General features: G+C 45.1%; 1 protein-coding gene across 1 annotated transcript; it reads left to right on the top strand.

Annotated features, from left to right (window-relative positions):
- The first annotated feature begins 21,771 nt into the window (after window positions 1-21,771).
- On the top strand, window positions 21,772-69,953 carry NPC2 (NPC intracellular cholesterol transporter 2). The gene is made up of 4 exons (XM_086937489.1): window positions 21,772-22,222; window positions 55,246-55,353; window positions 64,459-64,631; window positions 67,985-69,953. Exons 1-4 carry the CDS (start codon window positions 22,057-22,059, stop codon window positions 68,069-68,071), a joined length of 534 nt encoding a protein of 177 aa, XP_086793615.1. The 5' UTR covers window positions 21,772-22,056; the 3' UTR covers window positions 68,072-69,953.
- The last annotated feature ends 2,136 nt before the right edge of the window (window positions 69,954-72,089 follow it).

Here is a 72,089-nt window from a genome sequence, read left to right as displayed (position 1 = left end):
AAATTCTGTACTTGTTTCATACAAACCCGTTCTCTAAGGCAAAATATACTGGAATAGAGTGTATCAGTCGCTTTGGTTTTCTACTCTGAGAAGCGTGAATATCGCTTAAGGTTGTAACTACAGCAAAACCCTTATTCTTTTTCTTTTTATATTATATGGTGATTTGCAACACTCTTTTGCCTATCATTAAAAAGGGGCCCTTTTTCCAAATGACAGTCCTCCGAAAGACGAATGATGACTGAATTATAATTTATACATTCCTCAATATAGTCAGAGCACCCACAAAACTTTAGATTAAACCACAACTACCAAATACTGGAGAAAAAAGTGTGACGAGACAAAATGACTCCTCACAGGCGAACCACCAACGGGGTAACTGGCAGGTACTCACCAGGTCACCCCACTGTTCTCATCATCGGTGGTCATTTTGCTCTTAAAAGAAAAAGAAGTGTCCAAACAAAAAAGATTAAGCTGTGTAAGTGCAGTACAGTGATAAATAGATACACTCTACATGTGTGACGAAAAATAATTAAAATTGGCAGACACACATCTATCGCAATTACTTTATTATTCACTAGGTGTGAACTGGCAAGTTAAAAATGCGTTGGTTGCTATCCATGCATACCAATCTCACATGCCAACATGTTTCTTTGCTTCCAAATTTTTGGCAAATTCTTCAGGGCCAGACACCTCGTCACAGCACCAAAGTTGGACACACCATTCTAGAAGACTGTCAATTGGAAAAGAGCACAACACTATGTTAAAACATGACCGCTAACTCCCAAATAAATCTGTGTTTTAGAATTAAGATCTTCATAATTACCCTCACTCAGCTTATGTCTCTCATACCAGCTTGGAGGTGATACTGTAGTAGTACAAACTCCTCAAGTGAGTCCTCCTTTCTAATTGACCCTTCTGTCGTAGTATCAATCTGAAACCATGCCACAAACCATGGAATGAAGTTCTTTTAGAGAAAACAAGTACTGTGCTGTTGCAAACTTTTATGAGTACTGGTCAAACTTCTTAATGCGCAATTTTCCACACATACATATACTGCGTAACGATAAAATAAGCAGCTTCAGCGTATCGGTACTAATGAGCATTTACTACTACATTCTATTATGCCTTCATGCACAAACCATGCGTCACCTATATTCACTGTTTTTACGTCTGATTTCTAATTATCACTCTCGTTTCTAAAATCACTCTTGTGGTCTTAATCAACTTGTTTGCCGCACGCGGCCCCTGCCCGTATCTCTTGCAGTAAATAGCAACGTGCTTGCAAGCCTAAGTTCTAAGTCCTTCCCGCCCCCCCCCCCTACTCCTCACCGCTTGGGGCCTCCCCGAGCGCGGCTGTAGTGAAGTAGTCCAGACGGAGATAGTATTAAGAGTAGGATATTTAATGAAATAACAAGATCAAATAATACAACAGGTGGGAGCCAGGGAAGCGGTGTATTCAGTCCAACAGCTTCATCAGAATGACTCCTACCATAGAACCAACATACTAACATCATTCTACATTCCTAACACGAGCTCTTAAAGAAATATACAACATAACACATCCCCCCCCCCCATACAATGAAAGAACAAAATACACAAAGAAAAGAGAAACAAAAATGAGGGAAAATAGAGCAAAAGCATAAGCAAATAATTTACATAACGAATCCCTTAAGCCAACATGGCAAGGCTTTAGTTCTTTTATCAGGCAAAACATCAACCACATTACTCCAAAGAGTATCACATACATCCAATTGAGCAGTTGTTTGAACATCTGAACTGCAACCTTCACCCATTCCCCCCTCATCACATAAAGAATTACTGAGTTGTCTGAAATTACTCCGTTCAGAATCTGAAATAAAATCATTAGCAAGTTGAGATTGCAAATGACTATTCTCAAAATGGTCTTCAATCCAATCAAAATCATTATCCTTAGGATTGGAACACTCCTTCACAAAACCTTGATCAGGATTAATGGTGATGCTTTTAAGATTCCATACCCTTCCATCATCAAGTCTTACAGAATTTTTTAAAACCTCAGCAACTTTACATGGTGGTTCAAAACAGCTCACACCTTTAGGTACCTTGAAAGGCTTCCGAACCCTCACCCAATCTCCAACCTTGACTAAAACATTCTTAGTGTTGTGATGACAATCATAAAAATCCTTGCTTTTAGCATGGGTAGACACCAATCTATTTTTAACTTCCACAGGAAACCAATTGGCTATTTTACCATCAAAAAGCCACCCAGGGCTAAACTTACACCTCGCTGTTCTGCCCCTCATCATGATGAACGGGGACATGCCAGTGCTATTTTGTATCGTAATCCTATAAGACCAAACAGCCTTTTGTACTTGCACTTTCCAATCTAACTTCTTATGCACCGAAGCCTGAATAATGCCCTTAATCACTCTGTTAAACCTTTCAACAGTGCCATTACCACTGGGATTATATAATGCCGTGGTTTTATGTTTGATACCACACTTTTCAAAATACTCTTTAGCCAGCTTGGATGTAAATTGGACACCATTGTCCGTAAGAATGCAAACAGGCAAACCCTCCATGATGAAGATCTTATCTAAGAATTTAAGAACCGTCTGAGTATCAACTTTGTCTACGAATTTGACAATCGCCACTTTGAGAAAAGAGCGATGGCTACTAAACCAAACTCCTTGGAGTCTCCAATTGGTCCAATAATATCAATCGCAATAGTATCCCAAGGAAAATCAGGTATCAGACCATCACTCATTTCAGGCTTTAAGGTCCTAAGCGTCTTGTCAGCAGACTTACAAACATCACATCTTCTTACAAAATCCTCTAGTGCACCATCAATACCTGGCCATCAAAACATTCCTTTAACCACAGATTTGGTCCTCACAATCCCAAAATGTCCTTCATGACAAAGTTGCAAAATGTTCCTTCTTAAAGATGCAGGTGGAATGATTCTGTCACCCCTAAAAAGTATACCGTTCTCTGAAGACAATTCCATGCAGATCTGCCAAAAAGCATTAAAACTTGGAATTTCCCTTATCTTGGGCCAACCTTTGCAAATGTAATCCATCACATTCTTCAACACAACATCCTTCATCCTTTCCCTGTTCAACCATCCATTCAGTCTTGTTTATGGCAGGTTCACCACAATCATGTACTAACGCCACACAGTATTCACTTCAAGAATCATAATCACACTCCTCTAGAGGAGGTGGAAGTCTAGATAAGCAGTCAGCAATGCGATTATCCCTTCCAGGTAGGTAGACCATTTTATAAATATACTCCTTCATACGCATAGACAATCTAGCTAATCTTGCTGACGCACCTGAAATACCCTCACATGACAAAATACGAATCAACGGTTTGTGGTCAGTTCGAATGACCACAGGTTTGCCCCACACGAATGCCCGAAAATGCTCCAAAGTCCATGCATGTAATTTTATTTTGATGGGAGATTTTAATGTACATTTATGCTTAACTTGTGCTCTAACGGACGTAGATGGGCCTGACAGTGTTTCCCCCCCCTCATTTAGAACATACTCAGAAGGGATTGGTTCTGGAAAATCTATTAATTGAAAATGATCTGTATGAGGCAGAGTTTTATGATAACAGTACACGGGTTGCCACATACACGGGAAGGGACTGTGACTCGATCATTGATTTTATTTTTGTATCACTAGGTTTCCTTAAGTATGTAATTTCCTACAATGCTATTGCTATGCCACTGAGTGATCATAATCCCGTGGGGAAGGAGCTAGCAAACGTTTTTTTGCCGCTAAAATCGTCTGTTACCCCCCAGGCTATATTGCCACTAAAGGTTAAGGACCAGGGGAGAAGAATTAAATGGGAAAAGGTAGTTCCTGATGACTTTTTCTTAAACTTAACATCTATGGCTGCTGAAGATTTGAATGTTTGTGCCAATCCCCACTCTAGGAGTGAGGAGGTTTTATCCTCCTTCAAAGGTGTCTGTCGGTCAGTGGCTATAAACTTAACAGCTAAAGGTCAGGGGGGCAAAAATAAACCGGTGATGGGCTGGTTTGATAAGAACTGTAGTAAAGCCCATAACCTCCTGAAGAAAGCACTTAATACTCGCCCAAGGGACAAAACCCTAGTAGTGCAACTTAGGAAGGATTATACTATGGCAATTAAAACTCGTAAAAATGAAATAAAGAGTGATGCCTGGGTAGAACTTATGGATAAAGCCACCTTAAAAAACAGCGCAAAGTTTTGGTCAATTATCAATACTCCTTTGTTCTCTTGTGACCAAAATACTGTGCTGGAACTCAATATATCTGAGGTTGATTGGCTTAGCCATTTTGAAAAAATATATGGTAGCAACATGGAGCAGGAACCCTTTGTAGTCCCCACGTCTGATCTCCCCTTGGTGCCTGTTAGTTTTGATATAGCTGAAGTGAAAAGGGCAATAGAGGACACTGCGGGCCGGAAGGCCCCGGGTCCCGATGGGGTCCCAGCGGATATGTTCAAGGCAAACCCGTTGTACTGGGCTAACATTTTTTAATGCATCTGCAGTAGTTGGATTCCCGAATACCTGGTCCTCAGCTACGATAATTCCAGTGTTCAAAAAAGGTCAGAGAGGAGACCCTAGATGCTATAGACCTATATCACTGCTGGACTCCTCGGTTAAAATTCTAGGGAAGGTTGTCCTGGCGAGAATAGCATCTTGGGCCAAAGGGAATAATATTCTGTCCGAGGCACATTATGGATTCAGGTCGGGGAGGAGTACAGAGGACCAATGCCTCAATCTCCACCGTATAATTTCCAAATACACAAGGGCAAAAGGGGGAAAGATATTTTTAGGCTTTATGGACTTGTCCACAGCCTTTGATCTTGTTAATAGATCTAGGCTGTGGACAATGCTCCTGAAGTTGGGTCTTGATAGTTCTTTGGTACATTTCCTGGCGGAGCTCCACAAAGATCTGAAAGCCTGCATTAGAATGACAACAGAAGGGAAATGTACGGCAAGTTTCAGATCAACCAGAGGGGTCCGTCAGGGCTGTATACTGGCCCCAATGTTATTCACGTTATATGTGAACTCATTGGAGGATGACCTAACGGCAGTCACGCAGGATATCCCAAGCATGGGGGGTGCACCAATCCCGGTGCTCCTCTATGCCGATGACGCGGTGTTAATAGCCAGGACCCCAATTGCCCTCCAAAAGTTACTTGATTCGTTTGGAAATTTCATGTCTAGTCTTGACTTGGTGATTAATAGCAGTAAATCCCACACAATGTCAGTAGGCAGCTCTAAAAATAAAGAAAAAACCTTCTTCTGTGACAGCGAGGTTATCTCTAGTGTTAAGGTTTTCACCTATTTGGGTGTAATCTTTGACCAAAGGGGTACTTGGTCACCGCAGTTAACATCTAAAGCAAACGCGGTGAGAAGTTCAGCCTCTGCAATTCTGGGGTTCGCAAAAAGATTAGGGGGAAAACCCATAGAGGCTATCCTGGCCATTTATAAAGCCAAGACTGCCGCTATTGCTAGATATGGGGCTGCAATCTGGGGTTATGTAAAATCTGACCGTATTCAAATAGAGGAAAATAAATTCCTACGATCATTGCTGGGCCTACCTCAGTCAACTGCAACCTATTCCCTACACCTTGAGCTAGGTCTTGGTTACATTCTAGACACAATAAATCTAGCTCCGCTCCTGATGTGGATCAAGCTCTGGCTAAATCCGAACCTTAGCCTTAACCACAAGATCATAAAAGACTGTCTTAAATTAGACCACAGGAGGGATATTCAGTGGCTGTCCTATGTTGAGTCCTGGGCTGCGAAGCTTGGACGCCCTGAGATCTTTGACAGCCCAGAATCCCTGTGTAAAGCAGATCTAATGTGGGTGAAGACCAACTTTATTAGGGTCTGTGTTGCCGAGCGTGAAACGGTCGAGCTATGCAAACCCTCCGTGAGGGTACATGTAATGATAACTACACCCTTTGAGTTGGCTCCTTATTTGTCAGTGGTTACAAATTTCTTCCATAGGTGGCTACTGACTAAGTTCCGTTTCAATCAAATTTATATGGTCCTGTGGGACGAGAAAGACTGGTGTAGGCTTGAGGAGTCGTCCCCATGTAAATGTGATGGTTTTTCCACCCAGGACAATGCGCATTTCTTGTTTTTTTGCTCCTTTTATTGTGAACCCCGGATTCGATATTTAAAACCAATATTGAAGGAGATGAGTTTCACGCAGTACAAGCCCGCATTGTTATATTTACAGATGCTGGATTCTCCTGTAATTATGTATTGTACCGCTAGTTTCCTGGCTGCATCTGTAAGAAGTAAGAGACTAAGGTTAAGATCGGATTTTTAATGTTGAAAGTTAATCAATTTTTGTCCATTGTACTGTTGGGCGCAAACTGAAATGAATTTGTGTAATTACCCTTTTTAACTGTCTTTTTAACCTTTGTCATGTTTAATACTGTATTAATTGATTTTAAAATATGTTTTAATTGTCTCTAATATGTCTAGAATACTTTCATGATTTTAACTAATCGAATAAAGTGGTTTTGACTGACTGACTGATTCTGTCACCCCTAAAAAGTATACCGTTCTCTGAAGACAATTCCATGCAGATCTGCCAAAAAGCATTCAAACTTGGAATTTTCCTTATCTTGGGCCAACCTTTGCAAATGTAATCCATCACATTCTTCAACACAACATCCTTTCCCTGTTCAACCATCCATTCAGTCTTGTTTATGGCAGGTTCACCACAATCATGTACTAACGCCACACAGTATTCACTTCAAGAATCATCATCACACTCCTCTAGAGGAGGTGGAAGTCTAGATAAGCAGTCAGCAATGCGATTATCCCTTCCAAGTAGGTAGACCATTTTATAAATATACTCATTCATACGCATAGACAATCTAGCTAATCTTGCTGACGCACCTGAAATACCCTCACATGACAAAATACGAATCAACGGTTTGTGGTCAGTTCGAATGACCACAGGTTTGCCCCACACGAATGCCCGAAAATGCTCCAAAGCCCATGCACACGCAAGAGCTTCCCTCTCAATAATGGGGTACATACTCTCTGCAGGAGAAAGAGCTCTAGAGGCAAACAAAATTATTCTTTCTTTTCCATCCAAACCATATTGTGATAACACGGCACCCAAGCCTTTATCGCTTGCATCTGTGGTTAACAGACAATCAACATTGGGGTCAAAACTAGCAAGTGCATTCACATCTTGTAGATCAACCTTAACCAACTTAAACTCCTCTTCGCACAAATCATTCCACACAAATTTTGTGCTTTTCTTTAAAAGTGCACGCATATTGAAAGCTTTTGCAGCAAAATTCTTTATAAACTTTGCACAATACTCAACCATGCCAAGAAACGCTCTCACTTCATCCTTGGAAACAGGTGCAGGAAACTTTACAATGTTTTCTACTAATGCGGGTTTAGGTTTGACACCTTCTTCACTTATAATGTGTCCTAAATAAGAAACACTCCTCTGACTAAATTTGCACTTGGACAACTCCACAGTCAGACCTGCTGACTGTAGAGTTTCCAAAACCTGTCTCAGTTTTACATCATGACCCGATTTTTCGCTTGCAGCCACCAGAATATCATCTTGAAAAAAAGAAATCTTGTCCATATCCCCAAAAAGTTTATGCATCAGCCGCTGAAAAACAACAGCGGCTGAGGCCAACCCAAAAGGCATACGCCTGAATTGGTAACAACCAAACGGCGTTATAAACGCCGTAAGTCTCTTAGAATCAGGATCTAACATTACCTGATGATATGCGGCAGAGAGATCAATCGTGGAGAACCACGTTGCACCATTAAGAGAGGATACCATTTCATTGATTTTAGGTAGGGGAAATTTCTCAACTACAATGTTATTGTTCAGGTGGCGTAAATCAATGCATAAGCGGATTTTTCCATTGGGTTTCCGGGCAACCACAATCGGAGAAATCCACTCAGATGTTTCAATTTCTTCTATAATACCTTTAACAAGCAAACCTTGAATCTCCTTCTTAACTTCCTCTCTGATTAATATGGGTATAGGCCTTACTTTATGTACTTTAGGTTGTGCATCAGCCTTCAAAATAATTCTATGTTCGAACCCCTTTAAAACACCAAGTTCACTGCTAAACACCTTTGGAAAGCTTTCAGACAGTGCTTCCCCCATTTTACTGCAGTCATCCAAAATCAGCACTTTTTCCTTGCTGTTAGGATCCAAAATAATGTGCAAATGTTGCTGATCAAACCATCCTAAAACTGATGGTCCCACTTTTGCCACATATAACTTTCCTCTTGTGGACCTCCCTTTAAATAAAAAAGTAAGCCATCTAAAACCAATCATGCCAATCTTATTTCCTGTGTAACTGATTGGTCAAACATCAGGTGTATTCAACTGCTTACCAATTTTGTTCACAAATTTCTTCTTCCAAACTTCTTCATTCACGATCGTGTATGGCGAACCAGAGTCTGCATAAACACTCACAATTACTCCACCCAAAGATATCCCACCCTCGTCGCCAATTTGTCGTGAAGTAGTCCAGACGGAGATAGTATTAAGAGTAAGATATTTAATGAAATAACAAGATAAAGTAATACAACAGGTGGGAGCCAGGGAAGCGATGTATTCAGTCTAACAGCTTCATCAGAATGACTCCTACCATAGAACCAACATACTAACATCATTCTACATTCCTAACACGAGCTCTTAAAGAAATATACAACATAACAGCGGCGTCTCATCCTGCCTCGTTCTGCCGCCTCGGAGATTGTTTAAACATACTCTGGATGACGGTCACGTGAGCGCGTGTCTCACGTATAGTGTGGACGCCATTTTTGAATGGGAAAAACCTTCAAGATCTCGTACTATTTCCCATTTCTAATTTGATAATTAAAAAATGCGGTACATACAGTTAAAACGCGACCACAGCCATAAATTTCAAGGAAGGGACTCGTACTTATGACAATATCATTATGCAAGAGTTAAAAACGTTTATCTATTCGATTGTATATTCAATTCAAAACTGCTTCCGCTTTATTAGGCATCAGCCGTGTCACCAACAGAAATTTTTCAACACTCTGCTACTACTAATAGAAAGGAAACCATATGTATCACAATACTATTATGTACAAGCTAAAGAGTATGTGTTTTTAAATTATGTGTTAAAAACAATCGAACTTTATTAGGCAACACAGATATCGCCTGCAAGAAAACTATTTGTTTTCAAAGACTCTGTGTTACTCAACAAAGGATTAATGGGAATCAATATCTTGACAGAAAACATGAAAAATGAGCGCTATTGCCTATACACACATTGTAGCTTTTTTAAGGTAAGCCAATGAGCTTCACATCATATCTGTACCCACTGTGTGGCTCATAGATATTTAAAGACACACATTAAGGGAGCACTCAACCAGGGCCCTCACTGATACCAAAGACGCCTTTGGGGCAGTAATGTATAATAATTGCTAATGTACAGGGGCAATAACCAACCCTATTCCATTCAATAACTTTGTTGAGTCCTTGTTGGTCGCTTTTCTCTTGATAAATCCATCTTGCTTCCTTTAAAAGGAGAATCTTCTCAACGTTCTGCGGGTTGCCCAGTACTTTCTCGAGGACTACCCATTTTGCCTTAGAGAACGGGTTTTTCATGTGTTGATGATTTGTGAGTGGAGGGCAACCCGTAGTATCTGTTTACCCTCTAAGCTCCTTTTTGAATATATACTTCTTTCATACAAAGCCATTACATATCAATAAGGTATTCACAGAGCAGCTGCAGTGGCACTGTGTGGTTTTTATATGGCAAAATAAAAAGCTAGGATCAGTCGTCACCTGTGCTCATTTCCAATTATTCAAAGTGGTCTTGTGTGTTTTAAATCTCCTTATGTATTAATATGTTGCACATCTCTGATACTTAGTTGATTGGACCAGGAGAGGATTATATAAACCATGATATATGATTCACTATATGTTGAGTGGAGATTATCGCTATGAAATTCCCTTAGTAAATCTAAAAAAAGTACCTAACATTTACCCTGTCGCAACCCTGAGAGCCCGAGATAGCATAGGCTTTTGTAAGGGACTGACCTCTTTACCCTCACCTTTTACCCAACTATGGGGACACGCAGACTTTTCCCCCGGACCTAGATTGTCTGAATTTTCTGTATGGTGGGAGGTGGTTTATCGCACCCTGAGAGATATGCTTGAGGCAGAAGAGAGTAAACCATTTGATCAACTCTGGTAAGAATATGGCATACAGGAAGGGGAACACTTCTGGTACTTCCAAGCCAGCCACATGGTGCTATAGCAACCCAGAAGGGATGACGTTATTAGAGATATGACCAGGGCACAAGTCCTAAAAAAAGAAGTGGGGGGACGCTGTCACCGGAAGTGACGTCACATCAAGAAGTGACGTCACGAAAGATGGCTCCGATCTCGTCCCGGAGAGGCCAAAAAGGTGAAGTCCAGCTGTTTGGCAGGGGGGACGGCGTCCACCCTGTAAAATAAGTGGGGGGACGCCGTCCACCCGCGTGGTACCCCGACTCGAGCCCTGGATATAACCCCCTATGAAAACACAAGGCCAGGGATTTGGTTACCATTTCAAAATGCTCGAAAGAGGGAACTTAATATAACTTTGGACATAGATCACTGGGAAGACATTTCCAATTAGAAATAGCATGGTGATGAATTATGAGGATGGGAAGGAAACTCTCCTAAAATCCTGTACTGTTGGCACTACACTCCTGCTAAATTGGCAATAATGAACCATGTATGGGGTGCATGGTGCTGAAGAGACTGGCTCCCTGATGCATATCCTGTGGTTCTGGCCCAAACTGAAAACTTTTTGGCGAGATTTTCTGAAGAATATTGGAGATCCCTAAAGTGATATTGCTGGGTTTGTTCTCAGAATAAATTTTCCTTCTAGATAATAGGAAAGAGAAACTTGTTTCACTCATGCAGTTGGCATCCAAACTATCCTGTCACACTGAGGAACCCCCATCATACCCTCAGAGAACATATGTATGGCGAGGTTATGGAGGATCATGGGGAAATGACCTAAAATTGTCCAAGGCAAGGAAAGAGAGCTCTGAAGAATATAGGGACTGATCATAAATTCCAGCAGACAAATGTAGAGAACTACAATGCCCCAGGAGAGGGAGTGCCCTAAACATTTTTGAGGAATCTTGATCTAGACTATTATTATAGTCATAGTCCAGGTCCACCCGCCCCATAATACACTGACTGATGATGCATACATTTGAAACTCTTAAATAGCGAACACTTCCCTGCAGGGCCTCTTGGCACTTGTGACCTTGTATGCAAGTCTGGAATAGACACAGTTAATGTCTGCTGAAGTCTGCAACAGTTGTAAAAAACTTTGCGTTCATGTAAGAACGTTTGAAGTAAGGGCTGTGTTTTGCCTTTGAAGAAAAGATTTATGAGGCACTTTAAGCTGCTGTTATTAGTGCTTGTAGGAGTGCTTTGTGTGATAGGAGGAGTAACCAATTCTATGTCAGGACCGGAGTCTCAGATTGTGCTTCTCTATCTTTACAGCAAAACTTACAGCAGCCAATAAAAACATGGTAAAACAAAAATTACATTTTTCCAGAAGTCCATCAACCAATCAGGGGCTACCACCGTTATATTACAGACAGCCCACGAGGACTCCTCTTTCTTTGATGCTGCAGCCAAAGCTATGTATCTCTTATTGAAGCCATGACTCAATATTTTACTTGTTTGATGGCTTGCCAAATGTTTTGGTTGTAAATCTGATCTATTCCTTTTATTTGTGATCTCCAACGTGTGCAGAGTTTTTTCAGCACGCCCAGCTCACCTTCCACTTTCTTCCCCCAGAAGGCCAGCCCGCGGGCCGCAGTGCTCTCTCTAAGTTGCCCGTGGCGGCCTGGTCCCCACGCCTCCATGACTTTCTTTCAGTTGCGAGTGCAACGCGGCATCATCGTAGCCCCTCGCTAGCACGTTAGCAGCCTTTTTCTGCCCTATGATCTGGGCCTTTGGCGGTGACGATTCAATCAGGGCCTGATAATAATACGGGCATTTCGCTGCTGCCCGCAGGAGGTATGTGACTCTGCGAGCCAGGCGGTGTATAGCCAGAGCTTGTCCAGAATTCCCTCCTCCACCCACCTGGCATTCCCCCCTCAATTACCTTGACATTGTCCGTGGGTACATTGCTACACCTTCCTCTGGCCTGGTACTGCTGTAACCTTAATTCGCCATAAAGTAATTTTCTAATTTTTTTAAACCAAAACATTCTGACAACCTTTAGCCAATTCACTGTATTGGGGACCTTGCTACCCCACCCCCGATTGTACCTGGTAACCCCCTCTCCTTTCCTCATTATATTCCTGTAGTGCACATTTACTTCCACTCAGCTATGGATCAATCTGGCTTTTAGGCCCCAGGTGAGCCATGTAATGTGGAGGAGTTGAGAGCGAGGGAGGGCCTAGCTGAGACTCTAGACTCATTGGTCTAACACTCAGTGAACAAGGCACTTACTATTGCCCTCCAACCCTTCTCTCGCCTGCTTCGCATGATAGCGGAGTGAGTCCCAATTCCCCCCTACTGCTCCTCTACAGGCCCCTCCAGGGAGCCCAGACCCAAGTGGCTAATATTCCCATATTCCTCACACAGACTTTTTAGCCCACCTCTTCCAATCCTTTTGATGGACCAAATTCATTGACTCCTCCCTCTAGTCCTCTTTCCCAGAACGGTGACGCCCAGGGTGACCCTTCCCCAGATGTCATTACTGTCCCGGCCAAAAGGAGTCATACAGCCCCCTCCTAGGATTTGTACCAACCAGACCTCTTTGACTTGACCCAGAGGACATTATTCACCCCAGATCTAGCGACTGGACCTCACGTCACAGTCACCGCATCCATGCATGCCCACCTACTCAAAGGATTCAACAAGGGAGTACAAGCTAGGCTTTGGACAGAATGCCCCCACGCAATTTTGGAGCACAAGGTCTCTGACACTCTTGAGCTTGATAGCAACATGAATATCTTTCTAAAAAAGTTCTCCAGAGACACTAAAAAAGGCATTTAGAAAGCCTGGTGGTCTTGTCAAGATTGCTTTCTGGATGTCAATTAACAGCTAGCAAAGATCCTAGAGATAGAGAAAGGAGGCTACGGAAACTGGGAATCCCATTGACCCCGGGGTCCTGGTGGAGTGGGGTGGGCTTGGCTCAGCACACCAACTGCCAGGTGGGCAACAGTAACTGTGCCATGTATATGGAGTGCCGGAAATCAATACTTATGCGATAAACCCAAACATTTCTGAATTGGGCTCTTTGGATCCTGGGCCAGTCGCCAACTGCCTACTTTCTAAAGATCCTCATCAAGGACCTGGGCAAATTTGTCAGTATTTTTACAGCATAGGACAAGGCCCCCTCCTTCCTCAAGAGAATCTTCCACTCAAACCTTTTTGCCAGGACCGGACCTTTCTGCTTTCTCAGAGGCCTCAAACATCGGTTTGATGATGAGCAACTCTTGGCAAGAATACGGCAGAGGCAGCACCTTCAACTACTGCTCTGGCAGACCAAGGCACAAGAGGGGCGGTTCCCAATCTGGTACACACGGTGGAGCGCAGCTGTCACGTACAGTTGAGCCTGATTAATCCTTCTCAGGTGTCATTGTGGGGGTCAGATTAGTCTCTTTTTACGCAGCTGGACTCAGATAACTCAGGATTCCTGGGTTCTCCAAATTGTGCAGGGCTATCAAATAGAGTTTTATGGGACCAGTCCTCAACAGGTCCCTCCAAACCCTTTGTCTTCAGGGATTTGTAGTCGATTGGCCAAAGGTGCCACTTTCCTCTCATCTCAGCATCCAGGATGTTTTTGCAGTACCAGACGCTTGATCCTAAAGCAGGGTGGGAGTCACAGGCTGCTTCTCAACCTCTGGGATCTCAACAAATGGGTTTGCTACCAACATTTCAAAATGAGGGCATTTGCCTTCTAGGAGACCTTTTCAGAGAAAGGAACTGAATGATCCCACTCAACCTGAAGGATGCTTGTTTCACGTTACTGTTCTTCGCTCCTCACCGTCTGTATCTCCAGTTCCAAAGGGAGAATGTCTGGTTTAAGTATTCAACTCTGCCTTTCGATCTCTCTTCTTACCCTTGTTGTATAATCAAGTTAATGAAACCTGTGATGGAATTCTTGCGAGCTCAAGGGGTGTGTCTTATAATTTATCTGGAGGATAAATTATAGCTCAGGAGCACGAACTCATCTTATCACACTTGAACATGATAATTTCTCTTCCTTCTAAATGCAGAGAAGTCCTGTTTAACCCCTTCACAATCTATAGAATTCCTGGTCTTCCAGATAGATTCAATGACGGAGTAATTATTATTGCCTCCTCAGAAGATCAAGGATATCAAGAGGGATTTGAAGTCTCTTTTATCCAAGGCGTTTGTGTCTCTGAGACAGGCGGCTAGGATCGTGGGTTGCTTGCATACTCCATTCCAGCCATTTTTCTGGGTCCCCTTCATTATCGGGGTCTCCCAAAGCCCAAAATGAATTGCCTCCGAAAGAGGCTGTCCTATTTGAACTTGGTTCTTCTTTCCCAGGAAAACAGGGAAGAGATGGAATGGTGGTCGAGTCACATGGAGGCATGGAATGGCAGCGTGATTTTGAGTTCTCAGCCAGACATCGTCCTAGAATATGATGCAAGCAGGTGGGGCTGGGGTGCCCGAAGCATTTTGAACTCCACCGGGGTCATTGGTCGGAGGAGGAACTTCAACTACATATCAATTACCTGGCACTCATTGGTGGGTTCTTTTGCCATCAGGGTGCCGTCTCCTCAGAGATTCCTGAGTTGCATCCTTCTGAAAACTGACAATGTGTCAGTTGTCCAATATCTCAACAAATGGGGGGTACCAGATTTGCAGATTAGCAGAGATTGCCAAAGAACTTTGGCATTTTTGTGTGCAGCGCAAAATCTCAGTAATTGAAAAACATCTACTGGGATGCTCCAATGCAATTGCAGACTGGGAATGCCAGATTTCTGAGAGATTCCAGCGATTGGAAGTTATTTCCCGCATCTTTCAGCGGTTGCATCGTCTATGGGGTGCTTTCCACATAGATGTCCTGTCTGAACGCTCAACTTCCCCAATTCCTCAGTAGGAGGCCAGACCCTATGGCCTTAGAGACCAATGGCTTTCTTCAAGACTGGAGTCCTGTGTTAATGTATGCCTTTCTCCCAATCCTAATCATTCCTCGAGAGGCATCAGAGACCCAACGTGGCCCTTGTGACCAATCAATGGAGATCCCAATCCTGGCTCCAAACTGTGATGGATCTGACATGCAATCTAGCAGTGCAAATTCCACTATTGCGGGAGCTTCTGTAGAACCCTTCAGGAAACCCTCTCCCACTTGATCTGCAAGGTACTGTTCGTCTCATGGCATGGTGACTTTCAGGAGACACAGGTGCTTGCCGGGACTTTCACAGCAAGCTGAACTGTTTGTTGCCCTGTCTTGGCCTTCCAGCACCCATAAATGATAGGTTTTGGCATAGCGTTGATGGGACAGTTGGTGTGATCCACAAGGTCTTGATCCAGTGGGAGCAGAAGTAACCCAGGTAGCGGTCTTCCTGTCTACTCTTGCTGCGGATGGTAACGCTTATTGCTCTGTAAACAATTTTCGTTCAGCCATTACCGCCGGCCATAATCCCTTGGATGGTAAGCCCATTGGAGAGCATCCTTTGGTTTGCAGAGTTATGTGGGGCATTCAAGTTTCTAAATCTCTGAGGCCCAGTTATAATCTACTTTGGGATGTAAATGTGGTCTTTAGGTTCATACAAGACTGGCCCGGAAACTCCATTCTATTGCCTAGGCAGTGTCGGCCAAACTGACTACCCTTCTTCATCTCATCTCCTGCCGCAGTATCTTGGACATTAAAGTTCACGACGTTGCAGGTAGAGTGTTTACTCCTGAGGGAGTATCTTTCCATCTTTTCAGACATGCACACAAAGACATTTCTTTCTCTTTTGTCTCTCACTAGCTTTGGGCGCAGAGATACTCCTCCGGGAGTTGATTCAAGCGCGGTATAAACTCATAAATAAATAAATATATTACTTATCCTGCTTTCTTAACATTCCACATTTGTGTCTCGTTCAATGCCTTAAGCCGTATGAGCTGACAACCCGATCGATCAGAGGTGATCCTTCAGGACAATTGCAAAAACCCTTTGTCCAGTGGCCTCTGCCATGTTGGCTTTGATGGTTGCTGTTGGACGTGTCAGAATGGATGTGTCTGTGTTTGGTGCACATTCAGGAAGAGGAGCTATGGCATTATAAGTTCTTTTTTTATGGGTTCTTGTTTTGAAAAGATCATGAGAGCTGCTGATTGGTCATCAGATTATTTGTAAAAGCTTCTACTATAAACATATTGTAAATGTTGCTTCAATGGTGATGGATCAGCTTTAAACAAGCATAATCTGATCCTCCGGTCCTGACAGAATAAAATATTTTCAAGTATTTGTGTCAAGAATTTTCAATTCTATTAAGGACATTGTGGCAAGGATGATCCCACCCGCGCAATTAATTAATTTATCATTGTATCAGTTTACATTGTTGATTATCTTGTTCATGCCCCATGTAGTTATCTTGTATTTGGCAGAGGTTACGCCTCTCTTTTTTCCTTGGCAGGTTCAGACCAAAAGCAGAGTTGAGTGTTTCCAGGGCTGAAAGTCTAGAGTTTCCAAGTTCTGTTGTTGACGACTGCCGGCATTTACAGAGTTCTTTAGTTGTCTTCAATTTCCAGAGTTGGACCACGCTCCAAGGGCTAGAGAATCAAGGGCCGCGTTGGACTAGCTGAAATGTTCAGATTCATGGTAATGCTGTGTGAACTTTAGATTTGCAAAGAAAGAGGAGGAGTCCTTGTGGGTTGTCTGTAATATAGGTTTTGGGGGCCCCTGATGGGTTGATGGACTTCTTGGAAATGTAGTTTTTGTTTTACTGTGTGTTTATTGGCTACTGTAATTTTAGCAGTAAAGGTAGAGAAGCATAATCCTTTACTCCATTTCCTTAACAGAATTACAAATTCTTAGTGTGAATGCTTGAAAATATTTCATCCTCTCTCTCTTTTTTAGAGAGTCAGGCAATGGCCTTCAGGCTTTTGACAAATGATTCCTTTTTCTCAGTCGATTAACTAGATGTATGCCGTTTTGAGCGACATTTAACTTGCAAAAAAGAATTCTGGAAAGACATGAATAAATAGCCTTTTACTATGCTGTTAATGTGTGTCCTGTGCTCAGAAGTCAGGAAAGGGAGGGTTTTCTTTAGATACGTTTGCATTGTTGATAGAAGCATATGCTAACTTGATGGTAAGGATGTTCTTATCTGTGACACAGATGATAACCAACTTTGTCATTTCTTTTGCTAGAGGAAGGTTGAAATCAAACAGTAGGAAGGAACATTTGTTAAAAGGAACTTTTCTTTTAAGCAGTCACGGACGGTGAAGGTAAGAGGGGCGGGGTGGTTGGTCCGGGTGGGGGGGGGGGGGGTATGATTTTGAGAGACAATGAGGGAAAACTAATTATTTATTTAATTTTCACTTGTGGTCGTCTGTCGAATTCCTCCCAAACCAGCTCCACCGCTTTTACCTGCACGGGCCACTGGTGCTTTTAAGACTGTGTTAATGTTTCCATCTAGGCTTTCTCAGCTCACAGGAAAGCTTGAAGTGACTTGATAGCTTGTTTGGGCCTTGTTACTTAAGGGTGCATGTAATTCACATGTGAATAACAGCTTGCTGGGAACTACCAAAATTAAGAAGACTACATGAAGACCAAGACTAAATAAATGTTATATAAGGCTGCATTTGCAAACACAGCATAGAAATTTCCGAATCGATGATACCCAAGGCATCATCCCAAAATACTGATAGATCAAAGTCTGTGAAAAATATGGGCTAAAACGTTCCCTGTAAGGAGAAGGGCAAGCACAAATCATCAATGACCGTTTTATGTTGCAACTGTGTTTGTGAGAAGTTTGACTATGACTGGCAACCAAGTGATAGTGCAAAAATGTCAAAGGTGTGGTATTTTAGGAGACAAAACTCTAATCCTTTCTTGAGGTCATGAGGCCCAACTACTTGATAAGGTGTGTTATGATAGGTGTAAAAGCAGTGAAGTATCCCCAGAAGACCTATGCAGAAACCATTTATATTATAGACCGCAATAAGGCAGTAATAGACCACCCCCTGTTATTATATCTTTATGATGAAAGAGCCATCAGGGCCCTTTTCACAGTGATGCCTTTAATATACACTGCAATTGTCAGATTCTAGTATTTAAATGGTGTGTCCTATTAGTTTATTATTATTTTATGTTGAGTTTTTGTAAAGTGCTACATCCCACAAAATGAGATTCTCAGAGTTCCTGAGTATGATCATTAAAAAGAGGGAGATATTAACTGAACTATTAACCTATCATAGGAAACATTCAAAGTCCAGTAGAAGAATGAAGTTTACATATAGGATCCCTCTTTAATATGCGTAAATGGATGATTGTAGAGGTAGAGTGTGGAACTGCCAGTAGTCTTTTTATAAACTTGTTCTCCACAATTTGTAGAGATTTGCCACTAATATATCCCCATAAACTTGTGCCAAATGTTGCAACAGACACACATTTGCTTTTAAAGATACCAAGCATTTCTCGAGGTGGTTTGTGGCCTAGTCTTTTGGACAATTTAAAAGCTCCATTACTGCTCTTTGGAATTGCATGCCTCTAACATTCAAAAGAAATGTCCTTGTTTTCTCTCACTCTGCCCAAGTCTCTATCAAAACTCCTTTCTCTCATGTTCTCACTCTGACCCTCTCTCTCTCTGAACACTCTAGTTTTAAAAAATTGTACACTGTGCAAGACATGTTTCAGCTGTTTTGTGTGAAAGTTCAAGTGTAGTATTGTTTGGCGACATAGACGCCTGAATGATCAGAAAATAGGGAATAAAATCCAACTTGTTCTAAACGTGGCGCCCTAAAATAAGTCTTGCATGTGCCCCCCAAAATCATTCAGATGACGCAAGGGCAGGATTACTGGAACCACTCACAAGAGAGCAGGATAATTACCTGATACTACCCTGAGAAATGAGACGGGGATACCTGGCACTGCCCAGAGTATCAGCACAGAAAACCTGGCACCAGTTCCTTAGTTGCCTGGGGGGGGGGGGCCCACAAACATAGGGGCCCCATGCAGACCAGAATTTAACACTCATTTTCCGTTGAACAAATGTAGACAGGGCCCAGTGCACTGCTTTGCCCGGGGCCTATAATGCTGTTAAGACGGCCCTCCCGGCTCTGATAAGTGGTGTTAGATACCCAGTCCTTGGCTGGGAGGCCTGTCAGAGTTACTAAGAGACTCTCCCCGGGTTCTCTGTAGAGGCGCCTCCTAGTCAGCCACTACTTGGTCCAATCTTTGGTACTTTCCAGATTGGACTACTGCAACTCTCTCCTTGCTGGCCTCCCCAAATCCTACCTTTCCCCTCTAAAATCCATCCTCCACTCAGCTGCTCGCTTCATATATGGGGCTAAAAGAAATGATCACAATACACCCTTACTGTTGCCTCTTCGTTGGCTTCCTATCGAAGCAAGGTCAATTTACAAGACTGTACAAACAACAGGAGGGGGAGGTAGAGCAAAAAAAGAGAAGGATTCTTGCTCCACAGAATACTTTTATAAACAAGAAGAATCCAACTCAGAGGTAGGGTGAAGTGTTCAACAAATGATGTTGGAGCACTTAGTGTTTTGTAAAATACCCCTCACACACCAAAAGGCCCCTTAGTGTCATGCTTCATCCTCGGGGTCTTCGCATCCCTCTAACGGGTTGCGGCGTGCTACGACCTACGACTACGTGGGAGCACTTATAGTTAATTACTATATGTGGTGCATGTGTGTTGGGTGTATTAACAAGTGAGTGGTGGGACGTGGTGAATGTTTAAAAGGTACCTGGCACATGAGTATATTTGAAAACAATTTTATTCCTAACTCCGGCTGGTACTATTAAAAAAAGTGCAGTGTGAGGTTAAATCTGTCGTGTTTATGGACAGGACCTCAGGTGTGCGTCGACATGTTTCGGAGGCAAAGCTCCTTCTTCAGGACGGGGGCACAACTTCCCCACCTTACTCATGTTTCATTAAATATATATCAAAATGTATTATGAAGCTTGCTTGCTTGCTTCATGAGCAAATAGGAAAGTCTGGGGTGTTGCTATTTTACAATGGGTTCGGGACATACTATTCACAGTCTTACCCCACACGCTGCTCCGCTGAAGTGACTTCAGCGGAGCGCGTGTGGGGTAAGACGGTGAATAGTATGTCCCAAACCCATTGTAAAATAGCAACACCCCCAGACGTTCCTATTTGCTCATGAAGCAAGCAAGCAAGCTTCATAAGTCATTGAACTTGTAGCAGACCGCGGTAGGCACATTATAGCCTTATAGTATTTTCACTGTTGATGTTATCAACTTTAATACATTTAGATATATTTAATGAAACGTGAGTAAGGTGGGGAAGTAGTGCCCCCGTCCTGAAGTAGGAGCTTTGCCTCTGAAACATGTCGACGCACACCTGAGGTCCTGTCCATAAACACGACAGATTTAACCTCACACTGCACTTTTTTTAATAGTACCAGCCGGAGTTAGGAATAAAATTGTTTTCAAATATACTCACGTGCCAGGTACTTTTTAAACCGTCACCACGTCCCACCACTCACTTGTTAATACACCCAACACACACGCACCACATTAGTAATTAACTATAAGTGCTCCCACGTAGTCGTAGGTCGTAGCACGCCGCATCCCGTTAGAGGGATGCGAAGACCCCGATGATGAAGCATGACACCAAGGGGCCTTTTGGTGTGTGAGGGGTATTTTACAAAAAACTAAGTGCTCCAACATCATTTGTTGAACACTTCACCCTACCTCTGAGTTGGATTCTTCTTGTTTATAAAAACTATTTACAAGACTGCCTGTATCACCCAAAATGTCTTGCACACCTCCACCCCACGCTATCTGGCTAATAAATTCAAAATCTATGACGGCTCTGGACCTTCACACAATGCGGAAAACTTCCTGCTCAAACCTACCTTCAAAAGGGAAAGATTTATGGCTCATTCCTTCTCTGGTAATGCGGCCAGAATCTGGAACTCACTTCCTCCATCCCTCCGAACCACCACCTCTATCCGGACCTTCAAACCTGACCTTAAAACTCTCCTCCTCCAAATGCACTTCCAGGAATAATTCAACCAATTTCTTGACCCTTACGGTCATCTAGGACTCACATGAGGTCAACTTAGTTATGTATTTTACTCCTGCTTTTAACCTAACATTGACACCTTTTTATTTTTTACAATATAAATATGCCAATAGTTGGAACTGCATATATGTAACTTGTAAGTGGGCTGTCGTTCTTGTGTACCTCTGTAACTGTATATATGTAACTTGTTAGCGTGTTTAGTGTATCTTGTGTACCTTAGCTAACTTACCTGGTTCTTTTGTAAAACGCTCTGACCCCTTTGGGTAAAGTTCGCGCTATATAAAACAGCATACAATAAATAAATACTTCTAATAAGTGATGTGAGATATTCTACCCAAGGCTCCAAGAAGTGGAGCGAGGCGCCCAGCGCTGTGTTCTAACCTCTCAGTCTGTATAGGTGTACTCTGCTGCCATGATGGTCACAGTCACTTCTCCCCACTTTCCTCAGCGGCGCTGTGTATTGCACAACGAGTAAAAATGCTGTGACTGGGACTGACTCAACCCCCGCGTGAGGGGCAGCAGGGCGCGGCCATGTGACGCTCTGTGCCCTCCCCGGTCTAGGGACTGTGCTGGGTGGGCCGCTCCTCTTTGTACGTAGCCGAGGCAGGGGTCTGACCCCAGTCCGGAGCACCAGACACCCGCTCCTTAACCTGAAGCCCATTAGGTGCATTTAAACCTCCGGTAAAAGAAAATGACATCCTTTGTTCGGTGTGTTACGTATCGTGCCCAGCGATGACTCATCCGAGGCACCCCGTCCCCTCTGTCACGTGACTGCGCTCCGCCCCTCCCTCTCCATCAGGCCATGCCGTGTCTGTCACATGACCCTTCCTTCTGCCGTGCTCCACTTCCGCAGCCCCAGCGCCGCCGTCGTGCAGTGTGCCTCCACCTCTGCTGAGCTGAAGATGTCTGTCCTGGCAGTCAGCCTGTGCCTTCTCGCCTTATGGCCCCTCTCGCTAGCGGAGCCCCTGAAATTTTATGACTGTGGTAAGTTGTTTGAGTTTCTCTTGCCTGCCTCCGGCTCCCGCCTGTGCACGCGCTGCCTCTAGCTCGGTGCTTATTCATGGCGCCCACCTGCCCTCTCCCGAGTGCTTGTGCTCCGCCAGCTTCCTCCGTACAGCCCCGAGTTGATCCAGAGTGCAGCGAGCCTCATAGCCCTCCGAGCCGCTCGCCTGTGAGTTTGTCTGAGCCTTGGCAATGAGCTACGTATGGCTGTGGCGTACGTGATTGCAAAGCACTCTGAACTCTGCTCAACCTGTGAAGTCGACACTGCCTCCCACGACTCCTTATAGATAAGGTGCCCAGATTTTAAATAGAAACCAGAAACCAGGAGACTTAGCAAATATAGAAGGATTACACTTTTACATCAGTCGAGGGTCACAAAATGACTTAAATGACAGCGCGCATCAACTTAGAAACCTAGACAAGAAGGTACTTAAGAACCACATTAGAAGCAACTTTTAAACCTTACCTGATGGTTAATTACACTGTGATCAGAAAACAGCAGCTAACTCGCACTACCTTTAAGCACCTAAAAACCTGCCCCCCCCTGATTCAAGTCAGTTCTTTTTGAACAAACCGGAACATGAGCTAAATTAATCAAAATCTACAGTGACAGCTGGTGAAACCCTGGGTCTATCCCGGCAAACCCGGGACTCCTGGTCACCTAACTTATGGATGCAGGCTCACCCCGGGGTACCAAGCTAGAGGCAAATGGGTATCTGAAGGAGTTAATAAACTCCATCGAAAACTTGTTTCACGTTGGGCGGGGCCTCACTGGGGTGTACGCAATCTAGAACTCTGTTTCTCCCTGGTTCCTATCCATAAAACGCTGTCTGCACCACATCCTAGAACACTGGAATTCCTGACTTCTTTTGGGGAAGGATGGGCTTAACCCACTCTTAGGTCGAGGCCTGCTGACAGTGCAGGTGTCTGCGAAAGACTTAATGGGGAGTCTGGGACAAATCCATAGCTGACTTAGAAAGCAACTCTACCCATTGCTCTCCTTATTTTTTTTATGTCAATCTTCTTTTCTTGCTTTCTATTTAATCGTTTCAGCTTGTCCATCTAGTCTTTGCCCCTCCTGTGAAGCGTAGCTCTCTGATTAGTTCTTTTTACCCTTCCACAAGTGTGTTCTTTTTGTAAATTTGTATTCTTTTTCTAAAAGTACTCCATGAGAGTGCATGTGCTGCTCTCATTCTCTGTGTTTTCCCACTTCTCCCAGCACTATTCTTTTCATAACATCATTCAAATGTATTTTTTTAGAAAGGGTTGCCCTAAAGCTGCTCTTGCGCATGCTTTCACTTGCGCTTCGAGCCACTTTACAGTGGGCTTTTTGCTCTCTAGTTCTTTTGCTCTCTAGTTCTATTGCTTTCACCTCCACATTTCTGTCTCCATTTGCCTAACTCCTTCTCCATTTGCTTCTCTCCCGGCACTCTCCACCTTGCTTCCCTTTAACTGCATATTGCTCTTCCCTCGTACCCCGTGTTGCTTTCCACCTCCCGCCTGTTACTTCCCAGCCCCATGTAAATACGCCTTGTATGTTGCTTCACCCAATTCTTGTTCTTTCCACAACCGCTCGCGTTCATTTCTTCGTGTAACAAGCATTTGCTTAACCAATAGTGTGAAAAGCAGCGAGTCTTCTAAGACCCCCAATGCTGCCCGGTGGCAGGGTCCCACCTCTAATTCACCTTGGGTTCGTTTACCAAAATAATGAGGCTAGCGCTGGGAACTGGAAGACAAGAAAAAGGTTTATTACTCTTAAGAGGAGCCCACGTCAACTGCAGACACCGGGAAGTCTGAGGGAGGTGTTCTGCTGGCAACTCTTTCTGGCTCTTCCTTTTATACAGGCTTGACATAATGCATTTGTTTTATTTATCCTAGTTACAAGGTTGGAGTTTCCGCCCTGGGCAGGTTTGTCACACAAGCCCAACATTGTTCCATCAACATGGTTACACAAGCCCAACATTAATTCTTCTCTCACCCAGGTCAAAACAGACAATCTAATCTTGCAGCTGGACCTTGCTTCAGGGTCTAAAACATGTGAGACCAGCCAGATCTAAGAGTCTGTTCTGTTGATAAAAACAGGTCCCATTGTTGGCAAAAACAAGTCTTGCTGTGTGCAGGGCAATAAACCATGTTTGCAAGAGTCTGTTTGGTATTTGCAACCTGTTTGTGTAAGGTTGTCCATGGGCTTGCCTGTAAACAGAAATGAGAGGAAAAACAAGTTAGTGGCAGCAAGTTGATGTTTGTTGTGGCAATAGTTTATAGCACCCAGCTCACATACCAGGTTGGTCATAGGGATGCTAGTAAGGGCAGGGTGAAACAAAAGGTGACCAACGGAATACAAAATGGCTGCGGTTGGTCAGAATGACTGCAGTTTATGTGCACGTAGGAACTTCCATAAGACAAGATGGCGCTGGTAATGTTTATGATTGTCGTTTTGCTTTTAACAATAGGTCTCTCCTTTGGGCCCTTATAATTGGGTAGGAGGGAACAGGGGCAGTGCGCTCAGGTACTTTACTCGGGGAGGGGAGGGAACAGGTAGATGAGCTTGTGAGCAGGAGCACAGATTCACATTGAGGGTACTGAGGCAGTTAGAAGGGGCTCGTGTACATGGTAAGTGGGAGAGGAACATTATTGAACACCTATGCTGCTGGACAAACAAGCAGTAGCCAAGCCAACAGGCTTGTTGCTACATATTGACGTGCACTAATAAGCACACAAGACTTGCTTTGCCAGTGCTTGTCTAGGTATCAGCTAAACTCCGATCATAGTGAACCAGGAAAAGAGTGTGATATTTATCAAACCAACATACTCTGAAACCATAGGGATCGAAATGGAGGAAGAGCGCCTTATATCGGGAATTCTGTGAGCGGGTGTTAAAGTGAGACAAGCATTTGCAATGCTATAGGTGACTGCTTGAGTCAGGTGCCTTCGTGTTTATGTGCATGAGTATTGCTGCGTGTTGCGTTTGGGTTGTAGAGCCTGAGATCGTACTCTATTCGAATACATGCCAACTGCCACTGGGAAGACAGGCATGTATCTGATAATTCGGTAATAAAAAGTTACATCACGAAAACGTAAGTCATTTCCTGTTTGAACTGGTCAGTAAACACGTAACTAAAGTATCATATTGAGCCTAAAAAACTGCCGGCTAGAATTGTCAAATTTATCAAGAAAGGAGAGCTTCTAAGTATGACGTTAGCGAGCCTGGCCATCCTGCTCTGCATAACCTACTCCGCGTGACCAGCCATTTGACAGTGACAGCTCTTTTTGCAGTAGTTTTGCCAGAGATAGAATCCTCTTAGGGTTCTGATTACAGGCCAAAAGACAATACTTGGAGCTAAGTTTAAACCGCCCAGAAGGGTGCACGGTGCAACGAGAAATGTCTTGCACACGTACCATGAAACGGAGAGAGAAAAAAGCTTGCACCAATATAGGAGAGAGGACGTGGCGTAACATCCAGAGCAGCCCATTTTGGAATGTGGGAACCAGGTTCGAGTCTAGGCGCCAGCTCAACACTTTGATTTTGGGCAAAGCATTTAATCTGTGAATGTGTCCTTGTGTGATGTAACTGGTGCTCACGTAAAGTCCTCCAATACCCTCGGGCCAACTTCCCGCTGTAAAAAACTAAAAAAAAAGTGTCCTCGGTCCCAGTGTCCTCCATAGCAGCGGTCTATGTGAAAAACAAAAAACTGAAAAGCAAGGGTGGCTGAATTTAGGAAGTCACTCATTCAAAGGCTATCTAGCATAAGTTGCGACTAAAACCGGGTTCCCCCTCGAATCTCATTAATTCCACCATGGTCGATGCGCTTGTGGGCTGCCTTGATGCAGAACCAGCAAACAGGCATCCTGCCAAAAACATACCTTGCATAAAAACCTGTGAAATGTAGAACTGCAGCTCATTTCATTTTAATAGGTAGGTGCAAAGGGGGTCCGAGAGAATGGATGTGGTGTGTTGAAATCTTTATGAGCTATAGCACTGGTAGAAAGAAACAATATGGCTTTGGCATGTCTAAATGCTAACCATGTCAAACAAGCCTGGGAGTGGTGTGCGCATGCGCACAAAATAATTTTTTAAAAAGCCAGGCGAAGCACTCATGCTTCTGCTGGCATCCACAAGAGCGAGCAGCAGCGCGAGAGTCATGTTTTCAATTACCACGCGTGCAGCTGCTCGCTCCCGCAAGGTGGATGCCAGCACAAGCACGAGTGTGCTTGAAAAGGAGCAGAACGATTTCAAAAGGTCATCTCCTAGAGCAGCGCGAACGCACTGCCCAGGCGAGACCTAAAAATCATAATCTTAAAGATCACAACGGCGGACTATACATTCTGCACCTCACATCTGGTTTCTTCAATTCAAAAAGTTCTGTTTTCTACAGTTCCTGTACCCTCCTTTGTTTGGTACTGCTGCTCGGCAGAATGATAATACTTGAAATCGAATGGTGCACTGGGAAGGCCCTCTTATCCAAATGAACATTTAAACAGTCTTTATAGATATTCCTTTTTTATTTTGTTTTTTCTTCTTTCATTTTCACAGTTAATTCCTCATATGGACTCTATGCATACACAAAAAACATCCAGCCAACATGTTTCGTTCAAAGTATCCAACTTGAACTTTTTCAGGGCTCATTTGTGTCAAATATGATAAGTGTTTCCAGGATTGACATTGATTAGTCAGTATGTATATAAATGTAGAGCTAAAAGTCCTCCTCCTTAAAGTGGATTATGTATATTCCTTATATCCTTAAGACTTATTCAATCCGTGAATATGGAAGCAGGGCTTATTTGCCCGTCATTAGTACCTCCTATTGCCCAGTACCTTCCTCACGCCAAAATCCATGAGCGTGTTTGGAGTTTTGGGCATGATGGCACTCAGCTGTCGAATAGACTATATTTCCGTGTTTGAAACACACTCATTTAAACGGACACCCATGTGAGACTCTCCGGTGTAGGCCTGAAAGGATTCGCATGAAAATCTTGCCCACCAGAGAGGGATAAGGACTAGATGCCTCAGCCAGTAATTGGTCAATCAATGATCTCTTCACACCAATGAGCGATGACAACTGGGCCAGAAGTAGAACCTCTGCATGGTTGGCATTCTCTCTCCACACTGGGCCTCTGGGTGTGGAATAGCATGCAGCCACCTTGCTGATGTGATCTAGCGAAAGCCTGCCAAGAATGTGATTATTAGCGGGAGCAGCCCTATTCGTGGGATGTAGGCGGATCAGACTTGGTATTATGTAGCCTACCAAGAGTGTCCAAAAGTGGAACCTCTTATGACACCGCCTCACTAGCAGATCCTAGGCAGATATCAGGTTGGATCTATTGTTAAGGATTTTGTCCCATTCTCCTTTGCCTACCCTGCACATAAAGTAACACATATTGGGTCTGGCACCCCTAGTGTTTGCTTTGGGATCCTGCCTTCTCCACCAAAAGAATCTGTTGCTAGCAGGTCAGTGGGGCAGCCCTGCATATTTAGTGGAGGCTGTTGCGGATTCAGACTAACAAAGGGTGAAAAATCTGATCTTTACTCCTCATCACAGTTTCCTAAAGCCATGCAGGTGTATACTTGCCCCTACAGTACACTCTATCCAGGTTAAATGGTGGAAGAACTACTCCTGGCCAAGAGACTCCAGTCATCTGCTTGGGTACACCTTAAAGACCGACTGCCTTCTGTGCTCGTGAAACTATAGGGTAAAAATATGTAGTCCCTTTCCTTTGCCAAGGAGATCTCTCCTCCTGTGCCTTGGACCTCGCAGCCCTAGCAAGTTCTCTTGTGCCTAAGCGCCTGATGTGGTCAGTAGCTCACTTGCAATAGCTGAAAGCAGAGTGTTGTAAGTGTCGATTTTTGGGAGTTGAATTTCTCTTGTTTTAGCTCTCAGTATCTTGGCTTTAGAGCCTTCCCGCAAGTTATCTCTTGAGTATCAATATTGAGAGTCCATGCTACGTACTCTGATGCGCTGGACATTTAGCCTCCTGTACTGCAACAAGAATCCATGCAGCAGTTGCAGGTGGGAAATGGCGAGGACCAGAGGCAAGGAGCCCAAATGTGGGGCGAGCACCGCTCCATTAAAAAAAATAAAAAAAAGACAAGCGAACTGCAGAATCCATATTCACATCGAGTTTCACCAACACCAGAGGAATGAGTTTAATCTTTAAAAAAAAACAGTATGGAAGAGTGACAATACAAAGCAAGCATTGGCACATTCAATAGGTCTCGCCTATAAAAGCTATAGGTTTTGCCAATATGTTTCAGCCATGTTGTATACCAGCGTGGCTGCTGTTCAGCATGGCTGAGTCTAGGAAAGTGGTGTGGAGAGTCGTGGAGTGTTGCTGTGGGTCATGGAGGGAGTAGAGTAGAGTAGAATGGAGTAGAATTGAGTGGTATAGTGTCATGGAGTGGTGTATAGGGTGTTGCGTTGAGTGTTGTAGAGCGTAGTAGATTATCGTCGAGTAGTGGCATTGATTGTAGTACTGTAGGAGAGTGGAATGGCATACAGTGGAGCAGTGTGTTGTAGAATAGAGTGGAGTAAAGTGGTATGGATTGGCATAGAGGGGGTTTTGTAGATTGGAGTACAGAATTGTAGAATGGAGTGGCATAGTGGAGTAGAGTGTAATGGAGAAGAGTGGCCTAGAGTGAAGTGGTGTGGAGTACAGGGGTGCAGAGTAGATTGGTGTAGAGTGCATTGGCTTAGAGTGCAGTGGCGAACAATAGATTTATTTCTGAGTAGAGTGAAGTGGCGGTGAGTGTTCAGGATAGAGGGAAGTGGTGCAAGGTAGCATGCAGAGGAGTAGAGTGGTGCAGAGAGCAGTGGAATAGAGTATAAAGGTGCAGAGTAGAATAGAGTGCAGTGGCGTAGTGTTGCAGAGTAGAGTATAGTGGCGTAGTGTAGATTGTTTCAGAGTGCAGTGGCATGGAGTGGTGCAGGGTAGAGTGCAGTGGCATAGACTAGTGACATGGAGCACAGTGGCTTAGAATGGTGTAGAGTCCAGTTGCACAGAGTGGAGTAGAGTGGCATAGTATGCAGTGACATAGTGTAAAGTGTTGCAGAGTATAGTCGCATATAGGGCAGTGATGCAGAGTAGATTGGCATAGAATATATTTGTTTTGAGTAAAGTGCAACAGCACAGAATGGAGTGGCACAGGGTAGATTACAGTGGCTAAGAGTGAAGTGGAATAGAGTGAAATTGAGTGACGTTGAGTAGATTCTTTAAAAGTAGAGTGTAGTGTGTAGAGTGGATTGGCGTAGTGTGGAGCAATGAAGAGTGTAGTGGCATACAGTACATTGGCGTAGAGTGTAGGGCATAGTGCAGTGCTGCAGAAAAGAGTGGCGTAGAGTTCAGTTTTGAGAGTTGAGTGGAGTGGTGCTGTGGAGTTGTGCAGGGTAGAGTGTAGTAGCGTAGCGTGGCATAGAATGGTGCAGAGTGGAGTCGCGAAGAGTAGAATAGAGTGGCTCCGAGTCCAGTGACCTAGTGTGCAGTGGTGTAAAGTGTTGCAGAGAAGAGTATAGTAGTGTAGTCGTGCAGAATATATTGGCGAAGAGTGCATTTTGTCATGAGTAAATTGGTGTAGAGTGCAGTGATGTAGTGGAGTGGCACAGAGTGCAGTGGAGTAGAGTAGATTGTTTCAGAGTTGAGTGGTGCATAGTAGAGTGCACAGGTGTGGAGTGGTACAGAGTAAAGTTGCATGGAGTGGCTAGGAGTGCAGTGGCACACAGAGTAGTGTGGGCGGAATTCATTGGCATAGAGTGGTGTAGAGTGGAGTGGCGCAGTGTGTAGTGGGAGATGTAGGTATGCATGGTGTGGTAGCGCACTGCTATTACTGGCCACAATCAATTGAAATGACCATTACATTTGCACAGACATGCAATTTTACTGATAAAAGCATACAGCGCACAAACGTTAATATGTGGAAATGTCCCCACCTAGTGTATTGATTTGTTTTGATTGCAGTAAAATATTTTTCACCACACTTCAGAATTAACAGAAAATGTGCTTCATTTGTGCTTTACTGTTTCCGATATATTCTAAAATATCTGCACAGTTCATTTAGAGTCATTTAAATGTTGTTGTAAGCTAGAAAAACAAGCACTGGAAATGCAATAGGTCTTGCATTAGTTTGAGTTAGAGCTATTGGCATTGTAAATGGATATATCTTTTACTTATGTGTAAGTTCTTGGTAATAAAAAACAAAATATTCCTTGATTCACTCAACAAGAACCCCCTATCAATAGTGGAATTCTTAATTCATATAAAACACATAGATAAACTTAAAAAAGATCTCACTCGGAGTCCCTGAAACACTCAAACAATGATACTACTATAACATGCAATGCAAACAAGTCAATTTATTTCTTAAGTACATGTGAATATTATTAAAACACAAATATTATAAAAACAGCTATAATAAAACACAATGCATCATTTCAGCATAATTAAAAACCATACAATTCATCAAATCAGGACAAAAGATAACCTCTTATGACACTTTCACCACAGAGAACCCTAAAAAAATAGAGAGGACGAACAATGATAGACAGTATGCTTTGTCTTTTAACTCAACAATTCCCTTGGTATAAATTTAACAGGGTTAGCCTGGCTACATATACTCTATTTTGTATCTACAGGTCCAACTTGTCCTCTGGATAATGTATAGAAATGCGTCAACTCGTTTTGATAGGTATCTGGTTATTCCATCTTTATCAAGACATTCATTATGTTCACTTTTCTTTGTGGTATATTTGATTGTTATACCCTGAATGAAAGGGAGTTGATATTGGAACATGTACAAAAGGACGAAGCTGGACGGGGAATCCCTGAGCTAATAAGAGCGCATCGGCAGGTGAGGAGGCGTATGTACTAAAAGCCCCTCTACCTTGGACCTCGTATGCGGACCCCTTGGAGACAAAACTAGAAATCTGGGGTTTCGGATTGAACCGTTCAAGAATGTACGGCAGTTGGGAAACGGGGATTATTCAAGTCTCTTTAGGGGGTCCAGTAAATAGACCATTCTTCGAGTCGGCAAAAGAATTATAAGAATAAGTGAAAAATGGGGTGTGTGTGTAGATATCTCTGGTGGACAATGAGGTTGGTAGCCTGTGGCAGCATGTGTTACATAGAGATCTGTGGTGGGGTCGAAGACCGAGATCCCTAGCAGAAGTAGTCCTTGATGGAGGGAGCTCGTTTTTAGTTATACGCAGGGGGTACACGTCCACTGGGAAGTTGATTTCCACATTGGCTGCCAGATTTTGGTCCTTGATAAGGGGCGTTTCTTAGTAGAATTTTGGATTATCTCCCCGTTATGCCACTGCCTCGCTGGTGAAAGGTTTCATCCTCTGCCCACCAAGAATTCCATTGTACTTGTCAACAACGAAACAGCCCCCTGCCAAATTTGATGATGTGCCCCTACAATTTCAACTGAGTATGGTTATCACACATACGTGCACACAAATCCCATGGCCATATTAGAACCATGTTACTCCTCATAAATCCATGGGACCTGTGCACTATAACGCCATGTTACAATCATGTGACTCCCCATAAATCCCATTAGACCTGTGCCCTACAAAAGCCAAGTTACAACCTCGTGATTCTACATTATTACTTGTGTGTGTCTTGGAGCAGAAAGTACCTTTTTCATATTAGAAAGGGTGGTGACTAGAATAGCCTTCAAACGGAGCCTCGGGTCAAAGACCTGTCTTTGGAAAACTGGAGTGGCGGATGTATTGCGTGTGATACCGCAGAACATCAAATGTCTGCATATGGCGAGGGACAGGCCAGGCGGAGTGGACCTGGTGGTTTTCTGATGCACCCATTCACAAGATTTGTTTCTATAATAAACAAGTGCTGCAGAAGAGAAGTTCCTCCTGGTGGATGGGGAACCAGCCTCGCCTCTCTCTGGTATCACAAACAATTATCCCTTTCTGTTTCTTCTCTGGGCAGATGGATTTTAAGTGTGTTTTTAAAACAGGTGGGGGACAGGCGCTCTCTTGTTTCCAAAGGAAAGTACAAAACGGCGTGGTTCCTGCTTAAGTTTCACTTCTTCTGACCGTCTCCTTCTTGATGCCGTACAGCAGACACAATTCGTAGGGAAATGGTCAAGTGCAGCACACTTGCACTTAGCTCAAGATGGTGTATTATTCAGTCTTTAACTCCACAAAGGTCAATTCCACAAAGCATGATGGGAGGGGCATCACGTATTGTATACCAAACAAGCATTGGCAAAGCCAGAAGGGCTTGACTTTGCAAGTTTTTAAGATGGTTAACTAGTTTTTTTTTCATTGCACGTATATATCACAAAATAAAAGAAAACGTGCAATAACCTAAATGTGGCTGTATAGCCTTGCAATGAAATTTAAATTAAAAAACATTTACCGACGATGTAGCCTCTTTACTAGTGCTATTTTTGAAAATAAGTCTTTCCGGTGTGCCATGCATTTAAATTTTTTTTTACTATTTCTGAAGGGGACTAGAATAAATCACCACCTAACCAAGTAGGCAAATTGCAGGCAGCTCTAATGTGGAATAATCACCCTTTATAACAGCAACAGTACTAAGTTGGCACTAGAAGTGCAGGCAAAAGAATTGCCAGTATTTTAAAGGTATTAAATTAAACACTTATACCCAGATTTTTAATTAAAGAGACCTGAACTACTTTAAGTGGATGTGAACAATGCGTACAGGGTTTACACCGTCACTCAAAGTATAGGTAGCCAATGGTTAAGTGTACGCTGTGGAAGGTAGAAGCAAAATGTGAATGACAATTTAACAGACCAGTGGCTGTAGACTGCTGACAAAAATGCCCCTCTGTGTGCATTATGTATGTGTTTTTTTTATTTTATTTTTATAAACCAGTAGCTTGATGAGATAGCTAAAGCAGTCTCAAAGGCTAGACCGAAAATAATACTGTCTGGATTCCATAGGTTTTAAATCCAAACATGTTAAAGGTGTTTAGAACTGTCTTGAATCCAAACAAACGTCAATGACCAAGATAATCTGCACAGAAACTAACACTTTCAGGAATAACTACTACAGATAAACCTGTACGCATTATTACAAACTGCTGCACACAGGACTCCTTGTAGTATATTATTTGGAAGTAGAACAGGATGATAATTGAATGATTATTTTAGGATTGTTCCCTCAAAGAAAATGAAGTCTCAGCCTAACTCTAGTCAACAACATTACGAATGACTTTGCAACTCCTATAGAACATTTCTTGTATTCCCAGTAGAAGGCACACGTAAGAACTATCAGTCCTCTGCAGTGTATGTGGCATGACTGTCGCCAACAGAAGGTGCCTACCATTGCACTGTAGTATGCTGTAAAAGTACTGCACTATTTGGTGGCTGAAAACAAAACCACAGTTGTGATTGTTTTGGTAAAGGCACAAAGTAAAACCCTGCCAAGATCAATTCAAGGTAAATTATTTTACGCACAACCAAGCAAGCCTTCTTGAGAATTACATTCAGCTTCTTAGGAAAATTCATCCCCTAGAAACTGAAGACCGCTACTGACTGTAGTTGTGAAACACTTTTCTTTGGTAGCACCACAAGACCACTATCTACATCAGAAGGTGCACCAAGTTGGCCATGAACCCAATGAGAAGCGGGCGTCGGATGTCCTGTAAAACAATCGTGGAATGTCCATAACAGCACCTGACGAGTTGATCTAGGATGACACCCGCTACACATTGACAGACCTCCAGAAAGGCATCAACACATCTTTGTAGTTGAAATGCCTACAAACTCACCAGAATGAGACAACCAACCCTCCGGTAGCCACAAAAGTCGAAGCACCAGACACATCTCTCTCGCTCCCAAATAAGGTAAACTCACAATTGCATCATTTAAATCTGCTATTAAAAAAAAAAAAGCTTAAAGGGGTAATGGGAAACTCATCTTTATGCTACCAAAAACTTTGCAATCCCATACGAATGGCCACTTAGATTGCAAATCACAATATGCAATCTACCACTGGATAGAACTGAAAAATACTCAAAACGGGAAAAAAATGAGCTGAATTGTGCTTCCAAATTGTTTTGAATTGGAAGCACAAAGCAAAATGGACTGATGGCGGATGATACAAAGGAGCGATTCCCTAGTAGGATGTTTAATCACCTTGAAGCCCCAAACGCGAGCAGCTGATGACCAAACACGTGATCAACGATTGCAGGCTGTGGATTGTTAGTGGGTGACGCAGGGAGACCCTGAAAGCAGAAGTAGACCGGATGAGATACAACGTGACCAGAGCCTTGAGAACAGTAAGACGCACTTCCCCATACACTGCTGAGACCTTATTCTATGAAGCATTGACCTTCAGCACTGCTGACCTTGCAAAGCTTCAGGATGGGTACATGATCCTCCTTCTGTGGAGCTGTCAGCAAGCGCAGCACAGCACTGGTCTGCTTATAACACCACCATAAACTTGTACATTTTTATGGAAAACTGTTGCAACACCCATTTGCCTATAACGCCTGTGCAGCACTTGCAACTCTTAGTCATGCCAGTGTAGCACAATTGTATTACATTTTTAGCATACTATATTGCACAGTAAACTCGTGATTGGCCCTTGGCACGCAAAGAGATGTAATTGTTTTTTCAGGCTGCCTTCTGGCACAATTAGAGCGATCCAGTGATGTGCTGTGGACCAAAGGCCTTCATAGAGATATTCTGATGAGTCCTGCTGTCCCGTGGTGCGTAAGGAAAATACTCCTTAGCAGTCACTAGTTTACGTCCTTCGTCAGAGAGGGAACTGTGGTTTACCACTGGTGTCCCAAGGCTGTAATTGGATAGTAAAAGTTCTCTGTTTTGGCCCTTGGTTCTCCGGGGAGTAGCGCTTACTCTAGAAGGCAGGGGTTAGAAACTGAAAGATTATGAAATAGTAAATAACCCTTGAAATGCTTAGTCTTTGAAGGGATGTGCGAGACGGGGAGATAGTGTCCAGTTGGATATCATATGTCTGATATAAACATTTTGGTTTGTGGTTGCAAATCTCAACAACTTTAATGCGATGAAGACCGTGGAAGGAGCTCAAAGACCGGCATCGCAGCATATTCGGGGTCTCATTCTGAACCCCAGTTTGGCTGCAAACTCCTGTTGGCACCTGACCCATGATTCTGAGTTGTACTGTAATTGCTGCCTGCAAGTCTTTGCCTGCTCGATTTTCACTATATAAATACTAGGACAAATCATACCGACCACCACTGCACATTCATAGTTTGTTCACTTCGAAACAGGGGATGCATGTGATACTACTGCTTTATCCCGAAATCTCAGATCTGACACTCGGAATAGTCTATAATTTGTGCATCTGGTAAGTACAACAACATCTGTATTTACCATGTGCACAATTTCTAGACGGAATTGCACAGGACTGACTGTGTCCATCAGAAAGTGTCTTAGCAACTCTCCTCTTAGGTTGCATGGTCGTTTTTGGTTATTGAGTGGTAATTCTAGCCCTTAAAAGTTCCGGGCAGTAAAGCTGTTGGGAAGTATACATCTCGACTAAACGAGGTACAACCTCCTGTTAAGACACGGATTACATGGAGGCGATTTCACTCATAACTGATTTCAGCAAGGCCTTCTGCAGCCTTCCTTTCAACCAAGGACCTGCTCCTCTCCTTGTTGGAGAACTAACCTTCTCCTTCTTGTCAGGTTGTGATTGCAAGTATTTTTCCAGAATCCATGGCTTGTTCCCAGCCCTCAAGAAAGAGAGGCACCCTCGGTGGGACTGGTAAATGCCCCATAGCACGGATGAACACTGGTCCAGTGAACATCACGTGAAGTACGAAGTTTCTGGTCCAGTGTTTATTTTACTTTGAAATTTGAATTCTTCCTCCAGTCAACCAAGGTAAGTGCATCTGGGGAACCGGATTTTACAAGGTACCAATGTCCATTATCATTTCAACCACCCAAACACTGTCACAGGGTGGATGCTAGAACAATGTATAGTCAGGGTGTCACTTCTACTATGGACTGAACCCTAGTTAGGGGAATTAATCAGACATTCCTGTGAGTGGCCTGTAAGCAGCCTTTTCAATAGTGGTAAAAGTAAAAAGGCTTCTCACCTCGTAGCCTGTGACCATACCCACCCTCATCAAGGGGACTTATGGCGTTCCATCTTTCAGCACACCGTAAGCACTGCGGATTAACATGAGGTGTTAAAAGTTGCAGCACCTCCACTGGAATTTAGAATGTCGGTTTTCCTGTTGGGAATGTAGTTCAAATAAACTAACGGAGCAGGTTTGAATAGCTTTTCCTAACCATGCTTATGACTTCTGCCCTAATGCCTCCAATGGATAGAAATGTTAGCTATGTTCTACTGCTCCCTAACATAGATTAGCGTTTCCTGATCTGCCTTGCTGCAGTCTGGAACTGAAAGATATCATTGTAGGAGCTGCAGCACTTCAGAGGCGAAAAGGGAAAGAGATCCGTGTATGGTTCACTCACATATTGGCCTGACTACTGATTTATCTTTTGCCTCCAAGTGAAATAGTGCAGTTCCACCAATTGCATAGAATAACCTATACAGCACTAATTGTAGGTAAAGCTCCGTCAGTTTCTAAATGATTTAATTGCAATCTTAAAAACGCCACCTACTTCAGTGAAGAAATACAAATGTAACAGCGGAAGGGTTTCAGGATTAAACATTTCAGTAGAGCATTCTTCATGTTGGAACAAGATCTATCTGCTGAGGTCCCACCTGTGGTTTAGTGTAGCAGATGGTAGATATCTCCCTGACCTTGAAGAGTCCATATTGTACCTCAAAAAATATGCATTTCTCCCATCAAGCGGATATCATGTGTAGCAAGAAAGTGAGGGGTACTTGCCCCTGAAACCAGTACTGGATGTACCTGTGGCCAACATGTGTGTGGCTGCTGGCGGGATCACTGCCTTTGAATGGCTTATTAAGGCTGTGATGCCTTATTTTTTCATTCTGTTCTGATCAATTCCATGTTTAAATAGCACCGGACTCACCTACTTACAAGGCCATTGGCGAGCTACCATTTTACCTCTGTTGAAAGGCGGTACCCCCAAAGAGACCCCAAGCCAAGTCAGCTTGGCTACTGCCACCTCAAGGCAGTGAGATGAGTGGTGCCAGTGGAAACCTAATTCTTGTCCAGGTGTGCAAGACTTTACGCCTGCACCACTGTGGGCGGACTCACTTAAGACTCCACCTGCTACATGTCCATCCAGCCTCCCATAACTGCTCCATTGTTTGCAGCAATTTGCATTACTGTTTTCAAGATCGAAATCCCTAGGGACACCATGTGCATGGCTACACCAGATAGTGGGTTTCCCTCCGTCTCTCCTTGGTCTGTATTAGTCATACGCGCCGGGATGTCCCCGTTTTGCACAAGGCTGTCTCCTTGAAACTCGAGTTTCCTGTTGAAATGTGGGAGGTTTCTCCATTTCTTCGATTTTCTCAAGTAAAAGTAGGTTCTCAATCTCAATGAAATTCATCCCCCTCCCTCGCCTGCCTCTTCCTGAATTGCTTGCTGGCTACCATCTAGTAACCCTCACCGCTCTGACCTTTGGCTATCATCAGAGGTCAAAAAAGGTAGATGATTCCTTTTCTTCTGATGAGAGCAAGTTTTTTTAAATTTTGAACAAGGCAGACCTTTGGTTCATCTAGGCTTCTGGTTTGTCCCTCCAAAACGTGGATATATACTGCCCCGTGAGTCAAGCCCTTTTACATTGGTTGGTTTCTACAGAGAACCCTTGCATCACGGAAGATGCTAACCTGGCACAGAGCCTTTGATGGTTGCAATTTTTCCTTCGGCAGCGGCCTAGCATGGATTCATGAGGCATTTTGCTCCTGTGATCAGACTGTAACAGGGGCAATGGACTGCCCTGCAAGCAATGGAGCTGATCCCTACCTCCCTGGAAAACGTACACAATGTCCAGCTGACTGACGAATCCACAAGGATGACGTCTCTATAGATCGTCACCCGGGAGTCACTGGATCCATATAGCCAGCTGTCTGGATAAATACAAAAGGCTGTGCAGTTCTCCTGCTTCATGTGTAGTCTGCACTACTCCTGGCCTGTTCGGTGTCCTAATGGTGCCCCAAAGGTGTTGTAGTTTTACACACGCTTAGAGCAGTACAATAAGGTCCAGTTCCCAATTGGGCCTGGTTAAGGCAGATTGTTCAGTGGCTGTCCCTCCTGGTGCCTCTTAATTTCAGGCAGACTTATGTGAGATACAAGTTCCTAGGTTTGGTGTCCCTGGTGGACGCCCCAGTGCATACTGGCTCACGACTAAATCTGCACCCTTTCTCATTATTCATTATGAAAGTTTCATCCACCCATTGGCTTTGTTGTTCTGGGAAGTGGAACCTTCTCACTCCTCATCAGTTCACCAATCGGAGTTCCTGATTTAAAGACAGAACGAACAGTTAGTCTGTACGACCAGCTGGGTACCCACATGGGCTCAATTAACTGTGTCCCAACTGTACCTAAACTACTGACGCCCCTGATGCCACCTGGAACTGGACAACAAGATTTTTGGCACACTAAAATTACCAGTTACAGTTTGCGGGAGGACCATATTTTGAGTGGAAAATTAGCAGCTGGTGCTTCAACCCACTGAACTGTCCAGCATTAGAGACCTTCGAAACAAAGATCTGAGCATATCACAGCAAGCTTGCTATGTTGTAGCCCTTTGTCTGACACCTCTGTCCAATTGACTCTACTGTATTTACTGAGTGGGGAACCCTGCTCTATTAGAAACCACGGATGTATGACGTTACATCGCATACTTTTACATCGCATACCATTACAATGCGATTTTTACAACGCAGGATCCTTTACAACGCATGTCATTACATAGCAGATGCTATTACAACTCATGCCATTACAACGTAAGTATAGGTACGTATATCTTTTTTTAAAAAATTGTAATTAATTTATTTAAAGTCGTTTTTTAAAAAACTGAACCCTTAAAATACCCTTGTACCCCATAACCCAAACCTAGCCCTGAACCCTAAACATACCCCTGTACCCCATTACCCCTGTACCCCATTACCCAAACCTAGCCCTGAACCCTAAAAATACCCCTGTACCCCATAACCCAAACCTAGCCCTGAACCCTAAAAATACCCCTGTACCCCATAACCCAAACCTAGCCCTCAACCCTAAAAATACCCAAACACCCCAAAACATAAACCTCAGTACCCCAAAACATATACTCCTATACTCATACTTATTTTTTAAAATTACTTAAATTAATATATTTATTTTTAATATTAATTAAATAAATTAAATAATGTTAAATAAAATATAAAATAAAATTATATACTTACCTATACTTACGTTGTAATGGCATGCGTTGTAATAGCATCTGCTATGTAATGTCATGCGATGTAATGGATCCTGCGTTGTAAAAGTAGCGTTGTAATGGTAGTGCGTTGTAAAAGTTGCGTTGTAACGGCTGTTTCCCAGAAACCACTACAATAGGTGCAATGTTAGTGAAAATCTAGCACTTAAATACATAAATGTGTCATTTGTATCTTGCCCCAGAAAATGATACTTATAGATTCTCTGTTCATCGGTGTTAACTACTATTTTTACATTTTAAGGTGAAATCTCAGTCTTCTACTGACTGGAAATAGAGTTTGACTATTACATCTGAGATTCCACCCCCCACCACCGATTCGAGAAAGCCTTGATTGCTCGACTTTGCCACCTCTGGAGAGGCGAGTGCCCATAATAATTCTAGTGCACTAGCATCGGCGTTGGAGGGACACTAGTAATAAAGTACAGTGCCCACGCTGGATACAAACGAGTAAGGGCTTCAGGGGCCCAAGAACCAGTGTCACAGAGGCCTCCGGATAAAGGTTGGAAACTGTTCACATCATGATCGGTGGGAAAAAGTCACAATGTATCCAAAAGCTCACAACTTTGTCTCATAGTCGTCCATGTGTTTATGGAACCTTCTGGTCCTGGAGAAGTGACCTGTGTGTGGCTGGACCTAAAGGTCCCATATGTGGCTGGCCCTTGGCCTTGGATTTAAAACCAAACACTCTGGACTTGCTCCACCCGCCCTTCAGCAAATTTGCGACTTGACCCACTGGCTTTGACGTAGAAGCAAGACGTGGGAGCGCACCCACTGGACTTGGAGCACGAGTTCTGTGTTTTATTTCAGCGCTCGATAGCACACCAGGTAATTAAATGCAATAGAATGGGTGGGATGAGGCCCATGGGGCCAGATGTTTCAAAGGGTTTGCCCATTAGGTTTCTATGGGAAAATGTGTTCATGCATGTGACCCTAAGTGAATAAAACGGAGTGAAAAATGTGATTAAGATGCTGAGGGGGCAATATTCGGTCGTTGGATTTAACACTTTGTAGATGAAATTCAAAGCATAGTTAAAGAACAAAATACAATTGGAAATAATGTTGAATATGGATTAGAGCAGAGGTTCGGTTTAGCGACCTGGAAGTGAGTTAGTGTAGATTGATAGGGTCTGAATGAGTACGAGTAATGTACAGCCCACTACATTTGCTCCAAAGTGGGTTTTCGAGTCACACATCTCCCGTTTGCTTGTATTATGCTTGTATTGCTTGTATTATTACTATCTCCCTTCTTTGGCTTCCACTTAAGGAGAGAATACTCATCAAAACCTTGTGTATTAGCCACCACATTCTGCAAGGGAAAGGCTCAAGCTACTTACACAATCTACTCACCCCCTACACTCCTATTCGTCATCTGAGATCAACTTGGACCTACTTGGTGAAGGTCCCCAAAGTTGAAAGAGCAAGAATGGGAGCCTGTTCCTTCAGATATCTGGCCGCTAAGCACTGGAACACACTCCCTCTCTTCCTACATGCTGAACCGTCGGAGTCACTTTTCCAGAGGCAACTGAAAACCTTCCGTGTATAAAGCGCACCTATGTGGGTTCTGCCCCATGACACTTGACGAGTCTGTGCCGCAGAGCGGGGACACACCACTGGACGTAACCAGGCACTTTACAAGCTTTATTATTATCTCGGTTAAGAAAGGGAGCAAGCGCAAACCTCCAGGCGGAGGCAAGTACACATGGCACCTGAGCAAATCAGATGGTGGTCTGATTGTGGACACAAGGTACCTAAGCATCACAAGGAAAATAAACAACATTTTGTGGGAGGAGAGCTTGGAGCATAAATGTTACCTTTTTGGGTACCACTACATATGTTTTTGTTAACTGGACTGTCGATTGTATTGACTCCAATTCAACCTTGTGCCAATGGCAATGTCATAAACATTCCTGAAGAGCTCCAGCTTAAAACCTTGCTGTGGCTGCAGGAAGCAGATGTTAGTCCTGGATCGGCACTATATTTGCCTGTGATGCACAGGTTCTGGCAGTGGCTTGAAGTCGAGCGCCAAATGCTCCCTGATATACCAAAGGCAATCAGGGAGCAAAATTCTCAGTCACAAAACACAAGAAACCATCATGCTTGAAACAGCGGCTTCCACTCCTGCTCCAAGTTGCAGGGCTGCTGCCGGGACCAATCCGGATCTTGTTCCACGTTGTTGAAACCCAAGTCCTGCCATAAGCGCAAAAAGGCAAATCGGGATTACTCTCTCTTGCCACTTCGATGCAGGGAGCCAGCTACACTGCTGACACTCTACCAGTATGAGTCTACAGGCCTCATCTGACTCGGAGCCCCTTATTAGGTTATGAGGATAATCCTGGCATGCCCCAAGCTTCCTGCACCACTATGGACCCCACAGCATATACAGCACTTTAACTAGGCCATGCTTCAGATTTTCAAAGCAACGCCGGTTCCTCCCCTAGGATCGTACAGACGAGCAATCACCCCACTATAGATGGACACCACACAAGGATAGATTCTTAATGTTTTTATCAACAATTAAGGCAGGTAATCGTAGCAGTACAGGTTCAACTGGATCAAGGGATCCTTTCAGGTTTAGTCACTGAGGGAAGGGGGTAGCGGGACAGTCTTGGTACCAGCCTGGTACGGGGATACCCTACGCTCAGCTCTCAACCCTCGAGCTGGGGGGTTCCTCCGGGTCGGGCCGCGGCAGCGCCAGCAGGGATCCAAAGATGGTTTCAGCGAGGATGGGCCGCGGCAGCGCCAGCAGGGCTCCAAAGGTGGTTTCAGCGAAGATGGGCCGCGGCAGTGTCAGCAGGGCTCCAGACGATGGTTTCAGCGAAGATGGGCCGCGGCAGCACCAGCAGGGCTCCAGGCGATGGTTTCAGCGAAGAAGGGCCACGGCAGCGCCAGCAGGGCTCCAAAGGTGGTTTCAGCGAAGATGGGCAGCGGCAGCGCCAGCAGGGCTCCAGACGATGGTTTCAGCGAAGAAGGGCGGCGGCAGAGCCAGCAGGGCTCCAGACGATGGTTTCAGCGAAGATGGGCCGCGGCAGCAGGGCTCTAAAGATGGTTTCAGTGAAGATGGGCCGCGGCAGCGCCAGCAGGGCTCCAGACGATGGTTTCAGTGAAGATGGGCCGCGGCAGCGCCAGCAAGGCTCCAGACGATAGTTTCAGCGGAGATGGGCGGCGGCAGCGCCAGCAGGGCTCCAAAGGTGGTTACGGGTTCCACGTAGATGTTAGTCTCGGTGTCTCTCGACTCCAGCATACAACTGCCGACCTGCTCCAGAGCTGCCCCAGATATAGGTCTGGCGTTCTTTGATGTCCGGACCCTCGCACCTGGGGGGCCGGAGGGTCCGGGATGAGTGTCCAGACACCCAGCAGGGGGGTGGAGCCAGCGCCCAGGGAGGCCGGAGGCGATCGAAACCAGGCGTCGCGGGACGGCTGGAGGACCATCAAAACCCTTCTCATTGATCTGTCAAGTGGCCGCTTTACCACCTGGTCAGATCTTGGTGCCTCGATGTCGGGGCTTCGCTGGGTCCGAGGTCGGGCCGAGGCCACGGGTCCTGGTCGTGGAGGGTCCAAGATGGAGTCGGGGTCTGAGATGGTGGTCCGGGATAGGGGTCGGACCAGCAGAGTGGGGCGAGTAGGGGTTGCCGAGTTCCAGAGGGGGAGAGCCGGCGGTCGCCCGGAGGGGCGGCTCTCGGGAAGGTTGGAGGGTGTCGCCCTAGGCCGGTGGACAGGGGTCGATGTCGTCCAGGGCCCTCCATGCGGGAGGAGTGGGACCACGCCACGAGGCCGAGTCCAACAAGAATATTTGTGTCTGACAGGTTCAGTCATTGTACATGAAGGTGGCACCACCACCAGTGGTCTATCTGCGAAAGATTTTCCAGTTTTCAGAGTGTTTTGAGTGGATGGAGGGCTAGGATAAAAGATGAAAGCAGGTTCAAGCAAAGCTAGTAGTTTCAGCTTTTAAATATATAGCTTGGCAGAGAAGGCAAGAGGTCATCTGTGAGATGAGTCCCACTCGCCTTACAGCAGAAGTGAACAGTCCACTCGCATGCAAAAGAGAACTGGAAAACAGAAATGACCCATGTGTGGCTAAACCACCTTGTACAGGAACGGAAGTGAGATATGCATGCCAGCCACAGTCTCACTTCCTCAAAAGATGCACCTAAATTGTTCTAGCCAAGCTCAGACATTGGAGTGGACAGTGATGGCCTGAGATGGATCCCAGGCAGATTGGGTAGAAGGCAAGGATGCACAGAACAAGCAAAGTGGATGTGCTCCAGTGATTGGTGGTGGGCCCCTTCCCGCTGCTAAACATACATATGCATTCAGATGCACACAAAACTAGATAACTGAAATGGCGCTGACTGCGCGCCTGTTTGAGACAGTACAAAATCCAGCCGAGTGCTGTAGATGGAGATATCTGTACCACAATGGCTGTGGTGTGTTGGCCACAAGGTTCGCAGTCTCTCACAAGGATGCAACGACCTGAGATGCCAACTGTGGCATCTCTGGCTACTAAGAGAGACTTTAAAAGACTCTGGCACATCTCCAAGGACAGAAAGGGCGCAAGATGCTGGAGGAACACCTACCAAGGCTCAACAAGAAATTGTTTTAAGAAACGGATCAAAAAAGAACCAAACATGTTGCTGTTATTGCAGATGCCTTAGACCGTTACCTGTAGCACATCACACCTCTGACCCAGCTTTAGAATATCTCCAGGTGCTTGGATCCAGAAGACTTTCAAGCTTAGCCCCTGTGCAGTGGTATGTGGCGCTGTGCAGTTCCGCACTGACTCTGCTCCTCCCTTTAGGTGACAGCTGGAAATGTATATAGGCGCCACTTAAGTGCGCGGCCGGCCGTTTCTAGCTGGACACAGTCCATGCCCTCAGCTCAGACTAATTGTTCATACCATTGTGCAGGTCTCTAGTTTATGAACTGTTTAGATGGAAAGACTTCATTCCACAGAATGTGGAAGTGGGAGGGTAGTGAGGAATCTGTGGTTGGAGCATCCACCAGAAAGGGCGTTAAAGGAAAGTAACTTGTTCTTCTGATGGCTACTTCAAACCACAGATTCTTTACCCTTAAGAATAGATCCCAAAGCAGTGCCTCCCTGGGTGGTGGGTCTGTGGAATGAGACTGATCAAAAAACCTTCAGGAGCTAACAGTCCAAATGCCCTTCTCCTCCCACCTGGCTGTCATGTCAGTAGTCCATCTTGACCTTCTGCCGTGGCACCCATGTTGTAGCCTGATCGATGTCTCTGAGATCCTTTCTATGTCCCAAAAAGCCTAAACTTCTTGCATCAAAATGAACAATTTTTTTTCTGAAAGTCACTCTGAGGGTTGAAGTTGCAGCATTATGGTAAGGAATGGCAGAGACTGGCCTAGTTGAACTATCTGATGGAATCACCTGTCCGATATAATGGTTTGCCACCTAAAATGAAAATGATTGCTCTGCCTCTCTGAGAGAGGTTGTTGTTGGTTTGGTGGACATTTATGCTGTCTGAGGGCAAAAGACCCCTAGTGATACTTCAAAAATCGCGAGAATGCTGTGAATACTGCCTTGCAGGTGTGAAAGACTGGCGGAGAGCGCAGTAGCACTAACTTCTTTAAAGTGCTTGAGGGTGGAGTTGAGATTTTTTTTTTTGGTTTTTTACCAAAGAGGCAGCGATACCTATTAAAAGGCCTATCCATGATTGACTTCTGAACATCACCCCAGAAAAACCCTTGGATCTCATACATGTGTAGTGCTTGAACACTGTGCTAGTACCAGCTGCTCTGCCCAAGAAGTCTGTTGGGCCCTGGCCTGACCCGATGACTTACTTGGCCTCATCATGGCCCTCCTGCATGATTTGCACCACATCCCATGAGGCATAGGAGTACCAGCCTAGCAAGCAGCTGACATTGGCAGAATGTAGGTCGAGGCCATCCTGTTCCCAAATGCCTCAATTCTTTTTTTACTTTGTCCGATGGAGGAAGTCCGAATTTAGGTACACACTGCTGGTGGAGGCCTGTACTACCAGGCTTTCTGGAGTATGATATTGCGTAAGAAAAATCGGGTCACCCGTAGTGGGTCTGTGACTATGTGCCACTTCTCTGTTTTCTGGTGGACAAGAGCAGGGTTTGTTGCAAGTGCCTATGAGGTTGCTGAATATGTCGTCACTGAAGGGCTGTAAGGGCTCTAATGAGGATTATCTGAGCTCCAACACCTCCATGAAGATGTTGATTTGTTTCTTTTTTTATAAACCATTTTATTGTTTATGCGAAGGAAACAAAACCGTGCATTCCAGTATCATCTGACAAACCCCTTGGTACATTTCCAGTGTACACCTCCACATCAGACCATCATGTGCCCAGGGTACATAATCTAATCGCAGGTCGTGATAGTCTCAAAATCCTGGCATGTTTCTATGGGCAGCCCCTGGCTCTTTAAATGGGCCTCTCCGGTTGGGCACCTGAGTTGAGACCCCTGCACCACTCGGACAGTGTGAGGGTATCAGGGGACTTACAACCACGTGCAGTGTCTGTATGCTACCAAAGAGGCCACGTCCACCATGGTTCGTCACCCAGGGTGCTATTCAGGCCCTCCAGGATTCCCAGTCCAGTGATCTTGGGCGTCAGATCAACCGGCCATCTCAGAACCTGGGACAGACCATCTTCAATCTGACACCAGTATCTCTTGAGTAGGGGGCATTGCAAACCATCTGGAAGAAGTCTGCGTCCAGGCCGGTACAATGTAAACCAGTGGGACATGGGATCTTGCCAGTGCTGTAGGTGGCGGGTCAGGGTTGGGGGGGGGGAGGCGGTGGGGGCGGTTGTAAGTTACTTCAAGTGCAAATAATTCAGTTGGATCAGTCTGAGACGGGAGGACACAGCAAGTTGAGGCTTTTCATTTTTAACTCAACAGTATGTAACTAGAGCCAAAACAGTTGCGGGTCTGATAAATATGGCGAACAACGCAGATTCCTCCATGAAAGTCCAGGGAGTGAGGTAAGTCCTGTGTCCCAGGAAGTGTCCAGTCTACTGGCCTCTTGTATGTGGATATAAAATGGCGTCCTCTTATTGAAGGACCAACTCCTGCCCACCATCCTCGGCAAAGGGTAGCTGGTCTGAAAGCTGGCGTAGCGCTGGGGAAAGGAGGCTCCTCCTCAAGGGTCCCAGTTTGTCAGAGTAGAGTGCATTGTGGCCGGAACTGGGCCTAACGCGGCTCTGGCCGCAGTCCAGATGGGTTAGGACAGAAGGGAGGGTGGCACACAGTGTCGAGGCGGCATGTGACCGCGCGGTCACTGATTCACTCAGGGAGGGGGAAGTCGCAGGGCCCACGTGCTTTGGCACGGGGAGAAGGCGGGTGTGAAGCTGTATTTCCAACATAAAGACCTTTGTCCGGAAAGGGGAATTTTACTCTCTGCCTTAATGTTTTTGCTCCGTCAATAAAATCTGACATTGTAATGCCCTGCTAGAATCCCCTTTGACCTATTAACGGCGCCTGCCTCTCCATCATGTCTTTCTCTGAAGTTCCTTTTTCTGTCCCTTTCTGTTTTTCTCCATGCCCATTTCTATCTCCTCTTTTTCTGCTCCCGCTTCTTTTGTTGCATCTGTTCTCTTTGGACCAGTCTCTTCTTTCTCGATCTTTCATCCCATTGTCTCTCACCACCCCACCCTCATTCCTTTCTTGTGATGCCCTTCCTACCCCTCTTTCCTTTTTTGCCCTGCTCTCTTGAGCCTCTCTCCTTCATCCTGTGATCTGACATTTTTAGTATTCCAAAATACCAGACAGTTATGCAGGAAATGATTAACCCGACTGGCTTCCTTTAGAGATACTAATTATGTTTAAGTTTCTGTGCAGGGCTCAGAAAGCTCAGGGTTCCTAAGAAATAAATGTCAATGGTACGCCCACCTTCGCTCTGCTGAGGGGAAGCACGGTGTAGTTGGCGCTCCCAGTTTTGTTATTTGTTTTTTACATTTCCATCTGTATTTAGCCTTCTTTATTGATCACGTCACCTGTATTTATCCTTATTTTATGTTTAGTGTAAAAATGAAGCTACAATCAGTGTATTTGCATATTCACTTGACATATAAAAGGTATACTCAAATTTGAATGTCTGGTGGGTTTTTGCCCTATACAATACAAAATAGTCATATGGAGACATTTGCATTGTGGAATAATTTCAACCACTATAAGGCTGCAGTTTCTTGTTATATCAGTACATTTTTTCCAACTTCCCTGACTGTCCGCACAGCTACGGATCTAGCACTCGTGACTGACAGTATTGAGAATCATCCAGCAGAAAAGAATACCTCTTTTCTGTATTTTTGCACTGTATATATCTGTAAAAATTAGTAAGAAAGGAAAACTGGGAGCCCTAATTATAGCGTCTAGAGGGGAGAGGGATTGCTGGTGTGGGAGATCGCTTCTCTTTGCCACTAACAAAATTTGTAATTCTATACATTTTCAGATTAAGTCTTCGGTTGGTCATAATCATTTCCCCAAAGATTTTTTTGTTATTAAAAAAACTAGCTCTTTACGAGATATCTTTCCTAACTCTACTTTTCCTTCTCGATGCCTTGCTCTTTCTGAACTTCTGGTGGTCTGGCTCAGACTTTTCCTGTCACCTTTCTCATCCCCATGTGTTGTACTAGTTTCCCTAGTCCCAACTGCCTTGCTCAGCTTCCATCCACCCTCTCTGTTTTGGTCTAGCAACCTTAAGAGTCTCTAGGACAAAAGGTATCCTGGCAATACAAGAGTGTTGCTGGGCTTTTTGAGAAATGCCTTGTGGGCGAAAGAGTGCCTATAGCAAGGGCCGGACTACAAACCCAAATCAGCCCTGGCAAAAATGTTCAAACGAGCCATCCACTGCATGAGACCGCAAATAGACTGGTGCTGGGGGAGCATGCTTCGGTCATGACAGTCCATCCTTCTCTGAAAGCAGTCTTGAGCGCAGCCCACCAGAGAAAAGCCAGAGTAACAATAGCCATTCCAGCCCAGTTCATTAGCTTTCTCGTGGAAGAGGTGTGGCGCAGCGGCCAGGGTGGCTGACTCCGGACCATGGGGTTCACGGTTCGATCCCTGGCACCGGCAGCAGGTTAGCCCAGCACCATGTAACAGGGCATTAGCTCGCTTAATCTTCCCGACCACCCCCAGCGCCGGAACACCTCTTCAAGGTGCTGGTATTTCATCTACTTCTTCTGAACTGAGATTATTAAAATGAAAGTGAAACCCCCCAGCAGCTCTGTAAGGGACAAGGCAGCTCCTCTCAACACTCATTTATTTCCCTCCTGGCTAGGGCAGTTCTAGTTTGTAAAAAGTCTGGCAAAGGACAAAATTGTAGAGTAGCTTTGCGTTTCTGTTCTAGACACCAGCACTGTCCATACAATAAAAGGGACGTGTTTTTTCCTCGCTAGTCCCTTTTATTGTATGGACAGTGCTTGTGTCTAGAACAGAAACGCTAAGCTACTATTCACAAATGAGCATGTAAGGTTTTATGAGCAGGTAGGGCATGGCCAAAATGGGTGGGCACTGAGTAGCAACCCCAGAGGAAGGGTAAAACTGGGGAGAGGGACTGATTTTAAGAGCAGGGGCGTGGGACAGACGCAGAGGTGAAAAAGGTATTCAAAAGGAAGTGCAAGGCTGAAGACCACGTCTGGTGTGAAAGCAGGTTGGGGATGTGTAGATGGTGGGCATGGGACAGACACTGTGGTGCAACGGCACTGAGAAAGGAAGGAAGGGCGGGGCTGGGACCACACAGTCTGTGTGAGGAAGTGGCTGGGAGTAGGCCGCTGCACTCTATGGCACTATACTCTGTCACTCTAGTCTGCACCACTCTACACCACTCTACTTGACACCACTACTCTGTACGCCAATGTACTCTACTCTGCACCACTACACTCTACGACACTGCACTCTATTATGAAACACTCTACGACACTGCACTCTATTATGAAACACTCTACGACACTGCACTCTATTATGAAACACTCTACGACACTGCACTCTATTATGAAACACTCTACGACACTGTATTCTATAATGCTGCGTTGTATACTGCTGAATTCAGTCGCTGCACTCTATGGCACTTTACTCTGCAGCTCTCTACGCCAATTCACTCTGCACCAGTTCACTCTACGTCACTCCACTGTATGCCACACGCCTCCCCTCTGCGCCACTTCAATACACGACACTCTCCTCCAGTCTTCTCCATTCCACTCTACAGCACTCGACTCTCCTCTGCGCCATTACCTTTCAGCCTACTGAAGAGCAGCTACGCTGGTATATAACCTGGCTAAAAAACATTGGCAAAGTCAATAGCTCTTGCATAGGCGAGATCTATTGGCTGTGCCAATCCTTGTTATAAGGATCCGTCATTATGTCCATTTGCTCTGCTACATTCCCAAGATCCTGGAAGCAGGCCCTAGTTACTCCGCTAGTAAAAAAGGCAGGATTAGATGTTAATAATCCTGCCAACTACCGGCCAATATCCCAGTTACCCTACCTCTCTGAAGTGCTGGAGAAATTGGTCAACAGACGGCTTTCCAGCTATTTGGAAATTAATGAACTGTTGGACGATTCCCAGACGGGTTTCAGGGTGAACAACAGTACTGAAACAACACTTTTGGCGGTGACGGATAACATTAGGGCCAGGTAGATCAAGGCAAGACAGTCGTTCTGATACTCCTTGATTTATCAGCGGCTTTTGATACCGTTCCACACAACCAATTACTGAAAGCCCTGGAAGGGAAAGGTATACGAGACAAGGCATTGGGATGGCTAAAATCTTTTCTGGAGGAACGAACACAATCAGTGTGTTTGGGTGACTTCATCTCTCCCCCGCGAAACATTAAATATGGGGTTCCCCAGGGGGCCTCACTCAGTCCAACTTTGTTTAATGTTTTCGTTTCCTCATTGGCAGCCATTGGAAGACGGTGGGGTGTCGAAATGTGTTCTTATGCTGACGACACCCAGTTAATGGTTACCATTGATGAAAAGGATGATCCTAAAACCCGACTGATGAACTGCCTGACTGAACTGGCCAACTGGATGCAAGAGCATTGTCTGAGATTAAATGCAGACAAGTCAGAAATCCTCTTGTTTGGCAAAAATCCCCAGCTCTGGGATAACAGCTGGTGGCCAAGCAACCTGGGGTTGCCTCCGAATCCCACCCCAAAAGCAAAAAACCTGGGAGTGGTATTGGACAGTGCTCTGTCCATGAAATCACATGTCTCCACTGTCTGCGGCAAAAGCTTTGCATTGCTGAAAATGCTCAGACGAGTTTTCCCCTGGATCCCGACTGAATGTAGGAAAACTCTGGTTCAGTCATTGCTGATGAGCAGATTGGACTATGGCAACTCACTGTTTGTCGGAATGGCAGACTATCTCTTTTCCAAACTGCAGATAGTACAAAATGCCGCGGCAAAGGCTGTCTGTAATAAAAAGAAATTTGATTCGGCTAAAAGCTGCATGCGAGAGCTTCATTGGCTCCCGATGCGACAAAGAGCCAATTTTAAATTACTATGTATCACACACAAGGTGCTATATAACGCAGGCCCTACCATTTTACATAATAAAGTTGAATTCCACAGACCACCGAGGAACCTCCGATCCAGTACATTAGGAAGAGCCACCACCACCCGGGTGAAGACTGTCAGGATGGGAGAGCGAGCCTTCTCGCATCTGGCGGCTACTAAGTGGAATGAACTTCCTCCCAGTCTTAGACTGACAGATGACCTTCTGTCTTTTAGGAAACAACTAAAGACACTACTCTTCCCTAAATCAGAATAAATCATCACTCAGTGTGGTTATCGTACCTCTCCGCATCCAACTTTAGCGCCGTGATATCCTACTCAGGATGATTGTTAGCGCTCTATAAATAAAATAAATTAAATACAAATACAAATTTAGTGGAGTCTCGGGGGTTGCTTTCTAACCTGGTTACAAAACAAGAAGGTAAACTCTCCTATGTTCCAGTAGTCAAATAAGCATAGTTTATACATTGCGGCTATCTAAAGATCTTTCCTAACATTTGTTTATGTTCAAATGTTCACAGCGCCATCATCCTGCCATCTAGCGGCCTAGATCGGAAAAACGTCTTGTTTACTTGCGCAACCAGTCGAAACTTGAAAAAAAAAGAATATTGTTCTCGGAAGAAAGTATTTGTTGACATTTAGATAGTGCACACTTTTCTCAAGCAAAGTGGAGCACCGTACTTTAACGGGGTGGGGCTGGATTTAGACGATGCCTTAAGCGAGTTTCAAACATTTGACTTGCTAATTACACCACGCTGACTTACAATTCCATTCCATTTCATTTCACATATTGACAGTTTTAGCCTTAGGCACGTGAACATGGTGTCATTTTCCCAAAAATGGCATGGAAGTCGGTGACGTTTTGTTGGGGTTAGAGCAAGGTCCGGCAACCTTGAGACTAGACAAGACAAGAACCCTCCTGGGTCAGGGCCCGAGTTCAGAAAAAAGGCACTGTAAGTTTATGCCAGTTAGTTTTATTAAGTCCTCTTTTACTAGTGAAAGCTGAGCCCGTATACACACATGTTCATGTGTGTTAAAATACCTTCTGATTGGGCTTCGAATCCGAGGTCTGCAAATCACACAAAGTGTTCAACCCGCTGAGTTAAAGGCACAACCCGAAGAATGGAAGAGAAATACATCGCCACGTGGACGCATTCCCAATGAGCATGTTCTGACACTCATGAACTGCTGTGCATCCCTTGCACCCAGTGTCCCCGCCACCCTTCATATCCATCAGCGCTGGTATGTCTCCGGTGACCAACCGTCCGTAATTGGGACCTCACGTCCGTGAGGATCCCTTTTACCGACGCCTTTTGTCTGAAATGTTGGCCCTCCCAGGGAGCAGCACTGCGCCCCTGTGAGAGGCCTCGCTCCCTGATGGGGCCGCCTCGCACTCTTCCTGGAGCACAAGTGCAGCCCCAACCTGCCCATTGTTCTTCTGTACGCCGGGTAATGCCACATACAGAATGTCAATGGGGCTGTCTGGGGCGTTAAAGCATGTGGTGGCTCCTCCTGCCTCAGTGTACAGCAGGGCATTTGTCAGATAAAAGGTAAACCGCCCATGCTGCAACGTTAGAGAACAGTTTATATAAAGAAGCCTGTAAAACAAGTTAAAAGAACAGGTTATCGTTCTTTCACTGTCTCATCTTAAAACTGAAGCATTTTCAATATTCTATTCAACAGGGCATGGGTGCTGCTTTTTATTTTTAAGCAACTAACAACCATTGACAAAGCCAATAGTCCTGACTTGTTGGCGTAATGATACTTGCTGTTTTATATATCTGGATGCAATGACCGAAACAACATAATACCAGTCAGGCGGAACACTATGCTAAGCTCAAACTTTTAGCCTAGGTGATTTAAACCACGCCCGTAATTACATCGAACACCCCCTTTGAAGAGACCCCCCCCCCCCAGTTTTTTTTACACCACTTAAAGCCCTGGAAATAACACCATGTCACAGTCACCTCACATCCTGGCACTGCATCATACATCACTCATGACTTCTACGTTTTCAGACTGCCTATATGCAGGGGCATAGTGAACTTTACCCCACATAATGTGAAAAGGTGGGAGAGTAAATAAGTGAAGCACTGTGTGAATGGCTGGATGGATTACCGAAAGGATGAATGGATGAATGAAAGTGAATGGATAGATAATGAAAAAAAGGGTAGATGGATGAGTGAATGAGTGGAAGTATGGCTGAGAGAAAAGGTAAATAGATGGATGTATGGGTGGAAGGGTAGATGGATGGGTAAAAGGGTGGATGGATGTGTGTGGATGGTTGAGTGAAGGGGTAGATGATGGGCGAGTGAATGGGTGGATGGATGAGTGAAAGGATGGATTGATGAATTGATAAGTGGATGGATGGATGAGCGAAAGGGTGGATGTAAGGATTGGGTAAAAGGGGGGTAGATGGACAAAAGGATGGCTAGATGGGTGAAGAAGTGAAAGGGTGGATGGATGAGAGGATGGATGGATGGATGGATGGATGGATGGATGAGAGGATGGATGGATGGATGGAGGAAAGAACGGGTGGATGGATGAGGGAACGGATGGATGAGGGAACGGATGGATGAGGGAACGGATGGATGAGGGAACGGATGGATGAGGGAACGGATGGATGAGTAATAGGATCAATGGATGGATTCATGAATGGATGAGTAATAGGATCAATGGATGGATTCATGAATGGATGAGTGGATGGATGGATAAGTGAAAGGGGAATGGAGAGAGAAAGGGAGGATTGGTGGAAGGATAAAGTGACTGGGGTGGATGGATGAGTAAGTGAATGGATGGGTGAAAGGGTAAATGGCTGGATGGATTAGAGAATAGATGGATGGATGGGTGGAAGAGTGAATGGGTGACTGTACGGATGGATTGGGAGAAAGGATGGTAGATGAATAATGGATGTGAGGGATGGGAGGATATATGGTGGATAGGTTTGCAAATGGTTGAATACGTTTGGATATAGATGGAAGGACAGAATGAACTGTGAAAGACTGAATGATTGATAAAAGAAAGATTACACCTTGTAGCACCCATTATCTTAAGTAACATTTCTTATACATTGACTTTCACGTTCATATGAGTTATTGTCTCTATATAATGTGTGTGTGTGTGATGTAACTCACTCCGACACCCTGCCCTACTTACTTGGGATGAGTAACACAATAAAAGAAATTAAATACACATGAGAGACGGTCTAAGTGAAGATGAGGGGCACCATTGCAGGGTGGTAGCAAGGCCGGACTGGCTGGAACATGCATCGGGGGTTTCCCTGGGAGGCTGGAAAGGGGGGGTAGCGGTTTTGTTACTGGGGGCTGGCACTGCAAAGTTCTTTGTATATCCAGTAGTTTTTAAGCAACAATAAAAGCGGCCTCACTTATATTCAGGTGTGGTTCACCAATGTACCTGCTGGAGCGAGATGCGAATTTTGTATGGTCTAAGGTAGCAAGCTGCGGCCATACTGAAAAACCGTGAAGTGCACGATTGTCTCCATCTAATATAAACTTATTTTGACTTGTACTTAGGCGGTTGCTTATTTACTTACTTATATACTATTGTGCAACCACCTCTGATGTGTCTTTAAAACTTACCTTTTGTCCCGAAGTTTTGTCCTGAATTTTGACATTTTGTCCTGAATTTTGTCTTTGTCCTGAATTTTCACACTCACCGTCCTGAATTTGCACCTATGCCAGTTGGTCACCCTATGGACCACCATTCTCTGTGCATGTGGCATCTGCCTCCCCCCGCAGCTCTGCACCCCCCCCCCCCCCCCCCCCCCCCCCGGGCTTGCTTGCCTTCTATGCCTCGTTGCCTTTGTCCTTAACTGTACATTCTGGCTGCCTTGACTATTGCTTCTTTGTGTTCCTTTCCATGTACCCCCATGTATCTTGTAGTTTGTGCACCCCTTTACCTTCTTTGCCCTTGCTCCCTTTGAGAGATTGAGGTGTCCCTCCCCAGTGAGGTGAACCACTGGTCCAGTGCAGTCTTATGGGACTGAAGCTGTTTGACGCAGCTGTCGCTGTTCTGTATGAGGGGGGCGCTTGCGTTGCCTCTGCCCTTGTGATACTTGTGTTGTGCCTCTTATTAAAGTTTGGAACATATTTCCACTCCACAAAACCAGCACAATTGGTTTCTCATTTCCTTTTTTTTTTTTTGCAGGCAGCCCCGATGGGAAGATTGTTATTGTGGATGTGAGTCCCTGCCCCACTCAACCGTGTCCACTCAAAAAAGGGGAACTGTACAACATTAACATCACGTTCTCCAGTGGTAGGTATCTGTTATACTGCACCTTTTACATACTTGGCAAGTGTGTGGGTGTTTTGTGTTTTGTAGACTTGTATGTGTATCAGCAACATAAAGTGTGCCAAGGGGCATATCGGGTCTTCTGAATTTTGTCCAGACAGGCCACAAAATACAGCAACATCCGATAGCTTTTCATTGTTGACAAGAGATTACTTTAAACCATGAACCCCTGATTGCTGCCTCATCCTTAACTAAATCTCAAGCTTCACAGAATACATCTGAATACCTCGTCCTAAGAATAGGAGCAATATCACTACTCACAAACCTACTTCTTAAAGCGAATAGAATGCACTTTTATTCGAGGAAGACAAAACATTTTCCTGTCCTGGCTCTAACAACCCCTGCACTTTCCGAGGATGATCTTTTCCACTTTAAAGGTTCATTCCCACCTCACCAGTATTTTTCCCAAAAAGGCAGGATTTTTGTGTAAAGGCTGGTAAAGCAAGTAATGACAAAACATTTATGCATCACCTTTGGAAGACTTGCCTACGGACTTTGCCAGTGCTTGTTTGTGTTGGTACTGCCGCCCCCGAAGTAAGCATGTATAGGTGTTGTGCTATAGGTGTCCTGGTACAACTAGTATTTGCTGCGCAGTTCAGTACTGCTCAAACCATACTAGGGTGGAGCCGCCACTGACATTGGATTAAGATTTGGGTTGAGGAGGTAACAGCAGGTCGTGCCATCGTACGACCTGTTATTGCTGCTCACGATTGTGCTTGAGATGGCATTGAGGTGGGCACTGGAGGGAGGCAGCTGTGGCTGGTGATAGGAGTGACGGAAAGAAGTGAGGCGCTTCGGTCCATGATTGGACACTGTTGACGAGACTCTGTTCATGATGGAGTCTCGGATGCTGATCTAGTGCGCATGCTGTAGCTGGCTGTATTGATATTGCCAGTAGAGTTGCATCTCGCCCTGTGAATAGAACACCACTCGTAGTTTTGTGCTTAAACCCGCCTCCCCAGGTCGGCTATTTATTGGTTTAAATAAGTCCGGTTCCGGGCTAAACCATGGCTCTCATTGCGACGGGTGGTTCGTCTAACTCACTTGATCACTGACAGCGGGTGGACTAAGCCAGCGACACTATCCAGGCACCTTTCTCATATGCTTTAACTCCGGGTGTGAGAGGGTCAAACGAAAACAAGCATTGGCATAGACAATAGGTCTCGCCTTTGGGGCTTTATAAGTGTTTAGTTATCCAGCTCAATATCCTTGGTGCAACTACATAAAGTGTTGCATGGCTAAACAGTTCTAAGGTCCCAAAGGCGAGATCTATTGGCTATGCCAATGCTTGTTTTAAGTGTTTGCATGTGTGAAATGCCTTAGGCTGAAACCAAGGCTGATGAGCCGGTACTTAAAAGTAACTTACCACAGTAGCCAATGGGCTGGCCAAAAGCCCCTTTCACTATATCTTCCTGTAAAATGTAGGTGTAGTGTGTCTCGCCAAATAGCTAAAGCTGTGTGTAAGCTAGACCAAAAATATCTGAAAATTCCTGAACGGCAGCATTTTTTTAACCTTTAAAATATAAACTTAAAATTATAGATACAAGCACAGAATCACTGCAAATGCATATAGAGCTATTTAATAAGCCGAGGTAAGACTGCCATGTTAAAACAAAGACTGTTGTCGAATTCACAAAAGTTCTTAATTGAGTACCCTTGCATATTCTCAAAACCTGAACAAATGGGCCTTATATTGCCCTAAGATAATTTATGGATAAAGACAAGAGAGACCAGAAAGGTCACATGATTCGTCCACACCAAGCTAATTTGAGTGACAAGAATTGACCGATTGGTGAAGAGCAGTGATATAAAGTTTGTGTGTGAGTGTGTATTAGATATATGATGTTTGTAGCATTTGTTGCAGTGGATATGCACTTTCTGCATACTGCTGTCATCTAGTGTTCAGACAGTTGCAAGTTGTTTTTCTTCCAAGAAAGTCTTTTGAGTCACGGGGTGCACTGTGATTCGACCCTTAGCTGGCAATGCACATGGCCACAGGCTCCATGTTAGATCGTTTTTTCCCGCTATCGAGTTCGGATATGTACCGATGGTGCTCCAAGACTCAATGTGTTCTTCGCATTCCTTTATGCCCACATTGTGAATGTGATGCGTATATTCAGAAAAAGCTTTTGTCGTCCACGCTATCTTCAATGACGTACTTAAGAGACCAACCATAGCCTATCGACTCCCACCGCTATGGCCTCTGGCTCCCGCTGTGTGCCTCTTGTCTTCGACTCCTCTTTAGATAACGCTCACTGGGTGACAAAATGGACGCCTTTCTAGAACGGTCACCAGTGCCACACAAAATACCTCTATTTCTCCCCCGACCACAATCACACCACCTGTGAGGCCTGCCCTCACCTATTGTTAGAAAAAGAGTCTGAAACAGTTCGTTTTTTGGGCGTATCAAAAGATACAGACAATCCTCAACAGCATCCATGACCTCTTTAGAGAACCAGCCACGCTCCCCGTCGACGGAGGTGAAGACGCCAGCCCTTTGGGTATTGTGCCCCACCACCCATCGCCTAATCCAGAGGAAGTTTTCTACTCTGAGTCCCACCAGGAGAGAGAGAAGGGGAGGTTATATTGCCATCGATGCCCGCCTGACTGCACCCTAAGACCTCTGAGCACCTCAAGTATGGTCCACACCAACACTCGCACTAAGCCCCCGAAGGAGACAAAGCACCGCCCCAATGAGTTACGGGTGTCGACTTTCATATCCAAAGCTCTGCAGCCCTCTGGGCCTATGCTGCTTTTGGTCTCTGGTCGTCACCAGCCAAAGGCCTCAGAGCTGACGAAGCCTCTGTCTGTAGGCAGCACCCCTCCAGTCATCAAGCTCAAAGGTCCGCAAGCCTCCAGCCTGTGAAGCCGCCATCTGCACGGAACATCTGTTGACGGCCGGCTATGACAACTCAGATCAACCTATCCTACAAAGGCTCCAAAAAGGAACTGGCTACAAGACAGAAAAGACTATTCATCCATCTCCCTATGGCAATGATAGCGACAAAGCTACCTCAGCCGAAACATTCAGAGACTTCCTCCTCTCCAATTAGGAGACCCAGATTGGTATAATTACCCATGAGGAAATCTCTCCCTGACGATACCATGGCTTCCCACATGGTGATCCTTTGGGCAGCCACCTTGCATGTCCTCCATGAGGAAGAGGATTTCCTGGTAGAGATATTATCCAAATCAGAAAGAACGGTCCACTTCCTGCCCATGCTGAAGGGCATGCTTAAACCTGCTTTTGGCACCCTTTAAAGAGCTAGTCAGTGGCAGGGTGGTAAATCTTTGGGTAAAGGAAAACATTTTGTTTTTTCGCCCACCGACCCAGTCTACATCAGGGGACACATCACCCGACTCCCTAGTTGTCCACACAGTACGCCAGAGGGGTTCTGCTCATGCCATGGACAATGCACCCCGGCTCAACAAGGACATCACCCATTGGAGGATATTCAACTCCGTGGGCCTTTTCTCCCGGTATGACGGGCCTCATTGTGACAACTTTAGTTTCTCCAGGGGAATTCGGCAAGAGTGGGGAGGAGATAATCTGAAGATCACAGCTTCTGGGTTTAGGGGGGGAATCAATATCGGCATACTTATTAGACGCCATGCCTGGTTCTGTTTTTCAGGCTTCATCTTCAAACTAGAGGTTCAACAGCATCTCCTCAACCTGCCCTTCGATGGGGAACATCTATTTGGGGAGTAGGTTGACGAGATGCTGGAGGAACTCAAAAAGGACACCTACATTGCCAAATCTATGTGTGCTCTTTGGACCCCATCCAACAGGGTCTCCTTTCAGAAAAACAGACTGGAGGAGGCTCCAAGGCCGCTGCCCCATATTCCACCCCCTCATAGCAGAAGCATCAACTTTCTTCCAAGGGGCTGCAAAAGGGTATAACAGGGGAGCCTTCAGCTGCAACAACAATAAGGGCAAGGGTAGAGGTGGTTCCAATAGGGAGGCTTCCAACCATTGACTTGCGATGACCTATGAGGTTCACAAATGCCCAAACTCTGCCTGCAGGTACTCACACCCACAGTCCATGGGTAGTGCACCGTTGTTGAATTGTTCAAGCTTCTTTACTCACGCTTTTTTGTCTCTCCCGCTCATTCCTCATGCGGTGCGGAAGATGTGTCAAATATCCCAAACACCAATCCTAGTTGCACCCACGAGGCCTGGACAGTCCTGGTACTCAACATTCTTTAAGCTGGTAATCAGCCTCCTTAAGACAGTAAATAGCACAACACGCAGTGGGCCCCAGGGGGAGACCAAACCATATATTAAGAAAGTGGTATAACAACCCTGACTTGTCTAGACACAGTGCCTAGAGCACGTAGAATCACTGGAACCCCAAGGAACCACCCAAGGTAGTGACACAGGGTACCCACGCTGGATGCGTGCAGTGTGAGCACAGCCGTGAGCGCCGTACAATCCTATGGGTAAGTCGCGGGTGTAATTTTTGAGTTTAAGGACTCTTAGAAGAGGACTTTGAGCAAACCCTTTTAGACTTAAAGGGTCTAAGGCCAGCACCCATGTGAGCACCAGAGTACTCGTGTTAGCTCAACCAGGGAAGCCTGGTGCATAGGTGTCAAATGGTGTCGGGAATTGTCGTCGTTTTCAATGGCGAGATCCTATAAAGTGTTGCTGCCGTGAAAGAGGAAAGTTTCCGGTGTGATCCAAGCATGGATTGGAGATGAGAAGAACCTGAAAGCTGAGGGGACAGAGTCTGGGTCACTTGCCAGTGACCAGGGGCTGGGTAGACTAATGCCCACCGATGTCGGGTGCCTCAGGTGCAAAGAGGGAAGCTTGACTCTGCAGCCACGGGGACCAGGAGACGATGACGACCGAAGTCCGCAGGCGAGCTGTCCGACGAAGGATGTCAAGTGCTGGGGGGGTTCAGTGTCCAGATTGGAGACCAACAAGCCTTGGCAACGGCAACCCACACGATCCGAGAAAAGATGTTTCGGTGAGGACCAGCAAGTTCCTTGGGACTCCCCAAACTATGGAGAGTCAGGGCATGTCTGGAGCAACCAGAAAAGCCCACGTAAAGGGAAGGTTCCCTTCTCAGGGACCCACAGGTCGGCTGACTAGGGGTCTTGAAGGGGCCTCGAGAGGAATCACAAAAACACCAGCCCACGAAACACTCCTGGAGTGTAGGCCGGTGATCTTCAGTGGAAACGCTGCTCGGAGCTTGGACTACAAGTAGCCCAAATCACAGCCTCCGGGATTGCCAAAAAGCATACGCTGCTGCAAATGTTCACGGTGTCCAGGGTTCGGGTTGCACGGTCCCCACGAGGGCTGCGGGTCTCATGTTTGCTGAGAGCACTGGTCGGCCTCCGGGAAGCTTAGGAACCCACCTCCTGTGTTGCAAAATCTTCGGAGTCCATCGGGAGCTGCGTTGATGCAAACGGGTCAGATGCGTTTAGGTGCCTGCCTTGCAGGGGAGTAACTATTTTACTCCAAGGGAGATTCTTCAGTCATCCAACGTCTAGCAGATTGTCGAAATACTTGGTTTCTGTAGCAGAGTTTAGTCTAGGTAAATTCTAAAGTCCTGTAGCCAAGGAAGGGGTGGGACAAAGTCTGGCACCCACCTATGGGAGGGTCAGGACAGAGGGGCGGCTACACTCATGTCCTTTGTCGAGTTTCGCGCCAGGGCAGGGGCTGGTAACCCCTGCCCCCAGTGCAGACATCAAAGCACTCTTGGAGTGCACGCACCCAGCCCCAATAAAATAAAGCCTGTCTGGGAGATGGCCACACCTCCCTGTGACAGGAAACCTATTGTCCAGCCTCCCCTGCCAGAGTTTTGTCCAGCAGCAGAAGGGCAGACTTGTGTCTCTGGCTGTCAGCATCCATCTTGTGATGCCAGGGTCGAGAAAGCTGCTACCGGGTGTACCAGTGCTGTCCTATTTCTCCCTCTCGGAGGGTGGAGTCATACCTCCCACACCGGTTACTGGTGTGGAGGTATGATTCCAAGGTGTTTGACACCAAACACAACATGTTTCCTTACAGCCGTTTTAAAGTTCACATGTACTGCGAGGTTTATTGCACTAAAGAGTATATGGTTGGCTGCATCACAAGCGACCCCGAGATAGAGGTTCCGAAGGCTGCAGAGGGGCTCTGCTCATGCAGCAGCACCCTCTCACCTAAAACCCAGCACCCTGCCTTCAGGATTGATGAGGCCTGCCATAGGGGTGACTGATAGGTTTATATGTGCAGTGATAAGGATAGATATAGTGAACCTATATCTAAGTAAGGGGTGCATGCACCACCTTACACAGGCTGCAGTAGCAGACCTGTTGTCATTTTGAATCGTCTCTCAGGGGTGGAATAATACATGCTGCAGCCCCTTAGAGTCCTCTGGGGTACCTATGCCATGGGTACATAGTATTCCATATACTAAGGACTTTTAAGGATACCCCAGAATCCAATCTTGAGTGTACCTAAAGTACATGCAATCAATTTAGAGGAGAAAGCAGCTAGGCTGGGGTCCTGAATAGCAGGATCCCAGCCAGACTAAGTCGAAAACAGTGAAACATCAAAAAGTGGTGGTAACTATAAGAAGCTGACCCTACCTCCGTTAGAGTAAATGTCTATATTGCCTGAGTCGCGTAGGCCTACCACACGAGCCTGCGATGCAGAAAAAATAGAAAGAAATTGTCCATTTATTGCATCCCTAAACACCTTAAACCCACTGCCCAGGACATAATCTGTTACCTGCTCCATTTACAAAAATCTGGCCTTGCATACACTTCAACATGGCTACTTTTAGCAGACATAGCCGCTTACACGAGCAACATGGATAACTCCGCCCCTTTTTGCATCTCTGTAATTAAACTGTTCATGGAGTGCTTCAAAAGGATGATCCCTTCCAGAGTCACCCCCCTCCCCGTTCTGGTGTGGAATCTGAATGAGATTCCTGCCAGGGTCATGCCCCCCCCCTTCTCCTCTGAATCTTCACGCTCTTCCCCTCTCTAATTCCTTTCTTGCAAAGTAGCTTTCCTTGTAGTGATATGCACCAGTAAGTTACAGCCCCCATGCTGCAGGAATCCTATCAGTTACAGAGAGACAGGGTTGGACCACTCTGACTTTAGATCTCACTGCAGAGCCTGAATGTGCCCTCTTGTATGTTCAACCAGCTGGATGCAGGAGGCCAACAGTCCCAGTAGCCTCAGTCATAATCACTGAAATCCAGGCCATCGGGATTCCAGCCCAAATGTCCTGGACTCCACTCCAGGGGAAAGGCACAACACTGCATCGTATCCAGGATGGCTCTAATTAGTGTATTTATAAGGCCCTTAGTAAAGGGCAGGAGAGGTTCGGCAGGGGCCTGGTGAGGCTAGATTATCGCTGTAGGGATGTTGGTTTTAACTTCCATCGTCAGGAGCTGCAGGTTCAGTACCTCTGCAGCCCTTATGATCATTACTTCAAAAGATGCACTCTCCTCAGTGGCAAGCAGAACCAGGCGGAGGGACTAACTCTGCATCTGGCGAAGTGTCCAGACCACTGGCATGCTGTAAATCTTTGTACCAATTGTCCACGTCATATTGTGGAACACGTTTGTCCTCATTGTCTCAAAGTCTGGCTGTGGTCTGAATCTGAGCCAAACATTTGTTGTAATGTCTACACAGGACTGCGTGGTAAAGGAAATGTGTTGGAAGTGTACCAAAAGCATATCCACCAATGGACTTGTAGCATGGCCAAGGTTTAGACCGGTTCAACTTGGAACTGCAGACCACTAGAAGTTGTGGATCCTATAGCAGTATTGGCGTCTAAGTCCAAGGAACTCAAGCAGAGTGTGGTGCTGGGGCCGAAGTCCGCACCGAAGCTGGTGCAAAACTCGAGGTGTGTTTGAAAGGTACAGATGATGCCGAAGACGAACCAACTGGTTGGAGTCTAACTAGAGGTCTATGCAGATCACTGGGGCCTGAAGATTAGTCTAAAGGAAAGCCGGTGTGCTGATCATGCGCATTGGCTTGCTGCAATGTTGCCAATGGACCCGGAAACTCCGGTTTATTGGGCCCAGACTCTGAATCGGTTCCCCAAGAGTTTGGGAGCAAAACTGGATGGCAGGTTGACAGTCTTTCACCTTTTTTGGAGATCAGGACTAACGATGAGAGGCCAATTTGACTCCAACCAGTGCAGATTTTGTGGTATTTTATAAAATAGAGCTCTACTTTGCACTCCTAAATATCCTTCGGGTTATTATGGAAGGGGGGGGGGGACATTTCCCTTGCACACTGGTAAAAGTTTGAGAAAAAAAGCTACAGCTCCAGATTTGCATCCGAAGCCACAGAAAGAAAATAACTGACGTCAGCTTGCATTTGTGGCCAATGTATGTGGCTCCATTTGTAATTTCTGGAGCGTATCGAAGTTTGTGGAGCCGCACGGAGCACTACTTCAAAGATTTTTTCGGATACATTCTCACATCTTTGGAATATTCACAACTTGTGAAATCTGCTGTTGGGAGTATCCTTCATAAAAGATAGGTTTCATTAAAAAAAATTGCACTTTCCCACTCTAACCAGATGGTGCGATATATGCAAAACGTGAGAAACAGTTTTTACTGTATTTCCTATGTGCATATACTGTGCTTAGGTGCTGAAGCACTTAGCAGATGGGTAGTGGTGGTTGGTCCAAAGCTGGGTTGTCTCTTGATTCCACCACATGCCTCTTTAAACCACTACCAGACATGTGCTGCCTCTTTATCTCACTCTTTCAGGTTCTTTGTCATCCCTGCTTTGTCACTGTTTTTTCCTATTTTCTTTTTCCCTTTCCCCCGTTTTCTGCTTTCGTGTTTTTTCACTCTTGCTCTGGATCACACTTTGTTGAGAGAAAAAAGGGCTGATGTACCCCCACCTGCATCCAATGGCTCAAATTAAGTACTGCATATGTGTAGAGGTTGCTTTAGAGTGTCGCAGTCTTTGCCTACTTCTAAGTTCTGATGACCAGAGTCCACTGTCTCCACAGGACACTAATTCTGCAAGTGAATAGAGAGGCTCTTTCGAATGTGTGTCCTATGTTTCACCTGCTAATCTATTAATGCCTTGCTGCGTCTTGTTTCTCCTCAGCTGTGGATACCCAGAACACCACGGCCCTTGTTCACGGCATTTTGGCAGGCGTCCACATCCCTTTCCCCATCCCGGAGGCCGATGGATGCAAGTCTGGAATTTCCTGCCCAATTATGCATGGAACCAGCTACAACTACATTACTTCACTGCCCATTAAGAGCATGTATCCTTCTGTAAGTTGTTCCACCAATGCTGTTTGTTCATTTCTGGGCTTTCCATGGCTTGGGGTCGAGGTCACTATTACTGTTCATGACTCCTCACCCTGCTGGAGAGGATCCCAAACTTTAGTAAGGTTGCCTTTCACCTCCATCGCTGGGTTGGGATCATATAGGGCAGCATATGGGGGAACGTGGGGGGTGGGTTTTAAAATCGTTATTGATTTTTATTAAGAAGGTAGGCAGTGGTTCATCTTAAGTGACCTATACATAGGACACATGTTTGTGTACTACACTATGGTGGAGCAATAGTGCGGCAACCCAGAATAACATGGCATATTAACTTTTAGTCATACAACGCAGTCAGAGCCCCTCCATTCACATGTGTACGGAGTGAATTGATGCCGCGGGAGCATGCACCTCCAACACTGGACCAAGGCCTGTCTGTGCATGGTTCAAGCTGTATGCCTCTGAGGTCCGCTCAGTCCTTCCAAATTTATTTAGTTATAAAGTTTTATATAGCGCAAACTTGACCCTAGAATCTTTTAATGTTTCTGTATATCGGGCCCTCCTACCCAGACATTAATCCATGCCCTAGTCCCATGTCTCAACTGAAGGTGCAGCCCTTTCTTTCCTGGCTCTGGTAATGTACCGGTTGGCAATGATCATATCCATCCAGAGTATCACTCAATGGGGTTGAGTTCCTCCCAGGTCATCTGTGATACGCAGAAGGGTAAGTTTGGGTTCCCAGGGGATGTTCCAACGCAGCACCACCTCTGAAGTGTCCCAGTAGTCCCAGGAATCTGATCCAAATGAGAGAGTCCAGGACACTGCCAAAAAGTGTGAGGTATGTCTGCTTGTGAGTCATCGTAGTCAATTCCCGGTCACTATCCGCCCCATGCAGTGCAGCTGGGCTCCGGTGCGGTAAATGCGATGAAGCAGCTTTAGTTGTAGGAGTTGACACTTAGATGCTAATATTTCCTGTCTGGGGGCCTCCACTACCTCCCTCCAATCATGATCATCCATGTGACCCAACTCCCCCTTCCATGCCCTCCTCACAGCCACCACCGGGTCTTGCAAATTATGCAGAAGTATTTTATGGAGCTTATGTTCCTTAATGTCTGTGAGAAGGACTTTGGCTTCCATTGGGGAGAATTTGGAGAAAGTCTCCTCTGATGGGATGGCTGGTAAGAGTGCATGGCAAAGCTGCAAGGAACAAAAGAACTGCGTACAATGCATGTCATATTCTGCTTGCAGGTCCAGGAAGGACTTCAGCCTCCCGCTATGTATCCCGTCCCACAGGGTTGAGATACCTATGATGTCCCATGCAGAGAAATCGTGCATAGCCGCTACATGCGGAAGTCTAGTTCCCCGCCATAGCAGAGGTGGGTGGTGGTTTCAACAATCTCCTAAGACTTACAGATATCCTGACCTCCATCTCTGTGCTGGGAGCCTATGGGGCTTTATACGTATTTTGCACAGTTGTAGGATCTACAAAGCTTTATAATTGGATCCTTTAAAGCCATATCTTAGTTGATATCACTATCAGACTGAATATGTTATATGGTCTTCTACATCCGCCTCCGGATCCCTGTAGGGCGGCATATGAGATTTTTTATATATCATATCTGGGACATTGTAGATCTGTTTCGAGATTCTTCGACTACACTCTTGAGATGATACCCCCATGGTAGTGTACGCATGTCTTTTGTTTTGACTTGTAGGTCCCTGTAGATCTACACATGGGACCTATACGTGAGCACACTTACACATGGAACTGCAAAGACACATGTAGGGGTGAGTCTCCTCTATATCCGGTCCGAGAGCACTATTTAAGACTGGCCATAGCTCACCGTCAGCAGGGCTGTCAGTAGGGCATACATGAGGGGGTTTTATATGCATCTCCCCGACCTGGAAGAGATTTAATGAGGGCCCATCATCTCCACCTCTGAGTTCAGGCCACTTGTAAACCAGTATATGAAAATGATTTACCACTATCTCTAGTGCCTTGGAAAGCTGCATAGAGATGCCTTTTACCTCCTTCTCTTGATGGAATCACTGCAGGGTTATAGACTGTTACTTAAGAGTCCGAAGCCTGTAGGGATGTGCATGACAACTTCATTTTCCTCTTTCTATACTTCTGTCGCTGGGCTGAGTTCACTGCAGGGGTGTTTCAAGCTTTACTTTGGTCTCCGAGGTCCTGTAGGAATGCTTTTTGGAGTTTAATTTTTTACCTCCATTTCTGCACTGTGGTCACTGCAGGGCTTTCGTTTTGGGTCTTTAACTTGGTCTCATATGCCATGTAGGGTTGGGTACAGCACAGGTATTGGAAGAGAAGTGGTGCTGCATCACTCCAGAACAACCATGCTAAAGTTCAGAAGATGAAAGGGCAAGACATTTAAAACAAAATTTTTTATAGTCGTTGCAAAGGTCAAATGTCAGGAAATATCTTCTGTCAAATTGCTGCTTATTCTTTTAACATGAAGAGTGGGGTTTACTTTTCGTCTTCTGAGTGCAGAGTGAGAGGGTTTTGGAAAGTGAATTTTGTGGCCATCTTACTTGGGTGCAGAAAGTGTCTAAGGAAAGAGTGTACAAGGTCAATTTTTTTCCAACACAACAAAACTTAAATATCAGTAAATGAACTGTACACACATTTTTAAAATATAAGCAGTTAAAAAGCCACGAATGAAGCACTTTCTTTTGTAAATCTAAAGTGTGATGGATACAGAGATTTTAATGGGATCAAAACAAGGCAATATACTTTGCCTGGTGAGGCACAAATGTTAAATACTCGCGGAAAACTGATTTCCACACATTATCCTTTGAGCACTATATAGTTTTATCAGTAAAACTGCATGTCTGCAAATTCAGTGGTCCATGGAAAATGTGCTGTCTGTAAATGACCGTGCGCTACCACACCATGCTTTAGTAATTTTTTTGCTACAGTGTGCTCTAAAATGCCCCACCAGTTACATACCACGACCTTACCACTCTCATACTCCATAGACATAGCTCATTTGTTACCCTTAATTTTTGTAGAATGCATGGATTCTTTAAAATCCTTATGATTTCAGTGCTGTAACCTTGACAGCAGCTTCCCCACCTTGAATTATTCCAGCACGAGGTGTGTCTGGGGTCCTCTGCCTCCTTACTAGACTGAGAGGATTGCAGAGATGTCTGCAGTGGTCTTTTACCTCCTTATCTCGTCCGAGATCTTTCAATGTCTAGAATCTGGGTGCTCTATATGGATGCAGTTTACATCCTGTTCGTGGGCGAGGGGTTGCCAGTGATAGGAGAGATTAAAGTGGCATCTTGGGTTCTGAGGCCATCTCTGTAAACATGGTTACTAACTTCTCTGTTTTCCTTTACAGCTGAAGCTGGTGGTCGAGTGGGAGCTCCGGGATGACAACAACAAAGACATATTCTGCTGGCAAATTCCTGTTGTTATCACAGACTAGGGACCCTGACGGACTGCGCAGGTCCTGCAGATGATGGACTGTACAGATGCAGGGTGTGGGTGGGCGGATAAGACCATGATTTTAAATTTCATCTTTCTAAAATTCCAGACCCTCTGGACACAATGCACCGCAAGCAGCAAGGGAGCCGACTGGAACAAGGACAAATTCCGCTTTTGACAAGAAGGAAGAAATTCATTATGTTATCATTATTTGTATTTTCATCACTCTGGAGAGAGCCATGCAGGGGGCAGTGGTGTGGAACCTTACTCACTTATCTTTGGACCAGTTTTAAGGGGTAGCTGAAGGTTTCCAAGCTTTTCGTATGCATGGGAGCCATACTGACTGCAGTGGGCAGTTGTCCATAAGGGTCAACAGAGATATACCACAGTAATTGCTGTGGAGCATGACTAAGATGAAAAGCCATAGGGGCCATCCTAGGACCTTTGTACTAAGATCCAAGACGACAGCCAATGGGGAGACATTCTGGCTGCAGTTGAAAAGCTCTGTAGGTGGTGGTCACGATTTACCAATATGACTGTTTTGGAGTGGCATGTCGAGGAGGAAATGGGAGTTTTTGACTGCCATGGAATGCGATCAGCTGAGGCAGCTAGTGAAAAGCTGTCCTGTAGTGTGATCCACTGGGGAAGCCAATTCAGAACCATTGTCAACATTATGGAGCCGGATCTAGACATATAGTGATAGGGAGCCACCCTGATTGCTTATTAGTGGGATTCACTAGGGCACCTAGTGTGGAGCTTTCTTACAGCCCCGGAATGCGATTTGCTTTAAAAGCCACAAGGTGACATCCTGAATGCAAGGGATAATGGTCTGTAATTATCTGCTACAAGACACCAGCCTCGCTGTCCTGGTGTGGGATCCACGTGGGTAGCCAATGAGTTGCCACGTTGACTACTCAGAAGTGGGATTGGTATGGACAGCCATGGGAAACCATTTGGGCTTCTCTGGACTGGAATGCATAGCCACATCAATGGGTCTATATATTCAGAATGCTTCCTGTTAATCAGGGACCTACATAGATGACTAAATGAATTGTCCTGGTGGCTCACTATACATATCTGAGTGACTCAATGACCTCTTACATGACCAGCCATCCCGGTTACTGCATGTGCTAAGATCCAGAGATTCCTTATTTTAGCTTTTGTCAGCCTTGCTCCTTGCATTCGCTAGGACCTAGACTGGTTCTTGCTTGTGTTGGAATCCAGACAGGCTGCTTGCTTTTGTTAAGAATTAGACTTGTGTGCATTTGGCTCCAGCATGTTCGCTACTCGTGCAAGGATCCAGACGTGTTCCTTACATGTGCTTGGGCCTACCCTGGTACACTTGGTTGTACTAGATCTAGGCAAGAGTCTTGCACAAAGTAGGTACCAGCCTAGTTCGTTGTTTGTACTACAATTAATTCAAGCCCCATGTGTACCTTGGGATCTATATGTTGTCGTCTTCAGTGCTCACTAATTGTCCTTTTATTTTGTTCTCCCTGCAAGAAGCTACAACGTTTATGCATCTCCTTATTGCTTATGAGGATAGAAGGGAAAGGGCAGGGGGTAATTCCAATTTATGGCTGGTATTATCAGGTGGAGGTTTTAAAACCTTTCAGATGAAGCCACGGAGACTGGCTACCCAGAGGTTAAGAAGCCTCCTGCTGACTCTTGTGTAATCAGATTTTCATTTGTCAATCATTCCGCAGCAAACAAATACAAATCTGGTCTTGCGTGACGAGCAACGTACACAAACTGATTTATTTTTTGTTTTTCTCGAACGTTTTAAATAAAATCTCCAAGTGGCCAATGATCCATGTGCCTTAACAGATGTGATAATGTTTTCTAACTCTTTACACTTTAAATAAATACCGTTTTTGAAAGAAGTCCAAGGTGTGTCTTTTATTTTTGGCTGACGATTAGCATTATAGTCAATTACTGTCCTTCTGCCATCCTCGTTTTTTGATTAAAAAAATCTCGATGTGAAACTAGTAGAGATCTGAGCTCTACATCGGTTTTCCTGCATATACCGAACACACTCCCAGACTCAAACTTTGTCATTGCCACAGCCCGTTTGAGTCCTAAATCACTGGGCTCTCTTTCGTAGCCTGTGACCAGGAAGTCTCGTGTCAGGCCTAGATCTGTGGAATCCTAGGCGAGGATCTCATCTGGGGGGACAGAGCCCAGGCCTGCCCCTAACCATCCAGGGAAGATCCTTGTTCTCAAACTCTGGTATCTTTGTTCTCCCTCAAGCTTTAAGCACCCAGGGTGTTTCAGGGATGTTGATCAAGGAGTAGTCTGGTTCTCCAGTATTGGGGTGTCTTTCATAGATTCACATGCTTGAATATTCCCCGTCGTCGGAGTGGGAGTCCCACGGTAAATAAAATAGCAATAAATACTAAATATATATATAATATATAATAAATATATAAAGTACATAATAAGGATAAACCCAAAATATGCATAGAAGAAGCATAGGGTACCTAACCAAAAAATTCTACATAGGAATGCATGGGAATATAAAAGTTCCAATGCAGCCTATCCTTGTCATTATGTTAGTCCAAACTGCAGCCAATCAGGCACCAGCAGCCCTCTAGAACCTTCTCCTCAGAGCTCAAGCCCTCAGATTTTCTACCGCACGTCGTGTGTAAGGGAGTCTCCCTGAGCTCTGCTCAGTTTTTCTTCTCTTCAAGTGTTTTCCAGTTCTCTACAATGTCTTCAAGTAAGAAGTCTCTCTTCAGAGCTTGTTCATCCTGTGGAAAGCTAAGATTATTTCATGAGGACCCTCACAGTAAGTGTATTTACTGCCTGTACCCTGACCATGAAGTGGGAAGCTGTAAGCTCTGTAGAAAATTTCTCAGAAAAAACTCTTAAGGATAGAGAGGGCCGCTTACTAGTTTGGCTTCAAAGGCTGAAGGATAAAGACAATATACTTTCTGATGCTGAAAGTCTCGTTTCAGGCCACTCTAAAGCAGCTTCTAAGCGTGGTAGTGTGCAGGAGGTGCCTTCCCCATTTCTAAAAAAGAGGAAAATATCCCTCGCTTTAACCCCTGCGGTGTCTTCACCTTTACCTACCACGTCTGGGCCCACGAGACATAGCTCTCAGGCTCCTTCTGCTTCGAATTCCAGTTTTTCTGTGAAGAAAACTGATTTTCCGTCGACAACGGTAGTTTCAACTCCGTCGACGAGAATGGCTGTCTCTGGATCAAAGTCGACGACGCTGGCCTCTGGATCGTCGTCAGCTTCGGCGTCGACGTCTTCGTCGTCGATGAGAGTTGTTCTCAGTTCAAAGACTGTTTCTTCTATAATTCCGATTTCATCTTCGTCGACGAAGAGAGTTCACTCGTCGACAGCCCGTTCGTCGTCGACGAAAGGATCGAAGACTGTGGGTTCGTCTACGCCCTCGACGACGAGTGTACTGTCAACGGCTTTCCCGTCGACGAGAGAGTCTGCTTCATCTGTCCCGTCGACGACCGCTCCGTCGACGACCGCTCCGTCGACGGCGGCTCCATCGACGAAGACCTTAAAATTGAAGGTTCCGGCGACGACTATGTCCATGAAGATTACTCCGTCGACGATCTCGTCGACGACGACATCAAAATCAGTTCCCTCAAAGAAGACGACTGATATCATGCCGTCGACGCGTGCGCAGGACACAGTTTCCACGCCAGCCTCTTCATTTGCTTCAATGCCTTTTATTGCCTCTACAGTCCAGCAAATCAGACCAGTTCGGGACTTTCACAGAAGGAGAAATGGTTAATCCTCCCTCTCCTTTGTTTGCTACTGATTCAGATCAGGAGTCTGATGACCAAGCTCAAAGTCTTTCGGACTTGAACATAAAGTGCCAAGACTTCAGTAACGATGAAGAGGAACAGTATGGCCAACATCAAGCAACTCACTCTCAAGTACCAGCTGCGATGTTGCCTATATCAATGATATCGAACCTCCAAAGTATGTTGGAGGATTACAATCGGCGATTCCCACCATCTCCACAGGTTGCTGCTGTCCCATCGGTGTTGAAC

Source organism: Lissotriton vulgaris, chromosome 9 (genome assembly GCF_964263255.1).
Source record: "Lissotriton vulgaris chromosome 9, aLisVul1.2, whole genome shotgun sequence".
NCBI classification, from domain to species: Eukaryota; Metazoa; Chordata; class Amphibia; order Caudata; family Salamandridae; genus Lissotriton; species Lissotriton vulgaris.
The sequence above is the reverse complement of the archived record's forward strand: the minus strand, read 5'-3'. Positions and strand labels throughout refer to the sequence as shown.

Bases quoted from the DNA above. Each gene is read 5' to 3' on its own strand.
- NPC2 (XM_086937489.1), top strand. From the start codon at position 22,057: ATGACCCTTCCTTCTGCCGTGCTCCACTTCCGCAGCCCCAGCGCCGCC. The intron at 22,223-55,245 runs GTAAGTTGTTTG...TTTTTTTTGCAG, and splicing joins CCTGAAATTTTATGACTGTG to GCAGCCCCGATGGGAAGATT. The intron at 55,354-64,458 runs GTAGGTATCTGT...GTTTCTCCTCAG, and splicing joins TAACATCACGTTCTCCAGTG to CTGTGGATACCCAGAACACC.